Source organism: Eschrichtius robustus, chromosome 16, assembly GCF_028021215.1.
Source record: "Eschrichtius robustus isolate mEscRob2 chromosome 16, mEscRob2.pri, whole genome shotgun sequence".
Classification (NCBI taxonomy): domain Eukaryota; kingdom Metazoa; phylum Chordata; class Mammalia; order Artiodactyla; family Eschrichtiidae; genus Eschrichtius; species Eschrichtius robustus.
Window position 1 is genome coordinate 19392827 of NC_090839.1, and position 72089 is coordinate 19464915.

The 72089-nt window shown below is 45.4% G+C and overlaps 1 pseudogene; it reads right to left on the minus strand.

Annotated features, from left to right (window-relative positions):
* Window positions 1-16583: 16583 nt before the first annotated feature.
* Window positions 16584-16964, minus strand: LOC137778858 (small ribosomal subunit protein uS8-like; annotated as a pseudogene).
* Between the last annotated feature and the right edge of the window lie 55125 nt (window positions 16965-72089).

Here is a 72089-nt window from a genome sequence, read left to right on the forward strand (position 1 = left end):
ACCGCATGGCTTGCGGGATCTTAGTTCCCCAACCAGGGATTGAACCGGGGCCCACAGCAGTGAAAGCAGAGTCCTAACCACTGGACTGCCAGGGAATCTCCTCTTCTTTAATTTTAAAAAGTATAAGCATATATATGTATGTATATTTATATCCCCTCTTTCTTACATAAGTGGTAGCATACCATATATACTTCTTTCGGTATATATGTTCTGAAGTTTTTGCTGTCTTTAACAATATGTCTGCATGTCTTTAATGATATATTCTGAAATTCACCCTATTAAAATGTGTAGGGGCTTCCCTGGTGGCGCAGTGGTTGAGAATCTGCCTGCCAATGCAGGGGACACGGGTTCGAGCCCTGGTCTGGGAAGATCCCACATGCCACGGAGCAACTAGGCCCATGAGTCACAACTACTGAGCCTGTGCGTCTGGAGCCTGTGCTCTGCAACAAGAGAGGCCGCGATAGTGAGAGGCCCGCGCACCGCGATGAAAAGTGGTCCCCGCTTGCCGCAACTGGAGAAAGCCCTCGCACAGAAACAAAGACCCAACACAGCCATAAACAAACAAACAAACAAATAAATAAATAAATAAATAAAGTCAATTAAAAAAAATGCTTTCATAAACTAAATATCTCATATATTAAAAAAAAAATGTGTAGAGGTAGCACTTGTTCCATTTTCACAGCTGCATAATACTCCATCATGTAAAGTACCACGATTTATTCATTTAATTCCCTGTTGATGGACATTTGGATAGCTTCTAGCCATTTGCTATTACAAAGAATATGATAATAAAAGGTCTTGTGCATAATTATTCTCAGGATTTTGGCAGCCTATTTTTGGGATGGGTTCTTAGAAGTAGGATTGCTGGGTGATGCATATATAATACTGGTTTTTGAAGTCCTAGCCCAAGAATACTTTCTGTGTGAGCTTTTTCAGAGGACCTCTCTGTGCCTCTGTTTCTAATCTGCAAAATGAGAATATTAACAATATTTGCCTCAGAGAGTTATTGGGAAGACTAAACGGGTGAATGGTTTTAAAGTGCTTAGAATAGGGGACTTCCCTGGTGGTGCAGTGGTTAAGAATCAGCCTGCCAATGCAGGGGACACGGGTTCAAGCCCTGGTCCGGGAAGATCCCACATGCTGCGGAGTAACAAAGTCCATGGGCCACAACTACTGAGCCTGCGTTCTAGAGCTCGCATGCCGCAACTACTGAGCCTGCATGCTGCAACTACTGAAGCCCGTGCACCTAGAGCCCATGCTCCACAACAAGACAAGCCACCTCAACGAGAAGCCCGCACACTGCAACAAAGACCCAACGAGGCCAAAAAATTAAAAAAAAATTATTTAAAAAAATATGCCTGGTACATAGGAGGTGTTCAATAAATGTTAGCAAAAGGTGGGAAGCACAGGAGTATGTGGGCGGGGGGACAGTGGCATTAGATGCTGGGATGAGTCTTTGAGAAGGGATTCTATGCCTGCTTCACTTGCCCCTGCAGGAGGGGTAGAAATAGTAGAATCCAGAGATGAAGTTTGGAGATAAAAGAAAAGATTAAATGAATAGGATATGGACTTAGATGTATTCTGTGGGAAAAGAAGGAGGAAATCTTCACTGGACTGCATTTAACCTGAATTTATTGAGAGTAAATCTCTGCTACAAGATGGGTACTTGAGACAGATGTTACACTCAATGATAGAAAAATAAATTATTTTATATATTTGCTTTACACGAGTTTATGGCCTGTGAAATTCATACGCATTACCACGTCGTTATTGACTGATAGCTTGAGGCGTAAGAAGAAGAGTAGGATGTGAGAGAATGGAATGAGAGGGAGGGGAAAAAAGAAATAGTGGGAAGTGGCTTTGTCCACCTTATATGTGAGCCTGGAGCTGTGTTGTGCAATATGGTAGCTGCTGCCATATTGTAGTGGCTGCCATATTGGAAAACCTACAGAAGCTATAGAACATTTCCTTCACTGCAGAAAGTTCTATTGGACACTGCTGATCTACTCTAGACTCCAATGGAACAGCCAACGTGGAAATGTTATTTGGATGAGTGTGGGGCAGTAGAGCCTGGTGCTGAAGGTCCCATCCTAGTACCCCCATCTCTGATGCCACGGGAAATGGTCCAAAACTAGTTTTCTGAAGGTCCAGGGGAACCGTCCAGATCCATGTGACCATCCAAATCTGTGTCTCAATCTCCCGCAGCCTCCTCCCTCTTCCGGGGAACATCTGCTTGCAGCTCCCGCTCTTCATCCCTTTCCCTCCAGCCTGCTTCCCCAAAGTTATGCCCTGCCTCATTCCCCAAGTCTCTTTCTCACGACCCTAGCAGGTCCCAACCCAGCTGGTCCGCTTACCCTTCATCCTCTGCCAAGGCTGGGTGGAGGTGGCTGGGGTACTGCGTGGAGATGGAGGCAGGCAGGGCACACCCCCAGCTGCTTCCTACTTAATCTCTGCTGGCTCATATTTCCTGCTCCTGTAGCCAGGTACCTGGGCCTATCAAAGGGTGATGTGGAAGCCGGCCCCTTCCTTCCCCCTGTGTTTGCTTTTGAAAAAGGGGAAGTGGAACTGCACCCGGCTCCGGGAACTGGACTGACAGCACCGTTCTGGTTCTCTGTTCCCCTGCAGCCCTCCTGGCCCTGAAACCTCCAGCTCTCAGACCTACTCACGTGCCCACGTCCACCCCACAGAAAGCCTTGTCAGAGGCTTCTTCCAGAATTGAAAGGTCTGGGAGCCTCATGCCCCAGACTCAGAGAAAGCACCCCTGCTCTGCTTGGTTCTGAAGGGATGATGTGACCACCTCATTGCTCTCCCACTTCCATTCAACAAATATTTATTGGTCATCTACTCTGGGCCAGAGCCAGAGAACACGAGGGTCTGGAAGACAGATGAGGCCCCTGCCCTTTGGATATCCATCCTGGTGGGAAAGACAGACAAACAAGAAGGGGGGTCCTGGCTGAGGAACTGGTTGGGAGGTGGATTCTAATATCAGCGGTTCTTCTGGGCTTTAGTGGGAGCAGTGGATGCTGGGCAGGGGGACAGGAGGTGTGAGGGTGATGTGAGCTCCATGAAGACAGGGAATGTGGCCCATCTGCCCCCCTTGTGTCCTCAGTGCCTGGTCCAGAGCAGGAGCTCATTAAACATGGAAGAAAGGTAGGAAGGAAGGAAAGAAGGACGGAAGGAAGGAAGGAAGGAAGGAAATAATACTTACTGACTGAATAGAGGACAAAGCTGGGGGCTTCTGAGCTGGCCTTCCCTCTGTGGTCCCCTCTGCTGCCCACTGTTCCACAGGGCCTGTCCCTCAGCCCCAGATGAGCCATCTCTGGTCCACTCGGATTCATCCTCTGTCATTTTCTAGTCATTCCCAACCTAAATCCAGCTCAGGGACATCATGGGTCCAAACGACTCTATCCAGCCTTCTCCTCACTTAGCAATTTGTCGAGTGGAGACATCAAGTGGTCAGACCCTGGAAAGGCAGTGGTCAAGCTGAAGACTTTGAGGGACTGAGCCCTCATGCCAGGATCAGTCCTGATCTAGCCACAGCTGGGTCTTGACCCTGTGTCCACAGTGACACTTATCCCAGCTGAGCCCACATTCCAGTCCTGGAATGAGTTCTAACTGTGGTCACAGCCCAAAGCCCTGTCCCCCCAAACAGTACCCCTAATTTAAAATTCATACGACGATGACTTGATACCACCTAAAAACTTTTTATTGAAGTGTAACATACATTGAGAAAGGTGCCCGTACCACAAGAATTTTTCACAGACGAAACACATCCATGTAATCAACACTCATTGCCAGCATCCCAGAAGCCCTCTTGCCCTTCCAACCACAACCTCTCAAGGTTTGTTTGTTTGTTTGTTTTTGGCTGTGCCACGCAGCTTGTAGGATCTTAGTACCCCGACCAGGGATTAAACCCAAGCTCAAGACGGTGAAAGCGTGGAGTCTTAACCATTGGACAGCTGGGGAATTCCCCGCAACCTCCCAAGGTTAACCACTACCCTGACTCTCAGCAGCATATATTAGTTTTATCTGTATTTATACTTCTGTATACAGTTGACCCTTGAACAACACAGGTTTGAACTGCTCGGGTCCACCTATATGTGGATTTTTTTCAATAAATATGGTACCTGTATTTTCATTTTACAGATCTTTAAATTAATGAAGTGTGGGGAAAAGTTTGTGTTCAATTAGAGATCACAGTATGTGGAATAAAAAAACTAGGTCTTGAGTCCTGATTCTATCTAAACACTTTCAGTTTCCTGCCCTTGAGCGAGTCCTTTATCAATTCCTTTGTCTTCAAGGCAGAGACAGCAGTACAAGGATTTTTGACTGCCTGGGGGTTGGCGTCCCTAACCTCTGCGTTGTTCAAGGGTCAACTGTATTTGAAATTATACTGTGTACACATTTTGGTGTCTGGTTTCGTTTGCTCAGTGTTGTGTTGGTGAAATTCATCCATATTTCTGTGTGTATTTGTTGATAGTTCATACTCACCGGTGTTTAGCGTTTCACAAACCCATTGAGAATCTAGCTAAAGGGATTGAACTCAAACCTGATCAAGCCTCTGGATCCAGCTGCCGACTTGTAGGAAGCACAGAGGCAAAAATGTACACATCTGTCAAACACATACACTCACAATGGACCACTTCCATCACTTAACTGTTTATGCTTAGTAACCCTTATCTGAACAGGTATTTTGTAGGCCTTCAGCCTTATACTCTGGGCCTTCATCAAGAAGGGTTATAAGAAACAGCCCTAGGAAACTGGTTGCTGGATTTATGGTCAGGATCTTGCTGAGGACAGTATTCCTTCATTCTGTCTATGGTGGCTTCTCCATGGGAACCTCAGAATAAATTTCTTCCACATCTTAGTACTAGGAATAGGCATTTTCTGTGGGGGGGAAATGACTTTGCTTTTAGCTGACAGGCCTTATGACACATGATGGACTTTGTTTCCCTTTTCACAATGGTTGCTAAGAAGCTGAGTCATATCTGTGCCTAGGACTCTGAGCTCTGCTGTCTGCACTAATCTCACCTCTGGCTGCTCTCAGCTTTCCTTCTCCCATTTCCCCTTTGTCCCTATCTCTTTACCTTTCTAATTGGTTTTTTTTTTTTTTTTTTTTTTTTTACCTTTTTACTCTTGAATTGTCAGTTCTTGAGGAATACGGTGAGGTGGCCACCTCTGGAACGTGGACATGAGAGTAACAAGGTTGCCTTTGAGAGTTAAATGCTGGGACCAGCCAAGTCCATTAGGAGCAGAAAAGTGCAAAGGCTCCAGGTAGAGACAGAACACCTCCCAGGCAAGACACCTGGTGGTGCCCTGGGTTTGCGTGGTCCCAGCAGGGTCTCCTCTCCACACTCCTGCCTGAGAATTAACAGACCAGGTTCTGATCTTGGCATTTGACCGACTTCCCCCTTCTGACTGTGAAGGTTGACTGCTTTCTATGTGTGTGTCTCTTGCAAGCAAAGGCAACAATCAAGCTGTCACCAAAACAAGAGGAGATTTATGACTTTCAGCTAAAAGAACCATTTTTACAGGAGGGATGCTTGATGGGTCCAAGCTGTGGCAGCTTGTGCAGATTGGGGATGGAAGCTCTCCGGAGCACCTCTGCCTCGTCCTTCCTGCACCGTCTCCGTGACTCGGAACCCAGACCCAGAGCCAGCAAGTCAGAAAAAGTTGCGGCGGAGGGGCGGGGAACGCAAATCTGGGACCCTGGGCACTCTAGGGACTTTTTTGTTTTGGTCTGGTTTATACTTCCTGTGAGCTGGAAGGCAGCTTTCAAATTGGTCCCTGGGCCATTGCTTCTTTGTCCATTTCATTTGGTAACGAAATGATCTTTCTAATCATAAGTGAGCTCGAAGTGAGGTGAAGTCTTTTCCGGCCTGGATTTCTGTAGCAGGAGAAGCTTGATACTGGCCACTGTCCCTTACTCTTGGCTGTCCCCTTGGCTGGTATCACAGGTATATGTTGGGACCCCAGGGAGGTGAGCTTAATTTCTTGTCCAATCTCTAGAAGGATCCAGAGGGATGCTTCACTTCTTTGTCTTCTGATGGGACATTTTACCAACATTTCTTTGGACTGAGAAGAGGGGTTGTTTTCTTGGTTCCGAAGTCCCCCCAGTGGGTAGAACAGAAAGCAGAGGAGTCACAGCATCCTAGGAGTACAACACTAAGCCCCTGGGCTAGGCAGAATAATGTCCCCCACCAAGATGTCCCTGTCCTAAACCCCGAAACCTGCGAATATGTTATCTCTCATGCAAAAGAGATTTTGCAGTTGTGATTAAGTTAAGGATCTTGAGATTGGGAGATTAGCTGGGATTATCCAGGTGAGCTTAGTGAAATCACAGGGTCGTATAAGAGGGAGGCAGGGTCAAAGTCAGAGAAGATGTGAGGACGGGAAGCAAAACCATGTGATACAGTTGCTGGCTTAAAGATGGATGTGGGCTATGAGCCATGGAATGCAAGAAGCTACTAGAGGCTGAAAGAGGCAAGGAAGAGATTCTACCCTGGAGCCTCCAGGAGGGGCAGAGTTCTGCTGACACCTTGATTTTAGTCCAGGTCTGACTTGCAGGATTAAGATGCTATGTATTGTTCAAGTGGTTAAGTTGTTATAGTAGCAACAGGAAACTGATACAACCCCCAAATACACACACACACACACACACACACACACAGCATTTGAAATATGCCCTGTGGACTTTTCCTTGTCTGGCCAAATATATTCAACAACATAAAGAAAAGGGGTGTCCTGGGGCTGGGGTGTGGTCTGGCAGAGTCCAGAGTTGGCAGGACCCATCCAGGCACGTTCCAAGGAGAGGAGGAGGTCAGAGCCGATGGATTTCAGGCATCCCTGAAGCTGCTGGTCAGGGCAGCCCTGATGGAGTGGACTTGGCCGTCCCAGTCTGAGCCTATTGACCGTCCACTTCTCCTGGCTCTGATTCGTTGACAGGGTTGGGGGGCGGTGCTCTGCTCACGGGGAGAGGCTGTACTGGTCTGGCCAATGAGAGAATGCCGACCCCCCACTGCTCACTGCACATTCAAAGCAGGCCCTCTGGGTCCACCTCAGCCCTGTTCTCTGATGATAATAGTAAACATTTATTGAGAACTTACTATGTGCCGGTACTTTGATGGGTAACTCATGGACTTCTCACTAGAACTCTGAGAGGTCAGTTCTGCTTGACCCTGGGCTGTCAGTGTGGACTTCAGAGCGGCCAGCAAGTCCTGGGATTTGGTCACCCACTCGTGGTTCTCTGCTGAGAGGGCCCTGGGGTATCAGCATGAATGCCCCAGGCCAGGAGCATACCTGCTTCCATCTCTCTTTCCTGATTTCTGCAGTTGGGGTTCCTAAGAGCTGCCTTGAGTCCTTCTGGAACAATGTGGGGGATAAATAAACACACAGATGGTTAATTTAAAAATCTGACTGCTGACTGGCCACAAACTGTTCCTCTAATCGGAACCCCATGCTAAACTAGCTCTCTCTGCCCCCTGACTTCTGACCCTGGCCCCATACTGATCCCTAATCTCACATTGACTGGGCCCTAACCTTAGACAAACTTCTCTCAGTTACAGGAATAACTCATTGAGGGCTCACTACGTGCCCGACCCTAATCTAAGGGTTATATATATATATATTTATTTATTTAATTAATTTATTTTTGGCTGCATTGGGTCTTTGTTACTGCGCACGGGCTTTTCTGTAGTTGCGGCGAGGGGGGGCTACTCTTCGTTGTGGTGCGCGGGCTTCTCATTGCGGTGGCTTCTCTTGTTGCGGAGCACGGGCTTCAGTAGTTGTGGCATGCAGGCTCAGTAGTTGTGGCTCACGGGCTCTAGACTGCAGGCTCAGTATTTGTGGTGCACAGGTTTAGTTGCTCCGTGGCATGTGGGATCTTCCTGGACCAGGGCTTGAACCTGTGTCCCCTGCATTGGCAGGTGGATTCTTAACCACTACGCCACCAGGGAAGTCCGGGTTTTACATTTATTAACTAGTTCAGTCTTCTCAGTGACCCTAGGGGTGGGCATTATCATAACTCCCATTTTATAGTGAAAGATGACATACACATATATATATTTTTTAATTGAAGTATAGTTGATTTACAATGTTGTGATAGTTTCAGGTGTACAGCAAAGTGATTCAGTCATATATATATACATATATATGTATATTTTCAGATTCTTTTCCCTTATAGGCTATTACAAAACACTGAGTAGTGTTCCCTGTGCTATACAGTAGGTCTTTATTGGTTATCTATTTTATACATAGCAGTGTGTTTATGTCAATCCCAAACTCCTAATCTATCCCTCCCTTTCCTCCCTGGTAACTGTAAGTTTGTCCTCTATGTCTGTGGGTCTAAGGATAATATTATTAAAAAAAATTTCTTTTGGCCGTGCCGCATGGCGCGTGAGATCTTAGTTCCCGGACCAGGGATCAAACCTGTGCCCCCTGCAGTGGAAGTGTGGAGTCTTAACTGCTGGACCACCAGGGAAGTCCCTAGGATGATATAGTTTAAAAACATTGATTGAGCCTTAGACTCTGTGTAAAATAGATCAAAAGCGATATAACAAATTCATTCATTTATTCATTCAACAAACATGTATCGTGCCCCTGCTTTCTACAAGACTGAGTGTCAAGTGCTGGGGTGACAGATACCAAGGCAGATAAGGGAGGGGCTCTAGCCTGCAGAGCTGACGGCACAGTTCCATCTTCTCCCCATTTGCCCCAACTCACTGGCGTCCTCCCAGGTGGAGTAGCAAGGGAGGGGTGCAAGCTGGCCTCTTAATTTTAGGCCAGGACCCTTTCCCAGACCCTCTCTCTTCTCCAGGGGACAGAACACTCCGGGAGGTGTTGAGAAACAGAAGCGAAACTTCATCAGATGGTCAGGTGAGATCAAATGCATTTCTATGTCCAGAGTCTGGGGTGAGAAAAGCTGCGTGGACGGTTTCTGAGAGCACCACGTGGGCCCTGCACAAGGGAGGGGCCCTGGGGTGTGCTGTGACCACACCCAGCTGGGTACCAAGACCCAAGTGTGTCCCTTACACACACCCCCTGCATTACTCCCATGCAGGGCAGGTGGATCTGAAGCCAGACTGTTTTAACTCAGCTGTTTGCCCAGCAACCAACTCAGCAGGTGTCAGCAACTGTTTTTCAAAAGAACAGATGAATCTCACTTGGGTTTTCAGCCCAGCTGGGCGGCTTAGCAGCTGTGTGGCTTTGGGCAAACTTGTGCTCCTCTCTGAGTTGTCCCTTTGTCATCCATCAAAAGAGAACAGGGAGACCTCCTAGGGTGGTTCATTCATTCATTCATTTCAGCCTTTTTTTTTTTTTAAACCCTTTATTGTAAAGTAAACACAGATACAGAAACCACACAAAATAAATATATGACTTAATGAGTCATCTTATGGTAAATATCTTTGTAACTACTTCCCAAGTTAATAAATAGAACGTTGCAAGCACTCCTCTCCCACAACTCTCTCCAGGTGCCTCTTTCCAATCTAAGCCCTCTCACCCCCCTGCTACGAACGACTTTTACAGTAATCATTTTCTTGCAACACTTTAGCATTTAAGTGTGTATCCCTAGATATCATTGTTAGACTTGCCTCTTAAAAAACAAAAAGATACATCCTCAGAGTCTCCTTTAATCTAGAGATGTTCCTGGACCCTTTCTTTTCCTTACAAGCTATTTGTTGAAGGAACACCGTTTGCCTTGTAGAGTTTCCCACAGTCTGGATTTTGCTGACTTTATCCGAACAGTACCGTTCAGTGTGTTCCTGGGTCCTCTGTGCTTCCTGGAAGCTGGCAGCTGGATCCAGAGGCTTGATCAGACCTGGGTTCAATCCCTTTGGCTAGCTCCTCGGGGGGCTTGTGTGCTTTCCTCTGGCGGCACACAATGTTGGGTGTTCTCTCTTTCTGTCTTAGCAGCTGTCTGTCGATGGTCTTAGTTAGTCCCTGAATTCATTGGGGTTGCACGTGGCAACATTCCAATCCCAATCTTTCTTTTTTATTTATCAATTGGAAAGAGACTTTTAGAAAGGGATGCTTCCTTTCATTTACTCTTTGTTGCTCAGTGATACAGGTCATATAGGAAAGGCAGGACACATGCTTGCTTCTTTCCCATTATTCATCAGTTTTCAAGACTGAATTGGTTCTTTATCATCCTCGGAAGGAGACGACCAATTAATTCCTTTTCAATGTCATTATAAACTCTTAGATTTTAGCATATTTGATGGGTTACAATCATTTACAAGTATCATTTTTTTTGAAGCTCAACTTGTCCTGTTCCATCGTCCCATGCAAGGGAGAGCTTCTTCAAGCTGGCTCTTGAGTCTTTTCGATACAACCCTAGTTGTCCCTGAGAGGTTCCGTCTTTCTGTATGACAAGATGCACCAGATTCATCTACTACATTCTCTGCTCCAGACCTGGCATCTTCTTTCTCCAAGAAGGCCTTTTATTTAAAATTAAAAAAAGAAAGAAAAGGGAAATGGTATTTCATGACCACTATCCAGGTGCTAGGGATACACATTGCTACTAGTTTGATTACAAAGAAATATATTTTATCATGCACACTCCTTAGCCAAAATCCCAGAGGACAGGACCCAGTGTTCAAACTAATACTTCCAATTCACATTTAGGATTTTTACTTAATCGCTTCTGTATTACATCTTTTCTTTCTTCCATGCTGAGAATCACATTTGCAAGGGTATAGTGGATGGTAGAATTAGAATATTCCATAATTACTTATGCTTTATCCCACATTACACACACAGCAGTCTCAAAATTGACAGGAATACCACCACCAACATAATTATTGGAAACAGTTAAAAACATTTTTTTTTCTTGGTATATGCTCTTCCCATTCTCCATATTTTAATAGTGGTCTTGTAGATACATTGTCAGAGAACATAGACATTACACGCGGTACCATCTCTTTTCAATTCCCATTGAGTCTTAGTTGTTCCAGTAACTATATATTTAATGTTCACTACCAGTCCTTTTTTCCTGTCTTTCTAGTCATTTTGGTTGTCTGAAACCTGTTCTCTGGCAGATTCTTCAGGAAAGGCTCATGGGAACAATATTCCCTGAGTTCTTTTATGTTAATCATTATTTGTCTGAGTCCATTTTACTTACAAATCACTTTTGCTGGACATACAATTATTAACTTACATTTTCCTTTCTTGAATATCATAAGTATGTGACTTCTTTTTCTTCTAGCATAAAGCATTATTCTTGAAAAGCCTGATAGTAATCTAATGTATTTTTCTTTATAAGTCAATTATTATTATTATTATTATTATTATTACCTAGAAGCCTGGAGGATTTTTTTCTCTTTTCTTGAAGTCCAGTGATTTTATTAGAATGTCTTGAATATGTCTGATTATTCTGGGCTGATATTTTCAGGTATGCAGTGTGCTCCTTCAATTTGTAATTTTAATTTTTAAAAATTTCGGTAAGTTTTCTTGATTAATAGTTTTTAGTATTTGTTCTCTTGCTTTGGTTTTCTTCTTCGGGGACTTTTATTACTTGTACGTTGAAACATCTTTGCCTAATTACAATATTTGTCATTTTCTCTAGAATATTAAAAAAAACCTCTGTCTTCATTTCTTGTTGATTTATACTATTTCTTCCTTTTCAACTTTTTCTCTTAAGGCATTATCTTAAGGTTGGGTTAATTAGCTCTTGTGTTTCTTCTATTTTAGCCTTCATTTCTAAAATGATTTCTTTCCCTTGTACTTCTAATTCTTTCCTGAGTTCTGTTTTCTAATTAAGGTTCTCTAATTGTAGTTTATGTTGTTCTTTCACATCATGCATACTTAAAAAATGTCTTTAAGGTCATTTTGAAATAGAAGGCTATGGTTTTGATCTGTCCTGAAGAAATGTCTTGCTGGCATGCTTTATCCTATTTCTAGGGATGCTATTTGGCTCCTGAATCTCCTGTTGCTTAAATTAACTATGTATGGGATTTGACATCCAGACTTCTCTGTTGCTCATTTTTATGTGAAATTAGTTTTCCGGAACTTGAAGGTGATGTTTGGGATGCATTTCTAACCTCAAGAGCTCCCCCTCCTCTTGTCTGCATGTGGTGCACACAGACTTGGTGGCCTGCTTTCTGAGGTCTCCCGGCTCCATCTCCTCCCGCCACTTTGATCTGGATCTTCTTCCTTCCTCTCCATTGTCTTAATCGGTCCTCCTCCATTTTGATCCCACTCCAGAGCATTTCCTCTGCAGTGTGGGACCTTGTCCTGGTAGGGAACCAAACATCTTTGAGAGTTCGTAGTCCTTCCTGAGGATTCTTGCCCTCGCTTACTATGGAAGTGGGCAAAACCCCTCCCAGATTCAGTCACTCTTCTCGAATTGTCCCTCCATGCTTTCCACTGAATACCTGCTGGCTATTTGGGGGGTTTTCTTCCCCCTCAGATAGCCCCTTGCTTCCCTCTGCTGGCAACAGATGGGATGCCAAAGGCTGGAGGCCAAGCTAGGAGCAGCCTGGGGGTGAGGGTGGGGGAAACCCCAGGGCATCTGATAACATACAGGTGGTTACTGGGGGTTGAACTCCTCCACTCATATTATTTTGGTGTTCATGGGGATACCTTTGCCATCTAACTGTGAAACAAATGTTGTCCTTGGGTTTTGCTTTTGCTAATTTGCCCTGCTTATTTTTGTTGGAATTTGGAGAGATTGGCATTGCTACTATCTCCCCAGCAAGTCACCATTAAAAAAAATTTTTTTACTGGAGTATATTTGTTTTACAATGTTGTGTTAGTTTCTGCTGTACAGCAAAGTGAATCAGTTATATGTATACGTATACGTATATCCCCTCTTTTTTGGATTTCCTTCCCATTCAGGTCACCACAGAGCACTGAGTAGAGTCCCCTGTGCTATACGGTAGGTTCTCATTAATTACCTATTGAGATACATAGTAGTGTATATGTGTCAATCCCAATCTCCCAATTCATCCCACCCCCCCACAAGTCACTATTTTTAATGCCAGGTCCCCTATAGGGTCACAGGAAAGATGAGATGAAATAATACATGTGTATAAAAGTATGTAAGGTGCCTGACCATCTTAAGTGTCCTGTAAACTAGCTGCTCCTCCTTTCTGCTGCCCTGAAGCCAAGACTGACACTCTGATTCAACTCACAGGCTTGAATTCTGGTCCCTGCACCTGCCTCGGAGGATGGGGCAGGAGGTAGCACAGGTCCCCAAACTGGCTGCCCTGAAGCTGCGTGAGTCCCTGGATTTTGTGCCCTTGACTTGACCTGCTGGGACCCCTCTGGGCATTTCCTCTTAGCACCGGTTTTGGAGAAGAGAAAGGGAAGACCTCTTCCACACCTGCCACCTTTGCACCCCCAGAAAAGTGGTGGTCCAGGGGGTGAGAAGACTGCTGTGAGCCTGGCACGCCATCTGCTGACCATTTGTTTAATTGCAGAGAGGAGCAGCCTTAAGTCCAGAGACGGGAATGTCAGACGCACTCCCCTACTCCAGCCAATCAGGTGGGTTAATCCTTTCTCCCTCTGGTTGAAAATGATTCACAGTTGACCCTTGAACAACACAGGTTTGAACTGCGCGGGTCCACTTACACGCGGATTTTTTCCACTAAATAACATACTACCTGATTGGAGGTTGGTTGAATCCCCAGACGCGGAACTGCGGCTACTGAGGGTCAATTATTACAAAGTTACTAGAGGATTTTCAACTCTGTTGGACCCACCTTGTTCAAGGATCAACTGTATTTATGTTAAAACAATGACAATAAAGGGAAATAAAGAGAACGTTTTCCCACATTCTCCCACTGTCTAGACAAGCACTTTTTTAAAAAAATATAAATAAAAGTCTGTATTTACTCTTAAGGGGACTGGGCTGGTGTGTCCTGCCTTTCTGCCTCCTAAAAAGTGGTCCAGAGACCCTGGGTATTTGCATTGGCAACAAGGGGAGAAAGAACTCAGATTCCATAGCCCCAAAGACTTGGCTTTGAACCCACTTCATTAGTCACACGCTGGGAGGGGGAAGTCAATTCATCTCTGATGTTGAATCTGTATGTGCTAGGCTGGATAATACTTAACCCCAACAAAAAAAAAAAAAAAAAAAAAAAAAGAAGAGATTAGATGCTTTAATCTCCGGAATCTGTGAATATGTTACCTCACATTGAATAAAGGACTTGGCAGACATGATTAAGGTTATAGACCTTGAGATGGGGAGATTATTCTGGATTATCCGGGTGGTCCCAATCTAATCACAGGAGTCCTTAAAGGCAGAGAACCCTTCCTGGCTTCAGTCAGAGTGATAGGACGTTGTCCACTTTGAAGATGGAGCAAGTGGGCCATGAGCCAAGGAATGCAGGCAGCTTCTAGAAGCTGGAAAAGGCAAGGAAATGGATTCTCTCCAGGGCCTCCAGAAGGAATGCAGCCCTGCAGACATCTTGATTTTAGCCCATGGGACTTGTGTTGGACTTCTGATCTCCAGAACTGTAAGACCATAAAACTGTGTTGTTTTAGCCACTAAGTTCATAGTAATTTATTACTACAGTGATAGGAAAGGAATACACTGTGATGTGGGATAATAATAGTATCTACTCTGTGGGTTGATGGGGAGAATGAAATGAGATCCCTGTGGGACATGCCTTAACAATTGTAAAACAATTTACAGGTGTTTCGCATTCTCTCTGGGAAGATATCCATTTATTCTTTTACTTATTCCACAGTCTTTTTCTGAGCACCTACTCTGTGCCAGGCGCTGTGCTCAGTGCAGTGATTACTGGGGTGAACTTGGCCCCTTCTTTTATGGGACTTACAGATGAGGAGGGTAGTGGAACATTCAAAGGTCACACAAACACACATATCATGCAATTACAATTGCCATGTGTGGAATGAACAGATTGTCCTGGAAGCTGTGAGTGTGGAGCTGGAAACCTGCCAGACCTCAGGCTTCGGGCCTCAGGCTTCAGACTTTGGGCAGGGGCTCCAGGGTCATGGGTTGTCCTTGCTCACCTTTCCATATAGGCTGCTCTGCCTTGACCAGGGATCAGGGTACTAAGGGTCAGTATCCAGGCTAGAGACAGCATCTTGGGGGCCATCAGATGGACCTGTGCTGGTCCAGAGATCTGGGGCCTCGCATGGGGCCCCCATTTGCTGAGGCATATCGTGTAAGGGGCTGAGGCCAGTGAGCTCAGCACTGCCTGGAATGGTGGGCAGAGAAGTCTGGGCTTGGCCTGTGGCCACAGACCACTCACCCTTGGTTCAGGGTCTTATGGCCACAGGTGAAGGAAGGGACAGAAGCTGGGACAGGGACCAGGGCTACTTTATTGGGTTCTGGAAGCCCTCTCTCTGCTGCACATTGGCCCGAGCCTCCTCACATCCCCTCCTGGGTTTTCCAGGGCTGTCTGGTAGTCCCACTCTATGCCTCCAGTGTGATGGAATGGAACACAGATTCTCAGGGGCACAGGATTCCTTGTGCCTCAGTTGACTATAGTATCTTAGCCAGCTGGAGGGGTTTCCTATGGGGGCAGGGGGACTCAGAGTGAGTCACACAGCTGAGACAAGCAGAGGAACCACAAGACAGGGTCTGGATGAAGATCTGAGGGTCCCAGTGGACCCCCAAGCCACTGAGAGACGAGGGCCAGAGCAGGAGCTGTGCTGCCACCTGGTGGCAGATTTTGGAACTGCTGCTGGATCAGATACCCTGTCTCCTGGGATGCGACTTTCTGTGCAGCCCTGCTCCGCTCAGTTTATGTCCTGACAGAGCGGAACATGGGGAGTGCCCGGTGAGTGAATCTGGTAGAGAAGGTGGTGAGGCCTGGCTTTAGAGTCCCTTTCACCCTTCCCTAGCTATAGTTCTGAGAATCAGAGGCAATTCCAGAAAAGGGGCTGATGAGAACTGGGCAGCCACCCCTCGACCCACATCCCACATTCACACACACACACACAGACCACCATGGGCCTCAAGGTCTGTGTCAGACCTGATGCTCTAGAAACCTCTCATGCGGAGTTTACACATACACCTGGAGCCAGGAGAAGGGACCCTAACACATGAAGGGGGTCAGCAGGAAGTAGGGTGCTGGTTAACTCAGGTTTTCCCATGAAGCTCGTCACAGACCGGGCAGCATGCACACTGGTCCAACGTGCAAAAGCTTGAATAGAAACGTGAGCCCCACCTCCAAGGAGCCACCTACCTCAGATAATGTACATCTCCAGGTGACCTGGTGTAACTACAGGGGTGTTACCTGCCTGACACCCGGCAGCCTGAAGGCCACAGAGCACTCAGCTGAAACCTTGAAATCAGGCTTGCAAAAGGTAGTCCTGTTTATGAAATGAATGATTAAAAAAAACCCCACATCCTTTAAAACCCTTTAAGTATGTCTTCTAAGAAGGTGTCCATCTGGGAAAAATTTTACAAAAAAAGGGAAGAAAGAAGAAAGTCTTCAGAAATTTGGGAAACATTTTGGCAAATGTTTCAGAACCTTAAAGTGGCTTCAGCCAGGGTAAATGAACTAGTAAATGCATTTGTTTTTGTATACGTTTTAAATTTTATTTTTTTATTATTTATTTTTTTTTCAGAGTCCTCTGAGGCATTTTATTTGCATGTATGTATAACATCCCTAGAAGAAGAATCCAAGGATTTTCCCTCCTGTGTGTTTTCATCTTGCTTCTTCATGGTCCATGATGTCAGCTGAGGTTGTCAGTACAATGAAACCAAACTGGTGGGATGGGAGCAGGTTTTTCTAGATCTTTGAGTTGCACATCAAATCTGGGGCTGATCACTCCACACTTATTTAGCCTGCCTGTGAGGTTCACAACAATTTTCCCAGCCCTGTGATCATCGATGATTTCAACTTCACCATTGTAACCATGCTTCATCATCACAGACACCTGACGATGACTTTGGAGCACGGCCTAATAAGAACCTGGCCTTTGCCTCTCTTTTTGGCATTGTTGATATTCTTGAGAGCATCAGCCAGGACGTTCACGTACACCATTATGGCAGCACGGAAAGATGGTGGAAAGATACATTTTTTATTAATAGAAATGTATTTTCTCCTCACCCCCACCAAAATGATGTTGAAAAGTACTTAAAAGAATACAGGCCCCTACTTCAGAGGAACTCTAACATACGTGCACTTTGAGATGTATCCACTTGGAGAATGTTGGCTGTAGCACTGTTTTTAGGCGTGAAAATCTGGAAACAACCCAAATGCCATCAGCAGGACCATGGATAGATAAATCATAGTGCATATGGCAGGTGTCCATGGCATGACGACCTCCTTAGTTAAAATGAATGGTTCTATGTGTTGACATGCAAAGACCTGAAGAACAATGTGAAGTAAGAAAGCAAGCTGCAAATCTGCAGCCACGTGGATGGACCTAGAGATTGTCACACTGAGTGAAGTAAGTCAGACAGAGAAGGACAAATATCGGGTGATATCGCTTATATGTGGAATCTAAAAAAATGGTACAAATGAACTTATTTACAAAACAGAAATAGAGTTACAGGTGTAGAAAACAATCCAATGGTTCCCCGGGGGAAAGTGGGGGAGGGATAAAGGGGAGATTGGGATCGACGTATACACACTACTATATATTAAATAGATAACTAATAAGGACCTGTTGTATATCACAGGGAATTCTATGCAATACTCTGTAATGGCCTAAATGGGAAAAAAATCTAAAAAAAAAAAAACAAAAAAGAGTGGATATATGTATAACTGATTCACCTTGCTGTACACCTGAAACTAACACAACAATGTAAATCAACTATACTCCAATAAACATAAAAAACAAAAATAAAAATAAAAAAAGAAAGCAAGTTGCAAAGGCAAATATCCCATGTGTTATTTCTGGATTTATATATGTGCAACAGCAAAAAAATGCAAACATAGATGGCCGGGCCACACTGCTTTCATTTGCTAATGAACGAATGCATGCCTCTTTGCCTAGGTAAGGCCTGCACATCTTCCAGATCTCAGCTCAATGCATCACTTTTTCAGGGAAGACTCCCCTGACCCCCCAGGCCAGGTAGGCACCCTGCAGTCCAGTCTCAGAACCCATACCTTTCCTTCAGGTCTTTTTACACTGTTGTATATTTATTTGTGTGATTATTGGATTAATGTCCGTCTTCCCCACAAGCTTGATTCGGTCAGGGACCCTGGCTACTTTCTTCATCCCTGGCACCTAATGCACAGTGGACACCTAATAAATGAATCTGTGATTTCTGTGCCCCAACTAGGCTGTAAGCTCTGTGAGGCCAGGGGAGGCGTCTATTTTCTTTCTCACTGAATCCCCTGAGGCTTAGCGATTATGAGGGAAGGCTTTGGTGTCAGAATGTCTGAGCTCCAATCCTGGCTCTGCCACTTGCTGGCTGTGTGACCTTGGGCAACTAACTTTGAGTCTCTGAGCCTCAGCATACTCATCTGTAAAAAGGACAACGATACATGCTTTAGAGTTGTTGGAATTCAATGATATAATGTATGAAAATAACTCGTCAATAGTGCTCGGTATTAGGACCTCGATTAACATTTGTTAACTTGTCTAAATGCCCCCGTTGTGAGAAGCACCTGGGCGGGGCAAGGGGGTGGGGGCTGGAGGGGGCTCTGTTCCACCCTCCCCGGGCCAACTGGCCCATCTCCTACATGACCACCAGGTGGCGATGTGATCATTCACTCCGGTGATGCTCACCCCATCAGCTTACTCAAAGCTTTGAAGTGGGTTTCCAGCTTCCCTGCAGCCCTTATCCTGTCTTTAGGGCTCCATGTGGCCATTTGGCCTCTGTTCTAACCTCTCAGTGATGGGGAGCTTACTGTCACCAGGCTGGAAACCCTGGCAGGGCTGGTCTGAGAGCACTTATCCTCTGGGTGGAGGCAGCAGGACCCCAGGAGATCGGGGGAGCTCAGGGAGAAACTAGTGGGCAGACGAGGGTGGATGGGACTAGGGTGAGGCAAGCCAGGCGCCCGGGGTGCAAAATTTAAGGATGTGCTCACTTTTGGGCTTGTGCAGTGTGGAATGTGACCACCCCTGGTGGCCTCATAAGGGTACCCTGGGGCTGGCCTGTGAGCCAGTCCAAAGCTTTGGTGTTGCCTGCCTTCCACTCATCCACGGTAGAATAGAGCTCTCAGCAGGTGCCAGGCTGTGGAGTAACTTCCTTGTTTCTCTGAAGAACTCTAGCTGGTAAGAACTATTATTACAGTCATTTTTTCAGATAAGAAAATGGACACAGAGAAAAATTAAGAAGCTTGTACTTAAAAAGTGGCCAAGCTGGGATCTGAACCCAGGCCGTTTGGCTGTTGGGTGCCCCCTCTTGACCATCACCCTCCACTGCTGTGTTAATCTGTCATCCTTCCCTCTCCCTACCAATCCCCTCTTCTGTCCAATATTTCTTTATGGACCAGTCGCTCTGTTCCAAGCACTGTGCAAGTGGGTCCCAGTGCAGGGCAAGGCTGGCCCCTGCAAGTCAGGTGGAGTCCTGGCTCTGCCATGTCCTAACTCGTGACCTTGGACGAGTCATTTAGCTTTTCTGTGCCTCAGTGTCTTCATTCTGAAATGGTAGGAGAGTCCAGGCCTGGCGGGTTTGTGGGGAGGATGGGGGACTGAGATCTGCGGGAGCTGCAGCCTGGCCTGTGGAGGGGCTTGGGAAGTGTCAGCTGTAATCACCCCCGATGTCATCACCAGTCTCCTGGTTGCCAAGTGGAAGGGTGGAAAGAGAAGGGAGCCAGAACCCAATGCTCCTGGCTTTGAATCTTGACCTTGGCACTGTGACTGTCCCAGACACGGTATTTTGGACAGGCTGCTTTGTCCTTCTGAGTTTTTCCCTCTGTAAAACGGGAATGACTAATTCCAACCTTGTGGTGTCCTTGTGGTTGTTAGATGAAGCAACAAGGTTGAGAGCTTGGCACAAAATAGGGGCCTTTGTAACATTCCATTTCCTGTCCTCAAGAGGAATCAGGCGGCCACATCAACCTGGGGCTCAGCCTTTCTGGAGTTTTGGCGTCTCCCCTTCTCCCAAGGAAGGGCCAGACCTGATAGGCTGCAGGATTCTGTTTTCTTCTTTTGCTTCTTTTCTTTGTTCCTATTTGAATTCTGTGCCTTGAGAGGGGGGTGCGTTTCACAGCCGCCCGTGTGTGGGACTCCACTTTGGATGCCCTGGTGCCCAGCTGAGGGCCATGGCTTGGACTCTTGTCACCCACGCAGGTGGAGGGTCAGTGGGGTGTGGGCCCCTGGCCTCCTCGCTGCACCTGAGGCCTTCCGAGAAACCACAGGGCAGGTGGGGGGCTGAGGGCAGGGACGCCCTGTCTGGTCCAGCCTCCACCAGGGTCTAGGGGTGGGTGTCCTGGCCGCCCCCCCTCCCCTCCCATGCGACTCTTGATGGCTCTCCTGCTCCAGCCCGGAGACGAGGAGAGGGCGGTGATCCTGCCCTGGGGATGCTGGGACTGCGAGGGGGGCGTGTATGGTGCCCAGGGACCAGAGTGAGCACAGCTGGACGGTGAGAAGAGGCACCTTCAGGGGTCCGGCCTGGCAGGGGGCATCCCCCTCCCTTTCCACTAACTCCCCCAGGGTCTTGGTGCTGGGAGCCTCATCCTAGGGTCTCCCAAGACTTATTCCCCAAGCTGGGTGCTTCCACTCGTGTTATCACTGACCATGTAGTCACAACCGCCCCTCCATTTCAGAGATGGCAAAACTGAGCCTCAAGTCCTTGAAAATGAGGCCGAGGTGTGACGGACACAAGGTCCCGCCGCAAGGAGGTGTCAGAGTCTGAGGGTACTGACGCCCAGCTCTGCCTGCCCCTCCCCCTCCCCTCCTTCTGTGCCCCTCCCCCTGCCCCCCCCCCACGTTCCTCCAGCACTTAATTTTAATGGCCCTTTGATTGCGAACCTCTTCTTGAGGAGAGACTAATCATTATTAATGAATTTGGGCTGCTCCAGCATAAATGAGCCAACGGGGCTGGCTGGTGGGTAGCTGGACCAGCACAGAGTCAGCTGTGGGCACCGCCCTTTGGGCCACGGAGAGCTCAGTTAAACCAAACACTTGGCTGGAAGGGGTGCCAGAGTCTTCACGTCCATCCAGCCAGCCACCCGTGGCCCTCACCCTGGGGAAGACCAGGAGGTCCCAGCCTGACAGCAGAGCCCCTGGAACGCCTGGACTCCTCATCATCCAGCACCCCCTCCTCGGCCTGGGCAGGTGGGGACCAGGGTAGCTGCAGGGGCGTCCCACCTCTCACCCGACACACTGGGCTGTTGTCTTGGCAGCAGCTGACCTTGGGAAGGCTCACAGGGCCGGTTTTATTGTAGATTTGTTTTCCAAAATTGAAAGGAGAGAAATAATCCCAGTGGGGAAACAGAACAAAAAACAACAAACAAAAACCGGAAATCTCTCTTAGGATCTTTCAGTCCTGAACCATGTCCTGGCTGTGCCGACCTCCTGATCACCTTTGGGCACCAGCCCCCTGGGGCAGACAGAGTTGGGCTTGTCCCCACCCTTCTCCTGGGACCTTGAACCAGCTCCAAACCTCTCCGAGCCTCAGGGTCCTTGGTCCTGGAACAGGGGTTACGTTATACACCCGGGTTTGGGAGGGGATGGAGTGAGATGGGGGAGATGGATGCATTTTGCAAATGAGGTCTTGTGATGATAATTTTCTCATAGGCAGAAGACAGACACACTCACACGCCCCCAAATCACTAACGGGTCCTCCTCTGAAGATGCTCCTTGTTTCTGGAGACGGTGTGATTACTCAGTGGGTTCTGTGTAATCATTTAATCAGGCCTCCACCAAGTCCTCAGCGTGGAGCTGGGCGGCTGACCAGACCCTGTCCTCCCCTTTCCCCCAGGAGGCTAATCAGCTCGAGCTGCTGGGAGGGAGAGCGAGGCCCCAAGCCCTGTTTTCTCCGTGTCACAGCTGGGCTGCGTGCAGAGGACTGGCCCGAGGGAGGGGCGAGGTCACCTTGGGGCTCACCCGGGTTGAGCACAGGGCAGGAGTTCCTGTGGGTGCAGCCCCCTTTATTTTGCTTTGAGGACACTGAGGACCAGAGAGGAAAAGACAGCAAAGAGGTCCCACAGCACCTCGGCCCAGACCTGGCTTTTGGGGTTCCCTCCCCCTCCCTCCCTCCCTCCTTCTCTCCCTCCTTCCTTCTCTCCCTCCCTCCTTCTCTCCCTCCCTCCTTCCTTCTCTCCCTCCCTCCCTTCCTTCCTTCTTTCCTTCCTCCCTCCCTCCCTCCCTTCCTCCCTTCCTTCCTCCCTTCCTTCCTTCCTTCCTTCCTTCCTTCCTTCCTTCCTTCCTTCCTTCCTTCCTTCCTCCCCTTCTCTGCCCTCCCCTCTCCTTGCTTCTTTCTCTTTTCTCTCCCCTCTCTTTCCTCTCTGTTATACAATTAAGGGAGAAACACATACGTCCTGCCTGGCAAACAGGCAGATAATACAAGGAGGTGACAGCCTCCTGTGCTCCTCCTCTTTCCCCCACCCACACCCCCACTCCCTCCCCAGAGGTGACCCCAGCTCCCTGTCCAGAGACTTGCCCTCCAGACTTTCTCTGTGCTCTCACAAACTTACCCAAGTCCCTACAGAAAGACTGGTTTTGGTGTTTGCTTTTGCTCACGTAAACATCCTTGATGACGCCTAGACCAGTGGTTCTCCCTGGGGGGTGACTTTACCCCCTGGAGACGCTTGGCAATGTCTGGAGATGTATTTGATCATCACAGCTCGTGCGTGGGGTTGGTGCTACTGGCATCCAGTGGGTAGAGGTCAGGACGCTGCTAAACATCCTTCAGTGCAGAAGGGAGCCCCCACAAGAAAGGATTATCGGGTCTGAAACATCCGTAGCGCTGAGGTCAAGAAACCCTGGTATAGAATGTTCCTCAACGTGCTCTTTTCTAAAAGCAGTGTTTCTTGGAAATCTTGACAGGTTAGTAAACTTCTCTTCCTCCTTCCTGTACTTCAGCGTAGGTTGCATGCCTCGCCATCCACTTACCTAGTTCTCTTCTGATGGATTTCAGGCAGCTTCCGATCTTTCTGGGGGTTAACGGAAGTGATGCCTTGGTGGACACCCGTGTTCCTACAGCTTTTGCAAGAGTCCAGTGTTTCCCTCCTCTGGGTGCCTGGGAGCTGGATGGTTGCACACATTTCCTTTCAATTTCAATAGATACTGTACCGTGCTCTCCCACAAAGGCCGTGCCAGCTTACCTTCTGACTTTTCCTACTACAAACCCAAGGCTCCAGGGAAGATGGTTAAAAAAAAAGTTTGGTGTGATAGCTGTTATTTTCCCAAGAGAACTAAAGGGAACCCGACCTTCACAGAGGGGTGGGGGCCCAACCATGACGACCCCAAGACAGCCCGTTCCCCACCCCTGTGGCATGCCAGTGAAGGACAAGGACAGGGTAGGGACCCCCATTTTACAGATAAGGCTCAGGGAGTTTGAGGGTCTTTGCCCACCAGCTCTGAGAAGTCATATCCCCCCGGAGGCCCCTGTCGGAAGCCCATCGGACCCAGAGGGGTCCAGCAGTCAGAGAACAGGTGGGCAGAGTGAGGCTGTCCGTGGCTATGGACCCTGGGAGTGTTGGCGGTTCCAGTCTGCTGAACACTGTACCAGATCCCTCACGGCCTTGCAGCCGGGGTTGCTAGATTTTACAGGACATCCATGCAATATTTGGGACATTCTGGCACTAAAAAGTGATTCATTGTTTAGCTGTGATTCAAACTTAACTGGCTGTCCCATGTTTTACCTGCAGCCCTACCCGGAGCAGCAAGGAAGGGGAAAGGAGGCCCTCTGGCAGGTTCCCATTAGCCTGGAATCTCCTTTTTGGGCTGTTGGCTTTTCATCTTTTCCCTCCCCAAACCGTCCATACCCTCCAGATCTTGTCTGAAGACCCCCCTTTCCCTCCAGAGACCTGGGAGGAAGCTGGGGTAGCAGAGCTGCTTGCTCCAGGGACAAGGAAGCGAGGAAGGAGGGAATGGCTGGGACAGGACAGCTCCTTCCTTTCTCCCCTCTCCCCCCATCTTCTCAGAGCCTCGACACTCCTTGGAGAATTCAGTCTTGCTTGGGCGTGAGGAGCAAAGCTGGAAGAGAAGGGCGGTTGGTTGGGTGGGTGTGTCCCAGGCAGTGCCGAGGGCCAATCTGACCCCACCTCCCCACCATGGCCCATCCTTAGAGCCTGCGGCCGCTGCAAGTGTAATTAGTTCATAAATCACTCCGAGTGATAAATAGAATGATAGATGCATGTTTCCCTTGATCACTTTTTCATTAAGGTGAAATAAATCAGCACCACGTTGTTGCTATAAACCTTTCAAACTGGTCAGATCCTGGCTGGTAGAAGCTGATTAACATGGCCACACGGAGGGACCATTTGTAGCTGATCATAGAGATCAATCAGTCCCTGTCATTTTCCCTCCTTGGAGGAGGTGGCAGAACAGGTGCTGGACCATCATCTGCTACTCCCCTGGCGTCTTGCTTCATGGGCGGTGGGGCCGTGGGGGAGAGTGTGTGTGCCGCGGTGCCAGACAGCCCGGATCGGAATCCCGGCTGTGCCATCAGCCAGCCGTGTGAGACTGGGGAGTTGTCATCCTGTCCTGTCTCCGAGCCCTAGTGCCCTCCTGCCTAACAGGAGGTGGGCAGTGTTAGTTACAGTCAGGGTGGTTAGTATAGATAGTTGTTCCGAGCATCCCATAGAGCAGTGGGTACCTCACTTCTTCATCGGAGGACCCCTTTGCATGTCTAAAAATTATCGAATACCTCAAAGAGTTTTTGTTTATGTGGGCTATCTCTATCAATATTTACTGTGTTAGAAATCAAAATGGAAACTTAAAAATATTTATTAATTCATTTATAATTACAATAATGAACCTATTACGTGTCAGCATAAATCGCGTTTTTAACAGAAAATATCTATATTTTCCAAAACAAGGGAAAATACGTGAGAAGAGTGTCATGGTCTTACATTAAGTTCTTTTTACGTAAATTTACATCACATTTTTTGAAAAGATTAAGGTTAATAAGAGACTGCTAGATTCTCATATCTGCTTCTGCATTTGATTCTGGTGGTAACTTGTTTTGGTTCAAATGTATATAGAAGATCTGCCCTCACTGAAATACGCAGTTGGAAGAGGGAGGAATTAACAGTCGTTTCAGGGGATTGTGGCTGCCTCAAGTAGCCTCTAGAAAATCCCACCGTACACTTGTGAGAGAAGGAGAGTAGAAAGGCAAATAACATCTTAGGATTATTATGAAAATGTTTTGACCTTGTGGACCCCTTGAAAGGATCCCAGGGACCCCTAGGGGTGCCCCCAGGCCACACTTTGAGAACCGTTGGATTGAAGGCTGCGTGGAGAAGGGGTTGGATACAGGGGTGGTAGTCCTGTCCCTGGTCTTTTTCATGGCAGGTCTTGGAGTGTCTGCCTTCTTCTCCTCCTGAAACTTGCACATCCTCTAAGGAGGTGGTGCTGGACGTCTTCCATGTGCCCCTGGGTCCACTGTCCACCTTTCCTACCCTGCTCTGGCACTGAGCCGCTGACCTGTAAGGACTGCATCGTGACCTTCCTTGCCCTCTGCCTTCTGGATGGGCCCAACCAGTGGGAGTTCTGGCTGGAGACTGGAGCGGGGAGGAGAGTGAGATTCGGGGCATTGATTTCTCCACCTCCCTCCCTACCAGATTGGTGACAGGAGCCACAGCTGCTGGCAGTAGCCCCTTCCCCCTCTCTGTCCCAGTAACTGTTCCCCTGCAGGCCTCCCCACTGCTGTCATCCTTAAGGTACAGCACTATCCTGGTCAGTTTTCCTGCGTCCCGCTCAACCTAAAAAAAATTAAACTCCCCTCAATTGCTGTATGCTTCCTGTGGGATTCCAACTGATGTGCAGGTCTTTTTTTTTTTCTTTCTTTTTTTTGGGGGGGAAATTCCCTTTGCTGGATAAAGCTGGAGAAAATACATAGAATGAGGAATGAGAATAACTCCCACCCCATCCAATTGCATGGGTCTGCTAGTTTACAAGGCACCTTCCCAAGCTTCATTTCCTGATCTCCTTGGGAGGACCTCTGAGAAGCTGGTGTGAGAATCCTACACCCACAGGCTCAGAGAGGACAGACTTGCCAAGACCCCACAGTGGGGGAAGTGGTCTTGTCTTATGGTTGGTCCAGGACACCCCTGAGACCTACATCATGCCCAGGAGTAGCGTGGGTCTGGTGGAGGAGTCGTGCTTCCTCCTTGGCTCTCCAGCCCTGACTCTGTCTGTCTGGGAGCCCCCCGTCCGAGCCCCTCGCCTCACCTTCTGCAGCCCTAGCAGGTGTTCGTACAAGCCTCCCCACCTCCTCCCAGCCAGGTGCTCCTTAGCTGATGCTCTGCCTTTAGCTCTGCCCCTTTGCATGTCCTAGAGGAGCCTGAAGCTCTCTGCTCTTGACCAAGCCCCCTCTCTCTTCACGATGTTATGCCTTTGCCCGTGTTCTTTCTTCTGTCTGGTGAGTTCCTGGGACAAACGTGCTCATATTTTCTCTTCCAGAAAGCCTCCTCTAACTGGCCCCTCTTTCTTCCCTGAAGAGCTAAGTCCTCCCTCCTAGGCGTTCGCATCGCTCTGCACACATGTTGGATATGTCAGCATCACACCGTGTTACAGGTTTCTGTCTTGTTTCTTACGAGGCACCCCCTCCCCAAGTGTGTGTATCAATTAGCTACTGCTATGTAACAAACCATTCCAAAACTTAGTGACTTACAACAACAACTATTGATCTAACTCATAATTCTCTGGGTCAGCTGGTGGTTCTGCAGATCTCGGCTGGGCTTGGCTGAGCAGTTCTCCTCCTCTCGTCTGGGGCCCCCTCCTGTGTCAGCTGATTGTTGGCTGGTCTAGAATGGCTTTGGCTGGGATGACTCATTTTGGTCTTTGTGGTCTCTCATCCTCCAGCAGGCTAGGTCAAGCTTGTGTTCATGGTGGCTGAGCAGGGTTCCAAGGGAACAAACAGCAGCATGCAAAGCTTCTTGAGACCTGGGCTCAGAACTGGCACAATGTCACTTCTAGCACGTTTTGATGGGCAAAGCAAGTCACAAGGCCAGCCCAGGTTCAAGATGTGCAGAAATGGACTTCATCTCTCAATGGGAGGAGCCACGAAGTCATACTGCAAGGGATGTGGATACAGGGAAGGGAAAATTGGGACCATATTTGCAACAGATCTACCATGACTGTGGTTAGCCATACGATATTTGTTCTCAGTGCTGTAAAACAGTCCCTACATGATGTGGAGAAGCAATGTCACCGTATGAAACTCACACCATGTATTATTACTATTTTAAAATTTATTTACTTGTTTATTTTTTAATTAAAAAAAATTATTTATTTAATTTATTTTTGGCTGTGTTGGGTCTTTGTTGCTGCGCGCAGGCTTTCTCTAGTTGCGGTGAGCAGGGGCTACTCTTTGTTGCGGTGCGTGGGCTTCTTATTGCAGTGCTTTCTCTTGTTGCAGAGCATGGGCTCTAGGCGCATGGGCTTCCGTAGTTGTGGCGTGCAGGCTCAGTAGTTGTGGCTCACGAGCTCTAGAGCGCAGGCTCAATAGTTGTGGCACACGGGCTAAGTTGCTCCGCAGCATGTGGGATCTTCTCAGACCAGGCATCGAACCCGTGTTCCCCGCATTGGCAGGTGGATTCTCAACCACTGCGCCACCAGGGAAGCCCTAAATTATTTATTTATATATTTATTTTTGCTGCATTGTGTCTTCATTGCCGTGCGCAAGCTTTCTCTAGTTGCGGTGAGCGGGGGCTAGTTTTCGTTGCGGCGTGCGGGTCTTCTCATTGCGGTGACTTCTCTTTGTTGCGGAGCACAAGCTCTAGGCACGCGGGCCGCAATAGTTGTGACTCGTGGGCTCTAGAGCGCAGGCTCAGTAGTTGTGGCACACGGGCTTAGTTGCTCCACGGCATGTGGGATCTTCCTGGACCAGGGCTTGAACCTGTGTCCGCTGCATTGGCAGGCGGATTCTTAACCACTGCGCCACCGGGGAAGTCCAGAAGGGAATTTCTGTAGCACCTTTGAGTTGCAGAATTGTGATGCTCTCTTCATCCTGATTCTTCCCTTGGGGGACCTTTCCATGCCCTGGGGACCCTCCCACAGCCCACAACCTCCGCTTCGCTGAAACACTGAACCCCAGGAATCTCCTTTTCCGTTTGTGTCTCTGGCAGCTGCTTTCTCTGCAACGGCCCCGAGGACATTTCGACAATGCCAATATCCCGCCCACTTTCCAGCCACCCCTGAATGAGTGACCCTGCTAGGAGTGCAGTTTTCTCTCCCTCTTGCCCTCACTTTGATTTGATCAGGCCAAATCTGAAATGATGTGTGAAAGTAATGATATTTTGTAATTAAATCTCTGGTGACGGCCACCACAATTTGTGCTACATGCATTGTTCATAAGGAAAAAAATGCATCAATTCATTTTCTGACCGGCTACTCCAGGGACTGGCAATTAGGAGAAGCTCATCTCTCGTTGCCTCGCATATTAAAGAGCTACTGAAACGCAAAGAGAATTTGGGAGGTTTTTTTTTTTTTTTTTCAACCTTCTAATAATGTTAGCTTAATTAGGGAAGCTCAGTGTTAAAGGGAAAGTTTTGGATGGCTTGAGATTACTGTGGTAGAGGGGAAAAAAAGAGCAAATAAAGGGAAATGAAGGTGTCGGGCAGAGACTGGGAGGGCTAGAGGATTAGGCATATTTCCTCCTGAAAGTTTTGACTTTGCTGGACCAGGGCTGGCGATGGCTAAGGACGGGAGGGCCCAGGGCAGGCTGGGCCTATGCATCTAACGCTACTCCCTTGGCATTCTGGCTGGACGTTTTTGTTTTGCATCCTGATTCTTGCCATCATGCCTCGGCGTGTACCTTTTTCACCCCCGTCCTTCCCATCCCCCCCCGCCCCCAACACAGCTCTTCCTCTAATCTGGTTACTGCTGTTGGCATCTGCTGAGGAACAAGGTACTGAAGGGAACTTCCATCCTTTTTTAAAAATGTAGACTTTATTTTTTAGAGGAGATTTAGACTCACAGAAAAATTGAATGGAAAGTACACAATTCCCACCGAAAGGAGTCTTTCTCACTATCAACGTCCTGCAAGGTGTGGTACATCTGCTATAACTGGTGAACCTACAAGGACACATCATCGTCACCCAAAGTCCATAGTTTACATTATGGTGTTGTACATGCTATAGGTTTGAGCTAATGTATAATGACCTGTATCTACCATTATGGTACCCTACAGAATAGCTTCACTGCCCTAAAAATTCCCTGTGCTCCGGTTAGGCCTCCCTCCTTCTTCCCCTAACCACTGATCTTTTTACTGTCTTCATACTTTTTGCCTTTTCTAGAATGTCATATGGTTGGAATCATACAGGATGTAGCCTTTTCAGATGGACTTCTTTTAGTCAGTAATATGCATTTAAGGGCATATTACTTTAATGCCTTTAAATTAAGGCATTAAAGGCATCTTTTAAGGGCATCTGTTTTTCAGGATCACCCCTCGGAGCCCAGGAAAGTCATTCTTCTAAATACCGCCCACCCCACCACATGTCTGAGCCTTTGGTCCTATCTGTGCAGTGCCCAGGGATTGCTTGAAGGTGTGGGCAGAGAGGAGGACGTGAGAGAGACAGAGATCACAGAGGATGGACTGGGGAGAGGGGGCAACTAGGGCCCAAAGATCTAAGAGGATAAAAGGCCAACATAATTGCTGAAGTAGATTCAGTCAACATTATTTGTGCTTCTAGGGTCTGCCAGACAAGGTGCTGGTCTAGGGGGTTTCACATAGAATTTTAATTTGGCCCTTGGGGATGACGCTGCTGCCCAGGGTGAGATGGTTAGTACAGCCCATTTTACAGGAGAAGAAACTGAGGGTAAAGTAAATCAGGAGAAAAACAAAGACTGTATAATATTGCTTATATGTGGAATTTAGAAAAATGGTACAGTTGAACTTATCTGCAAAGCAGAAATAAAGACACAGTTGTAGAGAACAAACTTATGGTTACCAAGAGGGGAAGGGGGAGTGGGATGAACTGGGAGATTGGGATTGACATATATACACTGCTGTATATAAAATAGGTATCTAAAGAGAACTGACTGTATAGCACAGGGAACTCTACTCAGTGCTCTATGGTGACCTAAATTGGAAGGAAATCTAAAAAAAAGGGATATATGTATACGTATAACTGATTCACTTTGCTGTACACCTGAAAGTAACACGACATTGTAAATCAACTCTACTCCAATGAAAATTAAAAAAAAATTATTTATGTAAAAAAATTTCAGGGAGTGTCCACGGGGTGAAATGTGCCAGATAACTGGGAGTTAGACCAGTGGTTCTCAACCCTGAATGCACTGGAGAGTCACCTGGGCAGCTTGTAAGATGTACTGATGTCCAGGCTGCCTTCAGACCAATGAAGTCAGTGTGTCTGGCAATACCAGAATGTTGTAGAAGGTCCCTCACACTTGCAAAAAATCCTGGGGTCACCCTCTTTCGTCAGAAGATAAGGTCGTGCTTTCCTTCTCCTGGTTTCAAAGTTCTCTGTCATCCTTAGAGATCCTGGGTTGCCTTTTAAGGGGTTTAACCATTAGCAGAGCAGATGGGTGCTTTGCTGTTGATCTTCCAAAATTGGAATCTATTTGCAGTTCTGAAAGGAGGGCTGGGGATCTTTGCATATGTATAAAGAAGGTGTTTTCTAAGAATCATCATGGTGTAAATAAGGTTTCGGTGCATATTTAAACCTACTTTGCAAGCTTTCCCAAGGTCTTTAGAAATGCTTGTCAGCATATAAACAACTCATTTATTACAAATTATTCTTCTATTTCATTAAAGCATGCCCCCTAATCCCTGATCACAGGCAACCCTGAGCTTAGTTTAAATAACTATAAGCACTTGAAAAAAATGTGGGTTTTGTGTATATTCAGTAATACGGGTTTGGCTCTAAAGCCAGCATGATCTCCCCAGTCTGAATTCAAGTTGGAACATAAACGCTTTTGGCCAGATCATCTTCACTATTAAATCATTCAGATTTAGTTTTCTTCCCAGGTTTTAATGGAGCCAGAAGCTATAGTTAAGGCTCACTGGACATTTCATCTTCTTACTTCTTGCTGCCCTCCATTTGGAAACTAACATTTACTTAGCATCTATTAAGTGCCGGGCTCTGGATTAGCCCTTTTCATCCTGGCTGCAACCTTGAAAGGGAGTATTCTCACTGCTGTTTTGCATTGAAGCCAAACTCCTGCCTGTGGAAATGGGTGGGAAGTAAGTCAGACAGAGAAAGACAAATGTCATATGATATTGCTTGTATGTGGAATCTAAAAAAAGGGTACACATGAACTTATCTACCAAACAGAAATAGAGTTACAGATGTAGAAATAAAGCTTACGGTTACCAGGGGGTAAGGGAAGGGAGGGATAAATTGGAAGATTGGGATTGACATATACACACTACTATCTATAAAATAGGTAACTAATAAGGACCTACTGTATAGCACAGGGAACACTACTCGATACTCTGTAATGGCCTCTACGGAAAAAGGATCTAAAAAAGAGTGGATATATGCATATGTATAACTGATTCACTTTGCTGTACACCTGAAACTAACACGACATTGTAAGTCAAGTCTACTCCAATGAAAATTAAAAAAAAATTATTTATGAAAAGAAAAAGATCTCAGGGAACCCCCTTTTTGAACTGATGATGATAATATTCATCATAATAATTAAAAAGGCTTGATGTGCAGGGTTCTTCTGAGGATTTAATGAGATACCCAGACACTCGAGATGCCCAGGGCTCCTCCTATGAAGGACCAACCATGGCACCGACCTCTTCCAGTCTTGCCCAAGGTGGCCGGGTCCTCACCCCGCCTGGAAGCCTGTGGCTGACCCAGTCCCGGCCACCTCTCTGGAAGCCGCCCCCTTGGCCGATGCCCGCGACGTGCTCAACCGTGCCCATCTTCTCCTGAGGAGGATGGTTTAGACATTTCAAAACAGTTTAATTATTCTGCGGCTGCCTGGCTATTAGCTGTGACAAGAGAGCTCAGGGCTATTTTTCAGCATTAATTTTCCATTTGAAATGAATTCCTTTTGGTTACACTTTTTAAATGTTTCTTTTAATTAGACGCAATTACTTCAGAAGGATTGCTTTTATTCCTCAGCCTGAGATCCCAGTGATAAAGTCGCTCTCGGGCCCCCACCGAATGGCCGGGACGGCTCATTTAGCTGCTGCACTAAAGTATATTGAACTAGGAAATTATACAGCGAATCAACTATTAATTCCTTTTATGATCGCTCCCTCTAACACCTTGAATGAGATCTTCAGGGAGAAATTTAGTCACAATAGGGATCATTGTTCTCCACCTCCGGCCTCAGGCCCAGGGTTGGGGGCAGGGTGGGCGGTGCAGCTGGGGGCTGCCCTGATGCAGGGTCTGACACAGGGGGCAGGATGGCACAGGAGCTCCTGGCTGTCCTGGGTTTTGGGGGCTGGGGATGGTGCGGCCAAAGCTCCTTGGCCAGGCCGGAGGGTAGACCCTTAGCTCCATGCAAGCGGAGGGGGCTGTGGCCTAGCTCCATGCAAGGGGAGGATGCAGGCGATTGACTCAAGTTGAGGGTCGCAGATTTTGGTGATTTCTTTGGTGGTTTGCAGTACTGGGAGTCAGTAGGTGGCACTCTTCCCTCTGTGTCGGTAATTCTGTCTGGGTTGATGGGAGGCCCTGGGAGAGATGTTGCAGCCCGACTTGGAAGAAACCTTTCTTTAGCCGCTTTAGCCGCATCCACTCTTAGCAGATGGGGAAACTGAGACACAGAGGGCTGCACAGGCAGACAAAGGCTGAACCAGATCTCTTGGGCCCCAGCCAGTCTGAACATGGCCCCTGGGATTTTCTTGGCTTGGAAAGCCACCCCTCCAATCCTGGCTGGCTGACGGCTTCTCCTGGAGCTGGTATTGTAGGTGAAGTTCACAGTTCCACTCACCTAGGGCTGCTTTGCCACCATGCACCTGAGATGCTGCATTCCCAGCACGCCGGACCAGGAAAGGGTAGGCAGGACCGTGGGCTGTTCCTCAGCACTTGGGAACCGCAGGGCTGCAGGAGCTCAGGGGTGCAGTGGGGCAGAGGAGGGCCCAGATGCTGGCAGTGACCTCAGGAGTGTCATGGCTACCTCTACAAACCCTGTTGGACAGCCTCTCTAAACTAGGCAGTGGGGTGGTGGATGGAGGGATGAGACCAAGAAAACATGGGTCCTGACCTCTTGGAGACATTCACTCAAAATCACAAGATGATGAATGTGTGGAATTTCTTTTAGAGGAGCTGGGCTTTGAAGGATGACTAGGAGTTTGCAGAGGAAAGACATTCTGGGTAGAGCAAAGGCATGGAGGTGTGAGAGCAAGAAGGTTGGGGGTGTGGAGGGGAGTGGCAGGAGGTCTACATGCGACTGCCCGCCTAGGCCTTGTGTGCCAAGCCTGGGAGTTTGGACTTTGTCCCAAGGGCAACGGGGAGCCATGGAAGGTTTTCGGTAGAGAGGAGACATAGTTACATATGTGATTTCGACAGACTGTGCTGGCTGCTCTGTGGAGGATTTGAGACAGTAGGCTGGGACACCTGCTGGGAGGCTCCGCCCCCCCCCCCCCCCCACTGTCCAGGAGTTAGGCAAACGCGGCCTGAATTAGGACAGGGTTGGGGGGATCAAAAAGGCAGGCACAGGTGAAGTTTTGAGCATGGCTGCCTTCTGACTTCTGTGGACCCTGGACACTTCTGCCGTTTTGGGTCGCTCCCAAAATAATAGATTTTGCGGCGGCAGGGGTGGAGGTGTCCTAAAAATTTCATTTGCTTCTGAAGAGAGAAAAAATGAAACATTTTGATCTACTCGAAGTTAATTTTCTTCGGATTTTAAAAGAAATTAAAAACATGGTATATACGTACAATGGATACTATTCAGCCTTAAGAAGGAAGGAAATTCTGCAATATGCAACAATGTGGATAAACCTCAGGGTCATTTTGCTAAGCGAAATAAGCCAGTCATAGGAAGACAAATACTGAATTCTTCCACTTATAGGAGGTAGCTAAAATAGGCAAATTCATAGAATGAATGGTTGCCAGGGGCTGCGGCAAGGAGGAAATGAGGAGTTACTCATCAACAGGCATAAAGGTTCAAGTGAGCACACCTTACATTTATACAGTGTTATATGTCAAATATAATTCAATAAAAAAATTTCAGTTAAGTAAGATGAATAAGGTCTAGAGGTCTGTCGTACGACATTGTATTGAGAGCGGACAGTAATGTATTGTACACTTAAAAATATGTGGAGGGTACATCAACTTACTGTGGGTGTTCTTACCACAGTAAAAGAAGATGAAAAGACATGAAAACATTGTTGGGCGTCCGTAAAATATTGTTGGCCTCAGGTATGGTGCTTCTGAGCCTGATGGAGAGGTCGGTGCTGGTTTTGAGGGAGAACAGATAGGATTGGGAACTTGGGTCTCCTGCTCCATGGCTGAGGGAGGATGTGGGACCCTTCTCCTCCCCTTCCTCCTTCAGCCTCTCCCCACCACCTCGGTGCCCTGGAGGATGAAAGTGATGATTGTGATGAACACTTACTGAGTGCTTACTATGTCTGAGGCATTTCATGTGCTCTCTTTCCTTTACTGCTCACTACAATTCTTTGAGGTTATGATTATTCTTTCTACTTGGTAGATGAGAAAAGCAATGCCCAGAGAAGGTAACTTGACCTGGCACAGAGTTCCTGCCCCAGAATCATCTGAGCAAAATCTCTCTTAAGTTTATCTGGGAGAGGGGAGGGTGGTCAGCGGAAGTCATGGTCACTACTCAGGCCAGTTTCCTTCCTGCCCCCAAGTACCCTGCTATGGACTGAATGCTCGTGTCCCCCCATGTTCATTTGTTGACGCCTAAATCCCCAGTGTGAAGGTATTTGCAGGTGGGGCCTCTGGGAGGGAATTAAGTCATGAGGGTGAAGCCCTCATGAATGGGATCAGTGCCCTTATAAGGGGATGAAGAGACCAGAGTTCTTTCTCTTCTCTCCACCATGTGAGGATATAACAAGAAGATGGATGGCCATCTGTAAACCGGGAAAATGGCCCTCACCAAGATCCTGACCATGCTGGCATCCTGATCTTGGACTTTCAGCCTCCATCACCATGAAAAAGAAATGTTTGTTGTTTCAGCTACCCAGTCTGTGATATTCTGTTATAGCAGCCTGAACTAAGACATACCCCTTTCGCTAGTCCTGGGCAGGACGTCCTGCCCCACAGGGAGCCACGGACCACCTCTCAGAGCCCTGGGATCAGGCCCATGGCTGGTTGAAGGGAAATGGCAACTCCTTTCCGTGCATGTTGAGATGAACCAAGCGTGTGTTGTGATGCTGACCAACCGTTTCAGCATCATAGGACTTCCTTTGCTAAAATCAGGACAGTCCTGGGCAAACTGGGATCGTTGGTCACCCTAGGCTGTCTGTGTGTGACTGTAACACAGACCAGTCAAACATTTCTCCTGCTAAAGACATAAGCTAGTTATCACCTTGTCTTTGAATGACCTCCATCCTGTAGCACGTTTCCAGAGGAACCAAACTGACCAGTTCGGCCACTTAGAATGGCTGGCTTGATTGGCTGATGAAGACATCATTGGCTATGAGCAACAGGCTTCCAAATATATTGGAGAATTACTGTTGAACTTGAGGTCGCACACTTTTAAGTTTGAGCTCCATTTTTTTGGGCCATGTGAACCTTAAGGTTGTTGTATATTTGAATTCCACTTTCCATCTAAATTTCGTTCCTCTGAGGAAACTCATGTGTCTGCTCTTTGAATCTCTTCAGTTCAACTGAGTTGCACAATTTCCAAAAAATAAAAATGCATGACTTATGTTAGGGCGGTTATGAGATGATTTTAAGCAGTTCAAAACTGATCAGGTTCTAAAAAATTAAAAAACAATTTTTTAAATGAATGTTAGATTTAAAAAGCCGGTGTCTGGGCAGGAAAAAGGGATGAAGTATTAAGAAAATCTTATGATTGAAGGAGAACAGTACAGTGGAGGTTTCAACCATGGCTACGTGAGTGTGATTGGTACCTTCAATATTACTGTTCGGAAAAGGTAGACTGGAGTGGGGCAGAGAGCAGTGTTTTCTCGGCTTTGCCACTTAACAGGGGGGCAAAAATCCTCAACCTCTCCAAGCCATAGTTTCCTCATCTATAAAAGAGATATAATGAGTGTTGGGTTGTCCTGAGGATTAAATAAGATCAGTAATGTAAACTGCAGTTCTTGGCACATAGTAAGGCCTGATGAGTAGAAGCTAATTATTTTTATTTATTTATTTTTTATTTTTTGGCCGCGTTGGGTCTTCCTTGCTGCGCGCAGGCTCTCTCCGGTTGCAGCGAGTGAGCGCTACTCTTAGATGCAGTGCGCGGGCCTCTTATTGTGGTGGCCCCCCTTGTTGCAGAGCACGGGTTCTAGGCACGTGGGCTTCAGTAGTTGCGGCGCGTGGGCACAGTAGTTGTGGCGCATGGGCACAGTAGTTGTGGCACACGGGCCTAGCCACTCCACAGCATGCGGGATCTTCCCAGACCAGGGATCGAACCCGTGTCCCCTGCATTGGCAGGCAGATTCTTAACCACGGCGCCACCAGGGAAGTCCCTATTTTTACGAAAAAAACAGACAAATGATCACAGTGAGTAGGAACTTGAGAAGCACTGCTCTCCGTGACACGCCACATTTACACACGGAAAACAGAGTAGCTAATGTAAACTCATCTCATCTAAACAAAGAATTACAAAAAGCACCGTTGGCTGATCACACTCTCAAAAACCTCTGGGGAAAGCAACGCTGGGTGGCAGCATTTCAGATATGGTCTCAGTGCTGCCTGCACATCAGAATCACCTGGGGAATTAAAAAGCATACCGATGCTCAGGCTCCACCTGTAGAGATTCTGCTTTAACATGTCTAGAGTGGGGCTTGGGCATCGTACCTAAAAGCTCCCCTGCTGATTCTAATGGGCTGAGAACCACTGCCCTATGTAATCATAGATCTGTTTAATGTCTGTCTGTCCCAAAGGGCTGGAAGCTTCCCGACGGCAAGGACTGTAAATATTTGTTGAATCAGAAATGGATGAATCAGAAATGAATCAGAAATGAATGAATAGGGGCTTCCCTGGTGGCGCAGTGGTTGAGAATCTGCCTGCCAGTGCAGGGCATGCGGGTTCAAGCCCTGGTCTGGGAAGATCCCAAATGCCGCGGAGCAACTGGGCCCGTGAGCCACAATTACTGAGCCTGCGCATCTGGAGCCTGTGCTCCGCAACAAGAGAGGCCGTGATAGTCAGAGGCCCGCGCACTGCGATGAAGAGTGGCCCCCGCTTGCCACAACTAGAGAAAGCCCTCGCACAGAAATGAAGACCCAACACAGCCATAAATAAAATAAACAAATAAAATTTAAAAAAACAAAAACAAACAAAAAAACCCAATCACAACAGATAGCACAAAGGATCATGCAATTATTAAAAAAAAAAAAAAAAAAAGAAATGAATGAATAAAGGAGGATCTTGCAGGCAAGCTTTCTACAGGGCACAGGGAAGGAGGTGACTGCCTGGCCTGCCCTGGACCCGTGACTGATGGGAGCTGGCCTTCCTGGTGGAGGAAATATCACTTATGTGGGTGTGGCAGCTGAAGCATGCATGGGTAGCTTGTAGGAAATCAATCAGCCCAGGCCGGTAAACATGGGTTGAGGGAACAATGCTGGAGAGGGGCTTTGAATGCTGGATAAGGAGTCTGGACTTCTTCCACTGGTTACCTCTTCTGGGATCAGTACTTCCGTTCTTGCCTGTCCCCCCCTCTTGGAGCTCAGCTTCAGGGTGGAGAAGGCTTGGGGCATGTTCTCCTACCGATGCCTGCCCTGTAGTCCACTGAAACCAGGGCCCGAGAGGAAAGCCAGCCAGACTCCCAAGAACATATGGGCCTTGGAAATCATAATAAGAGGAAGCCATCTTCTTCATTATTGATTAATGTAATTAAAGAAAGATAAGTACGTCAATACCGACCACATTAGACTTAATTTGTACAGGCAATTAGCTGTGCTCCCTCCTTCATAGTAACTGCCTCAGATGTGCTTGTGCCCTGGGGGGCATTAGTGGGTGCTGGGTTTAAACCTGGCCCCCCGTGAACCTTATTCTGGGCACCTCATTGCCCAAAACTAGTACTTGAGCCCCCAGATGTGGGTTAGATACAAAGTCTGTGACTTTGGGAGATGTCTCCTCACTTCTGTGACCCTCAGTTTTCTTGTCTGTCTAAGGGGGATAATTACACTGATCTCAACGTGGAGATGTATGTGCCAGGTCCAGGCGAGGAGTGAGACGTCCTATTCTGTCCTGTGTCCTTCCAAAGACAGCCCCCTTTTCAGGCCTGGGTGCCAGCCCTGGGCATACCTCTGCTCTGGACCCTTGGCCCAAGATGCTCCTGTAAGGTCTCTGGGGACTTTGTGGGTCTGGTTCTCATCCTACGTCCCCCCTTCCCAGACGCTGTCTCCATCCTCCCTTGCTCTCCAGGGGCTATCTCTCAGGCTTTCTGCTTCTCTTTCTTTCTCTCTCTCCCTCTATAGTCTCCTTCTGGGCCAAGGCACTCATACTCAGGGAAACTTTCAATCCCTCTGTCCAGTGCCCTGCAACTCTCTCCCCTCCTGAGTATTCTCACATCAGGAAATGGCACCTCCAGGGACTTGCCCGGCGGTCCAGTGGTTAAGACTCCGTGCTCCCGATGCAGGGGGTAGGGGTTCGATCCCTGGTTGGGGAGCCAAGATCCCACATGCCACATGGCGTGGCCAAAAAAAAAAAAAAAAAAAAAAAGGAAATGGCACCTCCATCCCTCCTCAGAGGCTCAAGCCAGGAACTTGGGGGTCACACCTGATGTTTCTTTCCTCCTCACCTGCCCCAACCAATCCATCCACAAGTCCTGTTAATTTTTTTTTTTTTTTTTTACAGCTTTACTGAAGTATAATTGATATACAATAAACTGCTCATATTGAAAGTGTATATTTTGAAAAGATTTCACATATGTGTACACCTGGAGAACCATCATCACATTCAAGATAATGAACATATCCATTACTCCCAACAGTTTCCTCATGTCCCTTGGCAATCCTCCCTCCCGCCCTTTCCTAAATCTCTCCTCCCTCCCATCCCCAGGCAATCACTGATCTGCTTTCTGTCCCTGTAGATTACTTTGCTTTTCTAGAATTTTATACAAATGGAAGTATACAGAATGCATTCTTTTTTTTCTGACTTCATTCACTCAGCATAATTATTTTGAAATTCATCCACCTTGCTGCATGTGTTAATAGTTCATTTCTTTTTATCGTGGACTAATATTCCATTGAATACCATGAATGTGCCACGATTTTTGTTTATCCATTTACGTGTAGATGGACATTTGGGTTATTTCCAGTTTTTGGTGATTACAGCTAATGCTGCTATGCACATTCCTGTATAAGTATTTGCATGGGCATATGCTTTTGTTTCTCTTGGGTAAACACCTAGGAGTGAAATGTCTGGATCACGTGTTGCTATATGTTTAACATTTTAAGTAACTGCTAAACTTTTTCCAAAGTGGTATTACCATTACACACACTCACCAGCATTGTATGAGAGTACCAGATGCTCCACATCCTCGCCCATATTTGATATGGTGAGTCTTCCATTCTGATAGAAGCAGAGTGGAATCATATCATGGTTTTAATTTGCATTCCCCTCATGAATAATGATGTTGAGCATTTTCTCCTGGGTTTATTTGCCATCCATATAACTTCTTTGGTGAAGTGTCCACAGTTTTTACCCACTTAAAAAAATTGGGTGGCTCATTTTCTTATTATTGAGTTTTGATAGTCTTATGTATTTGGAATACAAATCCTTTATCAGATATGTCATTTGCAAATATATTTCCCCAGTCTGTGGCTTGTCTTTTCATCCTCTTAACAGTATCTTTCAAAGAACAAAAGTTCTTAATTTTAATGAGGTCCAGTTTATCAACTGTTTGTCTTAGATGAATCATGCTTTTGGTGGCATATCTAAGGAATCTTTGCCTTACTTGCAGTTACACAGATTTTCCTTCTATGAAGTCTTCTGAAGTTTTATAGTTTTAGGTTTTATATTTAGTTCTATGATCTTTTCTTTGGTTAACAGCTTTATTGAAATAAAATTCACATACCATACAATTCACCAATTTTAAGTATACAATTTGGTGGTTTCTAGTATATTCACAGAGTTGTGCAGTCATCACCACTCTCTAATTCCAGAACATTCACATCACCCCCAAAAATACCTCACATGCATTAGCAATCACTTCCCATTCCTCTCTTCTCCAAACCCCTGGAAACCACTAATCTACTTTCTGTCTCTATGGATTTGCCCCTTCTGGATATTTCATAGAAATGGAATCATAAAATATGTGGTCTTTGTGACAGGCTTCTTTCACTTAGCATAATGTTTGCAAAGTTTATTCATGTTGTAGCATGTATCAGTACTTCATTCTTTTTTATTGCTGAATAATATTCCATTGCACACATTGGAATGGATTGTATACATGCTGTATAATATTCCATGTAAACATTTTGTTTATCCACTCATTATTTGGTGGACCCTCCTGTTGTTTCCAAGTTTTGGCCATTATGAATAGTCCTGCTGTAAACATTTGCATACAAGTTGTTACGAGGACTTATTGCTGGGTCATATGGTAACTCTACGCATAACTTTTTGAAGAATTCCCAAACTGTTTTCCAAAGAGGCTTCACCAGCAATGTATGAGGTTCCAATTTTTTGTATATACTCACTAACACTTGTTATTGTTCACCTTTTTGATTATAACCATCCCAGTGGGTGTGCAATGGTATCTCACCGTGGTTTTGATTTGCATCTCCCTAGTGACCAGTGATGTTGAGCATCTTTCCACGTGCTTATTGGCTACTTGTATCTCTTCTTTAGATAATGTCTGTTCAAATCGTTTGTCCATTTAAACATTGGGTTAGTTGTCTTTTTATTGTTGAGTTATAAAAGTTCTTTATATATTCTACAAACTAGACCCTTGTCAGATATATAATTTTCAAATACTTTCTCCCAGTTTATGGGTTACACTTCCATTTTCTTGATTGTGTCCTTTGAAGCAGAAGAATTTTAAATTTTGATGAAGTATAATCTATGATCCATTTTGAGTTAATTTTTGATTATGGTACAAGATATGGATCAAGATTTTTTTTTTTTTGCAGTCTTTCTCCTTGAATTGCCTTGCATATTTGTCAAAAATCAATGGACATGTATGTGTAGGTCTATTTTTGAACAGGTCCTATGGATTTTATGTTCAAAATATCTGTCATTTGTCCCCTTTTCTCTATCTCTACAGTTACTTTCCTAATCTGAGCCACCACTTGCCACATGGATGACAACAGCAGCCTCCTTCCTGTCTCATCATTTATCATTGTGGTCTGCATTGATCAGCTATTGTTATGTAATAACAACAACAAAGCACAGAATCTCAGTGATATTCAATAGTAAGTATTTATTTCATTCATAAGTTGGTGGCTCAGCTGTCATCCACTTCTCATCCCATCCATCTCCTGGGATCACCAGGCTACCCAAGGTATGAGCTCATGGCTATGGCTGAAGTGAAAGAGCACAAGCTCACTGTGAAGCATATTCCAAATTCCTGCATATGTCATGACTACTCACACTCCATTGGCCAAAGTCCATGGGCGGAAGGGACTGCAATGTTGTATGACAAGTCTTGATCCAGAGAGGGCAGAGAAGTGCAGCCAATCATTCCAACCTACCCCACATCCTTTGCTCAATCACATCGAATAATTAATAATGATGTATTTCTTTATTTGAGTACTTGTTAATTTTTTGTCTCCCCCTAGACTGTTTGCCCCATGTGGGAAGGGCACACTGCCTGACCCATGTATGGCTGTATTCCCCAATGCTTAGCACTGTACCTGGCATGTATTAGGTGATCAATATTGAAGTAATTGCTTGAATGAATGAATGAATGAATGAATGAAGTAACTTCATTTCTTTCAGCCTCTTTTCCTTATCCATAAAATGAGGATCATAATCTTCAGGTCACTGGGTTGTTGGAAGTATTCCATGTCAGTGAGGCTTTGTCATCTGGAAGACCCTTAGGATTTGGTAGTTCAAGGTTCCGCTCAAGATGAGGGTCCCATTCTGACCCAGGGGACCTTGCTCTTTAAGGGTCCAGCACATCTCCCATCCCCACTCACCAGGAAACACACCCTGGCTCCTCTGTAGGTCAGTGAATTGCATTCAGGCTCCTGGAAGTTGGTGTCCCCAGCCCGAGTGCTTCCAGGTCCCCCTGCAAAACTGATGCCTTGATCCCCATGAAGAGCATCTGTTCACATGGTCCAATTACCACATCTTAGTGGGTCCTACCCTGCTCCTTCTGTACAGGCTGCAGACATGCTGTGTGGGAGCATGAAGGATGTCCTTCCCAGTATTATCTGCATCTGTCTGAGTAAAGGGCATCTTTATAGGACAGGAAATGTCACATCTTTAAGGATGTCTACCACCATTTTTCTTATTGACAATACAACCTAGTGGCTGCACAAGAAGACTTCTCTGCAGTGGGAACAAGGGCAGAGGTGAGGCCAAAGCTAGGGTTGGGGGCTTAGTTGCCCAAGTCTTTCCCTCAGTCCACCTAGAGCAGCCCCTCCTTCCTGCTGGATAAGGTCAAGGGCTTCTTTGACCCATCCAGTCCATCCATGACCCTTCCATCTGGGCTTTGAGGTCTCATCTTCTCTGGCCTTTGTACCATTGATTATCCTTCCTTTTTCCTGAGGCTTGAAAATAATCATCAAAGTTAACCTTCACTGGGAATGTTCTGGGATCCAGGCCCTGTGCTAGGCCCTTCTACAAGCCTAATCCAATCCTCCCAACAACCTCAGGAGGCAGACAATATTTTATCTCCATTTTACAGATGAGGAAACTGAGGCTCAGAGAGGTTAAGTCACTTGTTTGAGGGTATGCTGCTCTTGGTTCCTTCCCATGGAGACTCAAGCATGTTTGGAGACCAGAGCTCTCACCCTAACCGGGGGCCTGGTTCCCCTGAGTCCCTATTCTCCTGGGCTTACAGCCTGTCCTTGGGATTTGGGACAAGATGGTCAGGGGGATGGTTCTCCAGAATCCCAGGGCTCCTCTAGCTAGATTCTCTAGAATCCCAGGGGAAGAGGAGGCAACCCATCTCCAGGGACTATTTCCAGGCAGTGAGCTTGAACTTACTTTATTCATATGTTCCAGAGGCCAAGACTCCAGGAGGCTGACAGACTGAGTCTGGGCTCTGGATCACTCAAAAACACTCAGCCATCTCTGTTGCTGTAAAACTCATGTTTTTAGAGGGTTTTAGAAAAGATTCCTAATGTGAAGGAAAAAAAGCTGTGCGATTAAAAAAAAAAAACCCACCCACCATCTGGCAGCCATCACCATCTGTTGTATATGTAGCTGCAGACCACTCCCCCACTTCTCTTGATCAAGACTGGTGTGTTGGGCCTGGACCCAGTACTTCCAAGCAGGAGGCTCAGGTACCCTTGCAAAGTGCCCTGAGAGCCCCCAATTCCGAACCATCACCCAGCTCCATAATTGCACGCTCCTGACCTAACATAGCCAAGTTCCTCCATCTGCAAAATGGGATAATATTTGTATGTACCATTGGCCCAGAGAACTCAGACATGGGGATCGGCTCTTACTTTTGATTATAAAGCCAAACCTCCACCTGCCTTCAGGTCTCTGGACCCCATGGGTCCATCGTTCATTTCCTTAGTGATAAGCTACATTCCCTAATGATAAGGAGATATATTTTCACAACCATCGTTTGGGGGCTTTCTGCTTTAGGAATAGGAAGCTATGGAGAGTGAACATGGTGATAACTTTTCCTGGCTTGCTCTCTTCTAGCTGGAGGGAGGTCTTGTTGAAGGGCTTAGTTGCAGATGTGCACATAGTGGGTCAGCACAGGCAGACTGAAGAGGACCCTTTTTGAATTGGGGGCTTTTGAGAGGTCCAGAGCCCAGACCCAGCTTGTCAGCCTGCTGGGGTCTTAGTCTCTGTGACCTATTTTTTAAATTAATTTTTACTGGAGTATAGTTGACTTACAATGTTGTGTTAGTTTTTGCAAAGTGAATCAGTTATACATATACATATATCCACTCTTTTTTAGATTCTTTTAAAAAAGAGTAGAAATAGGTCATTACAGAGTATTGAGTAGAGTTCCCTGTGCTACACAGTAGGTCCTTATTAGTTATCTATTTTATATATAGTAGTGTATATATGTCAATCCCAATCTCCCAATTTATCCCTCCCCCTCTTTCCCCCTTGGTAACCATAAATTTGTTTTCTACACCTGTGACTCCATTTCTGCTTTGTAAATAAGTTCATGTGTACCTTTTTTTATGATTAAAGTGGGCTCAAGCCCCCTTCAGCTGGCCTCCCTGCTCCTTCCTCAGGCTCTGGGCACAGGTACCATGACTGCCTGGATTGCATAGATGTGAGAGTTGACCATGGCAGTGAGGATCTCTATAGAGGGCTGGAGAGGAACAGGATCTGACCACAGAGCAGAAGTCTTCTAACCTCATAGGGAGGATGGGGGACTGAAGGGAATGATGCTTGGAAAGCTCTCAGCCCAATGACTGGGCCAGAGGAAGTGCTTAATGATTGCTAGTTGTTATTATTTATCCTTAGCATTTCTTCTTCTTCTTATTACTATCATCATCATTATTAGGGGTGGCATTGTTAGATGGCCTCCAAGAATTCATGCTTCCTCTTTCACAGAATAGAGTTGGTGCTTAGGGGCAGCTGTCCAGATAGAAACAATTTTTCCCAGACTCCCTTGTGTCTAGGTGGCACTATATGACTAATTCTTACCAGTGGGCTATGAACAGGAATACTTTGTGTTAATTTTAAGTCAAGGAGGCTAGGAAGTGGGTCTGCCTTCTCCAACCTCTTCTCCTACCTGGTTAGAGGCAGAGAACATTGAGGCCCTAGCAGGGATTCTTTTTTTTTTCTGAAACAAACAAACAAAAAAAAACCCAATTGAGATGCAATTTATAGACATAACATTTACCTATTTAAGGTATACAATTCAGTGGATTTTAAAGAGTTGTGAAACTAGCCCCATAACCTGATTTTAGTACATTTTCAGCATCCCAGAAATTCCTTATCCATCAGCAGTCACTTTGTAAACCCTGCCCTGCATCTACTGAGAAAATCATGTCATTTTTGTCCCTTATTCTATTAGTATGGGGCATTACATTGATAGATACGTACACCTTAACCAATGTCCCTAGCTGGGATTCTTAACTTTTTTGTGTTCCATGGACCACTTGGCAGGCTGGTGATGCTTATAGACCGACCCCCACTCAGCATAATGATGCTCAGTCATACTTCTGATTGAAGTTTAATCCATAGAATTATAAAGGAAGCCAATTATATTGAAATAAAGTTCTCTCCAAGGATGCCTTGGGATTTTTAGGTTAAGATCTCCTAGGGCAGGGTTTCTCTACAGCATCTGTATTAACATTTTCAGCTGGATACACTTTGGTTGTGGGAGGTTAGCGTGTGCATTGTAGAATGTTTAGCAGTATCCATGGCTTCTACCCGCTGAATGCCAGTAGCACTCTCTTCCCCGGTCATGATAATCAGAGGTCTCTCCAGGCATTGAAAATGCTTGGGGTCAGGTGGGTGGGGGAGACAAAACCATTTCAAATTGAGAACCACGGCGCTAGGGGATGTTGGAGCCACAGGATGGAAGGAACTTGGGTCTGAGTCTCACTGTGAGGAGGGAAGCCTCCCATTGACCAGTGAAACCTGCACCGGACTATTACATGAGTGGGAAATAAACATTTATTGTGTTAAACCACTACAGTGTGGGAGAAAGAAGTGTACAATGGACACCCATATACTCACCACTTAGATTCTACAATGAACATTTTGTCTGTTTGCTTTATCACGTATCTATACAGCTTGATGAATTTTTACATACATATATTCATCAAATTTTACATATATATATATATATATATTAACATACAGAACATTTCCACCATCTCAGAAAGCTCCCTATACCCTTTTCCAGACAATACCCCTTCCCCCATTATTCATTCTGACTTCTACCACCACAGATTAGTTTTGCCTATTCTTGAATTTCATATAAATTGAATTGTACAATATGTACTCTCTTATGTCTAACTTCTTTTACTCAGCATAATATTTTTGTGATCCATCCATACTGTGTTTATCAGTAGTTTTTCCTCTCTCTTATTGCTGTGTAGTGTTTCATCGTATGGATATACCACAATTTGTTCTTTCATTCTCTTATTGATGATGGGTGTTTGGGTTGTCTCCAGTGTCTGGCTATTGTGAATAAAGCCATTATGAACATCGGTGCTCATGTCTTTTTATGGATAGATGCACTCATTTCTTGTGGATAAATACCTAGGAGTAAATTTGCCAGACTATATAGTCCACACTCTCATCAGTCGTATGTGTGGGTTCCCATTGTTCACATCCTTGCCAACACTTAGTCCTGTCAGTTCTTTAACTTTTAGCATAATTACAGATTGAAGTGAAATTGTGGTATGTGATACAAAGGAGAAGCTCAGGTGGGTCAAGGGTCATGCTGGTAATGGGATCAGGAAGGGACCCGGACGCAGGGGCAAGAGCCTTAGTAAAGGCCTGGAGGTTGAAGGGAGTATGAGATTTTGGAGGAAGTGAGAGGACAGTGTGGCTGGAGAAAAAGAACAAGGAGCAGAGTGTGGGGAGATGAGATGCCTGAGGCTGGCGGGAGCCAGACTGTATGAGGCTTTGAGGCCAAGACAAGGAGATTCATCTTTGTCATAGAAGAAGGGTCTCATACACTGCTGGTGGGCATGGGAAATGGTCCTGAGGTATGAAAAAGCATGATGCCTTTGGGAGAAGTGAGAAATTCAGTGTCCTTGAGAGGCGTGTGCTAGGGGTGTCATGTCAGGAGATGAAGGGGAATAGGCTTAAATCAAACCATCAAGGGCCTTGGGGGTCAGGCCAAGAAGGCAAGAGCAACCAACAGAGGTTTTAAAAAAATTATTACTAATCAGTTAGAATGGGTTATACATACACACACACAGCAAACTGTAAACGAGGTAAACAGTAACAAGCCTCCTTTCCAATTTGTTCCCACCCCCCAGAGCTCCTTTTCCTCTATAGAATCAAATATTGCAAAAATTGTCATCCTTTCAGAAGGATACTCTGCATATATCAGCAAAGATATATGTGTGTCTATAGCCTTAAAAAACCCTCACGAAGAGTAACATTCTAATCACACTGTTCAGCACTTTGCTTTTTTCACTTCACAATATATCTTGGAGATTGTTTCATATCCAAACATAAAGAGCTGCCTCATTCTTTTTTTTTTTTTTTTTAAATTTTATTATTTATTTATTTATTTTTGGCTGCGTTGGGTCTTTGTTGCTGCACGCGGGTTTTCTCTAGTTGCAGTGAGCGGGGGCTACTCTTTGTTGCGGTGCGCGGGCTTCTCATTGTGGTGGCTTCTCTTGTTGCGGAGCAAGGGCTCTAGGCGTGCAGGCTTCAGTAGTTGTGGCACACGGGCTCAGTAGTTGTGGCTTGCGGGCTCAGTTGCTCCGCGGCACGTGGGATCTTCCCGGACCAGGGCTCGAACCCGTGTCCCCTGCATTGGCAGGTGGATTCTTAACCACTGTGCCACCAGGGAAGCCCTGCCTCATTCTTTTTAACAGCCATAAAGATTTCCATTGGATGGATGTACAGCACTTTATTTAAGCAGTCCCCTGTTGATGGACATTCAGGCTATCTCCAATCTTCTGTTATTATAAACCGTGCTGCCTTATACATCCAACTCTGCATACATATATGCACGTATGTCTGCAGAATATATTCTAGAGCAGTAGGATTTATGGGTCAATGGGTACATGCCTCAAACATTTTGACAGAGTGCCGAATTGCCGTCCACGGAGACTGTGCCAATTTACACTCTCACCAGCCTTTGAGAGCGATGGTTTCTCCACACTCCAGCCAGTTCAGCGTGTGATCAAACATTTTGATCTTTGTCCATCTGATAGGTAAATAAATAGTGTCTCATTGTGGTTTTCGTTTGCATTTCCTTTTTATTAAGACTGAAGTTGAACATCTTTTTGTATGTTTTGGGGCGGAGTTTCCTAACCTGAGAACTGCTTGTTCATATCCTTTGCCCATTTTGTATTGGACTGTTGGTCTTTTTTCTTACTGAATTGTTAGGACGTTAGTATAGCGGTGTAAAGCTTGCCTGTTGGTCAATTTCCTCCAGCCTCTGACCCATCCCTGTGGTTGCAGTTTGTGCATACAGACGTTCCTTCTCTGAGCTGAGGTGGTGGAGGTTTGGAGAATGCAGATTGTGCTTAGCTCTTTCATGGAGACACGACTAATGGGACAGAGCAATTCTACTCCTTGGTGGAGGAGGAAACGCCTCTGACTGGGACAGAGCCCCTTCCCTCTGCTCCCCATCAGCTCTCTTCTTTTCTCCCTGGTTCAATACCGTGCCTCCTCCCCATGCCCCAGGAGTTCTCTCCGCTCAGCTTCCCCTTTCCTAATATTAGCACAGGCTCAGCCCTGCCCCCCGTCACAGGCAGTGATTATATAGCAAATTAACCACAAGCTGTTCGGTCCTCGTCCGGTGGCAGTTGGGGAGATGCTACTCTGAGTAATGACTTGTGTAGTCGATGCTCTCATCTGTAATTTGCGTGTGCAATAAATGCAGAAATAAAAACCCGATCCATATGAAAAAGGGACCAAATAGAGAGAGAGGGGGTGGGGGGAAGAAATCATGAATTTTGTGGACTGCATCTTACTGTCTGGCTTCAATTTCCTCTTGAGTAATGCAGTCATTGCCTACATGTGATTGATGGCTGTGTTTGCCTAAAGGATGGAGACAGGCAGAGGGAGAGTCAGGAAGCAGGGCTTGACTCCTGACTCCTCAAAGCGTGTCTTTGTGAATGGGACAGTTATTCTCTAAGCCTCAGTTTCCTCATCTATAAAATGGGGATAATAATAATGATAATATTTATCTCCAATCAGGTATTAAACAGCCTGGATTTTGGAACATGGTAAATCCATAGTGAGCGTTAATTTTCTTCCTTCCCTCCCTCTCTTTCTTCTGTCATATTTGGTAGGGGTTTTAAAATTAAACTTTCATTTTTGAGATAATTGTTGATTCATATGCAGTTGTAAGAAGTAATAAAGAGATTCTGTGCGCACTTTACCTGTATTCCTACAGTGATGACACCTTATAAAACTATAGTGCAATGTCACAACCAGGATATTGACACTGATACAGATCACAGATCTTACTAATATTTCCCGACTTGCACGTGTGTGTGTGTGTGTGTGTGTATTTAGTTCTGTGTAATTTATCACATGTGTAGGTTTGTTAATTCACCACCACATTCAAGATAGATAACATTTGTATTACCATAAGAATCCTTCCTGTTGCCCTTAAATAACCACACCCACCTCCTCCCATCCCCCAGCCCCTCTCTCCAACTCTTGGCAACCAACAGTCCGTTCATTTCTAAAATCTTATATAAATGGAATCATACAGTATATAACCTTCTGGGATTGGCTTTTTATAAAAATAGTCAGCATAATTCCTTGGAGATTCACAGAGCTTGTGTGTGTGTAATTCATTCCTTTTTATTGCTAAGTAGTATTCCATGGTATGGATGCATTAGAGTTCTTTTAACCATTCATCCACTGAAGGATGTCTGGGTTGTTCCCAGTTTTTGGCTATTACTAATAAAGCTGCTATGAACATTCATGTACAGGTTTTCATACAGTTTCACTTATATATGAACATAAATGTTCATTTCTCTGGGACATATACCCAAGAGTACATAGTTATTGTACTCATATAGTTATTATAAGTCATATACATATAGTATATATAGTTATTGTAAGTTTAGTTATTTCACTTAATAATGTATCTTGATCTTTTTCTCATGTCCTAAGTCATCTTTTATGAATGTGATTTCTAATGGCTATAAAATAGCCATTAAAAATACTGTATGGATATACCATAATTTATTTAAACCTAACTTTTTATTGTTGGACATTGACGTTTCCAATTTTTCATTATTATAAATAATATTATAATAAATATTTTGGAGCATAAATTTTAGCACCTATCTCTGGTTAATTCCATAAGATAAATTTCTTTAAGGGCAATTGGGCATTTTTTATTAAAATTTGTTTTAAGTGTTTTATTTTGAAAATTTAATACATACACATGATGAAAAATAGCCAAACAGTTCAAAAGAGTGCTCATTAAAAAGTATGTCCTGATTTGCATTTCTCTAATAATTAGTGATGTTGAGCATCTTTTCATGTGCCTCTTGGCCATCTGTGTGTCTTCTTTGGAAAAATATCTATTTAGGTCTTCTGCCCATACAAACTGCATGAGCTGTTTGTATATTTTGGAGATTAATCCTTTGTCCATTGATTTGTTTGCAAATATTTTCTCCCATTCTGAGGGTTGTCTTTTCGTTTTGTTTACGGTTTCCTTTGCTGTGCAAAAGCTTTCAAGTTTCATTAGGTCCCATTTGTTTATTTTTGTTTTTATTTCCATTACTCTAGTAGGTGGGTCAGAAAAGATCTTGCTGTGATTTTTGTCCAAGAAAAGTACAATGAGGTATCACCACACACTGGCTAGAATGGGCATCATCAGAAAATCTACAAACAATAAATGCTGGAGAGGGTGTGGAGAAAAGGGAACCCTCTTGCACTGTTGGTGGGAATGTAAATTGATACAGCCATGATGGAGAACAGTATGGAAATTCCTTAAAAAACTAAAAATAGAATTTCCATATGACCCAGCAATCCCACTACTGGGCATATACCCAGAGAAAACCATAATTCAAAAAGACACATGCACCCCAATGTTCATTGCAGCACTATTTACAATAGCCAGGTCATGGAAGCAACCTAAATGTCCATCAACAGACAAATGGATAAAGAAGATGTGGCACATATATACAATGGAATATTACTCAGCCATAAAAAGGAATGAAATTGGGTCATTTGTGGAGACGTGGATGGACCTAGAGACAGTCATACAGAGTGAAGTAAGTCAGAAAGAGAAAAACAAATATTGTATATTAACGCATATATGTAGAATCTAGAAAAATGGTAGAGATGAATCGGTTTGCAAGGCAGAAATAGAGACACAGATGTAGAGAACAAGCATATGGACACCAAGGGTGGAAGGGGGGGGTGGGATGAGTTGGAAGATTGAGACTAACATATATACACTAATATGTATAAAATAGATAAATAATGAGAACCTGCTGTATAGCACAGGGAACTCTACTTCGCTGTACAGTAGAAACTAAACACAACATTGTAAAACAACTATACCCCAATTAAAAAAAAAAAAAAGTATGTCTTGTTTTCACCTTTCATTCCAGGTCCCTATAGTCACTCCCCAGAGAAATTCAATATAACCAGTTTCTTGTGCTTAGCTCCATGAGAATACAGATATGGATATGAAAGGTATATTTGCTCATACATCTCCTTTTTCTTACCATCCTCTAAACATGTTTGGCACCTTCTTTTTTTCACTTAACAATATATCTTGGAGATCATTCCTTATCACTACATGTTCTACAGCCATCCCATATTTTAAAATTGTGTTTCTTTTCATGGATGTACCATAATTTATTTAAGACGTTTGTAGTGGTGGGCATTTAGTTTATTCACAAACTTTTGCTGTAAAAAGAATGCTTTAAGAATCATCTCGTACGTACATCTTTGCACCCGTATATAAGAATATCTGTGGAGTAAATATCGAAAGTGGACTTAGACATTTAAAATTTGAATACATACTGCCAAAATGCCTTCCAAGGGTGAGGACCAATGCATATTCCCAAGAACACCGTCTTTGTCTGTTTCCTCCTACTTTTATCGACAGCATGTTATTAAATATTTTGATCTTTGCCCTTCTGATAGATTAAAAAAATGTTTAAAATTATAGTTTTGATTTGTATCTGAGAGAGGTTGACCACTCTTTCATGTGTTTAAAAGCCATTTATATTTCTTTTTCTGGGAACTCTCTGTTCATTTTTTTCAAGCCTAGTTTTCTATTTTTTCCCTTTATTGATTTCTGAAACCTTCTTTATGTAATGGAAAAATTAGGTCTCTATTTTATGTTGCTTATATTTTTTCCCTGAGTTTGTAACTTTTCTTTTTTTCTGTTTTCCATACAGAGAGTTAAATTTTTTAATGTAGTTAAATCTCCCAATCTTTTCTTTTATTCAATGTCTCCTGGATCTTGTGTCCAGAAAGCTATACCAAAAGACTTTTCTCATTCTGAAATTCCAAAAATTATCCCATATTTTTTTCTAGTACTATTCTGATTTCATTTCTATGTTGAAGAGTTTTGATACATCTGGAATTTATTTTGGAATGGAGAGTGAGGAAGACATCCAACTTGCTATTTTTCTAAATGCCTAACCAGTTTTTATGATTGAGTAATCCAAGAATGGATTATTTCTAAAGATGGCTTTTGTCTATTTGATAATCCCAGTGGTCACAGGAAGCCAGCATGGGGTCATTCAGGGCCAGCAGGTGAAACACACCTGTTTGCCTTTTTGCAAAGGGATTCTGGGTAGGTAGGCTAGGGGCAGGTTGTAGTGAAGTATCTCTAGGTTTTAACCTTACATCAAGTAGAAAATGGTGTGGAAGGATGATATTATTTAGAACACTGATGAATTGCTATTTAAAAATTTTATTGTAGAGTTATCTTCTTGAATCCTTGTATGGATGCTACAAGAAACAGCCTGATGGAACCCCCTGGCTTCATTACCTGAAGGGCTATTTTGTGGGCATTAACACAATGGTTATCAATCAGAGGTTTGTTTTGGTTTGTTTTTTGGTGAAAAAACTTGTATAACTTATTTGCAAGATATTTCACAATGGAGTTTCACAGTTAAAAAAAGATATGAAACAGAAGACAAACTGCTGGTTACATGTAAATAAATAGAAGCACTGGAAACCCCCCCCAACATTTTCACTATTATAACACTTAAAAAAATCTGGTGTAGGGAGTGGGCACCTTGCAGTGAATTATGTTGGAAAGTTTTCTGAGGATCTTCTTCCCATCAAAAGATGTTGCTGGGCTTCCCTGGTGGCGCAGTGGTTGAGAGTCTGCCTGCCAATGCAGGGGACACGGGTTCAAGTCCTGGTCTGGGAAGATCCCACATGCCGCAGAGCAACTGGGCCCGTGAGCCACGATTACTGAGCCTGCGCGTCTGGAGCCTGTGCTCCGCCACAAGAGAGGCCGCGATAGTGAGAGGCCCGCGCACCGCGATGAAGAGTGGTCCCCACTTGCCGCAACTAGAGAAAGCCCTCGCACAGAAACGAAGACCCAGCACAGCCATAAATAAATAAATTAAAAAAAAACAACAAATAATTAAAAAAAAAAAAAAAAAAAGATGTTGCTCATGAGGGGGTGGGGGGTTACTTGATAAAACACAGGATTCTCAGTTATATTTGAATTTCAGATTAAAAAAATGAATAATTCTTTAGTATAAATATGTTCCAAATATTGCATGGGACATACTTATACTTAAATATTATTTGTTGTTTATCTGAAGTTCAAATTTCATTGGGCATCCTGAATTTCTATTTGCTAAATTTAGTAACTCTACCCCCAGGGGTATTTGACAATGTCTGGATGCATTTTGGTTGTCTCAGCTGAGGAGGAGAGCGCGACAGGCATCTAGTGGGTAGAGGCCAGCACTCTACAACATACAGGACAGACCCGCCTCAACAAAAATGGTCCATCCCAAAATGTCAATAGTGTCAGGCTGAGAAACATTTTAACTGGCTTAAGAGACAGTTCTCACAGTCTCTAATTAAGAGCTCTCTAGTATGAAATTTCTTTTAGAATCACAACTGAAGGAACCCTAGGAGTCCCTTGAGGAACTGACTTTTTTCATTCTTTTATTAATGACAGTAAGACCTAAGTAATTGGTTTTGTTTCCTTTTTCTCTTTCACTATTAGGAAACTCAGACCTAATTAAAGGCCCCAGCATAAAGACTGTGGGATCTTACTTGATATATATATATATGCACATATCTATCTATCTATCAAACATATACATAATATATATCAAATATACATATATCAAATGTATATATTATTTTATCTTTTTCTTCCAGTTTTATTGAGATATAATTGACAAATAGCATGGTATAAGTTTAAGGTATACAGCATAATGATTTGATTTACATACATCATGAAGTGACTGTCACAATAATTTAGTGTATATCTATCATCTCATATAGGTACCAAATAAGATAAATATATATATTGCTGCATATATATTTTATTTTTTCTTTTTGGTCTTAACATTCTTGGCTGATTTGCATTTCCCTGGTCCTAATTCTTATTCTTTATTCATTTTTCACCATGTCCTGTAAATCACTCAAATCCCTTGTGGGATAAGCTATGAAACACACACACACACACACACACACACACACACACACAAATAAATATTTAAATATGGAGTTTACCAGACACTTGACAAGGTCCTGTACTGTGCCCATGGGAACCAGGGAGACAAATGGGGGCTGCCCAGTTCCTTTCCCAGTATCCTGCAGGTCTCAGGAAACGCCTCTGCTCTCTGGTTTCCTCTTTACCTTCAGGCCCAGGCCTTAGAACCACCGTGGGGTTGGCCCTCGAATATCAAAGCTGCCAAGACAGTGGACTTTGGGCCCCAGCTGAGTGGACACTGGCTTCCTCCACCTTGATTTTGGGAGGCAGCGGAGATCTTTCCTGCTGGCCAGCAAGTGAGGGGCCCTCGACAGAGGCCAAGCAGGCAGGGCCGTGTAAGGCACCGAACGGCCCACGTAGACACACATTGGGAACAAGATTGCATCTTCCCCCGGACCAGCGAGATGCTATAAACATAATCAAAATGTAATAGAAACTTTTTGGAAATGCTGTTATGAGGAGAAAGCATCAATCTTGATGGAACTCCGCTCAACAGGCTTTGCGGAGCTAATCAATCATGGTCAGGACTCGGCCTCCCCATCTGTCTGCGCCGGGGACGGCGCGGAGCTTGCTGACTCCCCGGCTGAGGCTGCGTCCCCTCACCAGGCAATCCATCATGCTGCAGGGGGATGGCAGGAGGGGAATAATAGCACGCTAATAAACTAGGGGCTTTTTTCATTCCCAACTAATTTTTAGTAAATGAGCCCAATCCAGACAGAACAGGAAAAAGAGCCCGAGGAGATGGTGCTTCCGAGACGCGCCTCGCTGGCTGGGGACAATGGCTCATGGGCCCGAGGGGAAGCAAAGAGCCAGCCCAGCCGAGGATACCTCTCAGTGTTCATCTAAGGCAGGAAGTGGTCCACGGAAGCGCAGGGGAGAGTGAGGCTGGAACTACTTCCGGGGTCGTGAGGTGCACTTCCTGGGCTGGCTCCTGGTACTGATGCTGAGGTCACTGCTGCAACACCTGGGTCTGGTTTGCGGCTTGAACTTACAAGGGAAGCCAGAAGTCAGAGAGTCAGAAGTCCAAGCGGTGGGCCAGATAACAAGAAAAGGACCCAGGGGCCAGAAGCCAGGGAGCAGAATGAAGAGCAGAGTGCAAGACGGGCTGTGAGTAATCAAAGGTGCATGGGGCCCACTTTCATCGGACACTGGCTGCCTTGGTGGGGGGTGAAGCTTCCAGGTTACAGAGCAGGACTGCACCCAGAATGGGATATTCTTAGAGAGGCCTGTAGTTTGGGAGACCAGGTCTGCTTTTACTCATCTTTCTGTCTCTAGCACTTTGCTTAGTGCGTGGCACCTGGTGGGCACTCATAAATATTTGCTAAATGAATACATGAATGAGAATTGTCCCCGAGGTAGCAGACTTTGAAGATCTGGTCTGATAACTTCCAAAATTCTTCAAGCTCCTGTTCTGAAATACATCACAACTTAAGTGCCTGGTTTCCTCCCACCGAGGACCCAGTCTTGGACAGAAAGACAGTTTGAAGAAGGTGTATATATTCGTAATTATTGCTATGTAACAAATTACCCCCAAACTAAGTGGCTTTAAGCAATGATAAACATACCATTTTTCTCACAGTTACTGTGGATCAGGGATTCAGGAGCTGTTTTCTCTGTATGGTTCCCAGTCTTGGTAAGTCTTTCTGGATGTGTAATTATCAGTTCTGCACCAGGAATTAGTGGATAGTTGCAAATTTTTTGACAGTCCCCTCATCAAGAGATGATGTCTATTTCTTCTCACCTTGAATCTGGGCTGGCCTGTGACTCTTTTGACCAATAGAAGAGTATGGAAGAATTGATGCTATGCCAGTTCTGGGTCTAGTTTTTAAAAAGACTGGCAGCTTCCACCTTGCTCTCTTGGAGCCTGAGCTGCCATCTAAGAAATCTGACCACGCTGCTGGACACACTTCATGGACAGGCCCTGAGTCTGCTTGAAGAAGGGGAGGCACCCAGGTGAGCCCAGCCTTCTAGTCCTTGACACAGTCGAGACATGTGAGTGATGCCCTCTTGGACTCTCCAGATCAACCCAGCTGAATGAATACCACCAAGTGACCATGGCCAATGCCACATAGAGCATAAAATGGCCCAGGTGAACCTTGCCGTGAAAATCATGAGACATAATAAAATGATTGTTGTTTTCAAGCACTAACTTTTGGGATAGTTTTGCATCAAGAGATAATTGGAAGGGGCTTCCCTGGTGGTGCAGTGGTTGAGAATCTGCCTGCCAATGCAGGGGACACGGGTTCGAGCCCTGGTCTGGGAAGATCCCACATACCGCGGAGCAACTAGGCCCATGAGCCACAACTACTGAGCCTGCGCGTCTGGAGCCTGTGCTCCACAACAAGAGAGGCCGCGATAGTGAGAGGCCCGCACACCGCGATGAAGAGTGGCCCCCACTTGCCGCAACTAGAGAAAACCCTCTCACAGAAACGAAGACCCAACACAGCCATAAATAAATAAATAAAATTAAAGTATGTGTCACATAAAAAAAAAAAAGAGATAATTGGAACACTGAGAGTCCAAGGGAAGATCAAAGATCATAGATTGTAGATGGTCCAACTGCACATTCTGTGTTTGAATCATTTCTGCAGTTTTTTCCCCCTAGACATCATTCAGTCTTTTACTTAATTACCTAGAGGGGCAGGACAATGATTACTTCTGGAATTAGCCCCTCTTATTGTGGGATGATTATAACTCTCATCTCTTCTTTTTTTTAAAAAAAATACTTATTTATTTATATATATTTTTTACAATATTTATTTATTTATTTATCTGTGTCAGGTCTTAGTTGCGGCACGTGGGATCTTCATTGTGGCGCGCAGGCTTCTGTCTAGTTGTGGTGCGTGGGCTGCAGAGTGCGCGGCTCAGTAGCTGCAGCACAGGGGCTCTCTAGTTGTGGCGCATGGGCTCCAGGGTGTGTGGGCTCAGTAGTTGTGGCCCGCAGGCCTAGTTGCTCTGTGGCATGTGGGATATTAGTTCCCTGACCAGGGATCGAACCCACGTCCCCTGCATTGGAAGGCAGATTCCTAACCACTGGACCACCAGGGAAGTCCCTCTCATCTCTTCTTTCTTCTCTCCCTCCACCCTCCCTTCCCTCTACCTTTCTCCTTTCTTTCTTTCCTTTGCAAATATTTACTGGGGAGAGAATCAAAAAATGGTTCCCAGAGGAAGTATACTAATCAGGGTTCTCCAGAGAAACAGAACCAGTAGGATATATATAGATGTATATAAGAGAAGAGTTATCACAGGAATTGGCTCACGTGGCTGTGGAGGCCGAGAAGTCCCACAGTCTGCCATCTGCAAGCTGCAGAAACAGGAAAACCAGTGGTGTAATTCAGATTGAGGCCTAACACCTGAACTGAGGGGCTGCTGGTGTAAGTCCTGGAGTCTGAAGACCTCAGAACCAGAAGCTCTGATGGCCAGGAGAAGATGGACGTCCCAGCTCAGGAAGAGGAAGAGATAGAATTCATCCTTCTTTTACCTTTTTGTTTCATTCAGGTCCTCTAATGGATTAGCTGGGTCCTGCCCACATTGGTGAGGGCAGATCTGTTTACTTAATCTACAGAATCAAATGCTGATCTCTTCCAGAAACACCCCACAGACACACCCAGAAGTGATGTTTTATCAGTTTTCTGTATCCCTTAGCCCAGTTAAGTTGACACATAAAACTAACCATCACAGGAGGTGATACCTGGGCTGGGTCTGGATTGGAGTGTAGGAGTTGAGCAGGTACGTGGGAAGGAGCCCATTCCAGGCAGGGCTGGTGTTGAGAGTGCATGGTGTGGGGAGGTGTTCACGGTGGGGCATGAAGTGAGCGGAGGGACTGTTATGGCTGCATCACAATAGGCTAATGCTGCTGAGGAGTTTAGACTTTATGGCCAGGCTGAGCAGGAGGAGATTACCCTTTCAGAAGCCACCCTCTGGTTGCTGTGTAGGTGCTCTGTGTGGCAGCAGGGAGACCAGTTAAGAGGCCGATTGGGTGAAAGATGGTGGTGGCTTGGACCAAGGTGGAGGTGGTAGAGTTACAGGAAAGTGGGTGGTTTGGGAATTGTAATGTGTATTTACTGTATTACTTGAGAATACATAATTCTTCTATAAAGAACAAGAAAAACAAATAAGATGGATGAACCTCCTAAGAAGTGCTTGGCATAGATAGTACATAAGCTAATAGCCTATGCAACAGAGGCAAAACTCAGAGGGTTTGTTAAGTATACACCATGAATGAACTTTTGAGACTCAGGCAAAATTTATAAGATGGGTTAAATACAGATAGTAAGAACGTTAGTAACCTGTTAATCATAAATTAAATGGCTTATATGGTCAAAGAACCAAGAGTACCATAAATAGGAATAGGTGGAAAGACCAAGTCATGATTGTGCCACTTCTGGTCTGACAGCTAGGTCATGCCTAAATTGGCCATCCACTGGTATTACCAATCCTGGTCTCATTCTTCCCCCACATATGGTTTGTCCAAGAAATGCAGGTAAAACCCATGGCTGTTCAGAGGTGAGTGGTCAAGCTGCAGCAGTATCTAGGCATATGTACTTGGCTTTGTCTCTTCAGTAGATCATGTGTGTGATTGACCCCAGGCACCTTCTGTCTGTTGGACCCCTTTGCTCAAACCTCAGCTCTGATCCTCTGAACCACACATCAACAGGGCAGGCTGATGTGACAGAGAACATTGCATACCTCAGGGTTCCAGGGTCATTTTGTCCTTCCATCCACTTGTACCCCATCTTAAATGTGCCAGCCAAACTCACATCTTTTTTTCTTGAGTTTTTGCTTTGTGTCTTAATTGGTTTAATGAACAACATGATTTGAGTATCTTGATTTAGTCTGTGAGCCTTCCTGTTCTGTGGTCTATGAGTTAGTTGCTTGGTGGTGCTCTTGTGATGGGAGAAGGCAGATGTGTGGCAGGGACAAGATGGGTTATCAAGAGCTCTCTTAAGCTAAGAGCCTCCATCTCTATTCTGGAAGTACACATTTAATGCATCCAGGGAGAGAGGGCTCTGGGCAGGGGCGGGGTTGCAGGGAGCAGTCATCAGGAGCCCCTGCCTCAGCTCTGTGGCTCTGTAACATCCTGAAACAAGATGCATCCAAGATTAATGCATACTAACCAGGCCTTCCTTAGTTTGTGCCTCCTCCACTCACACTTAGATCATTGTCCCAGCCTCCTCCTCATCTTTCTGTGCATAGCCTGGCCTCTTTAGCCCACCCTCCACCCACAGGGGTTATTTTGAAAGACAGATCCAGGCTATGATGTGAAGTCCATGTGCTTGGATGTAGGGAGGTCTTCATGAGTCTGCATAGCATGAGGCAGGAAGAGGGAGTAACATGCTTTGCATTAGTTAGTTTTTGCTGCATAACAAATAATCTCAAACATTTATTTTTATGGTCACAGGTCATCTGACTTTTAGTTAACCTTGACTGGGTTTGGTTGGGCCAGGCTGAACTCCAGGCTTCCAGTTGGGTTCAAGTCTTCTGTGTCTTCATTTCAGGATTCAAGCTGAAGAGTCTACAACTATCTGGGGCATGCTCTTCACACGGCATTTCACTGGAGCACAGGAAGCCAAGCTATGCAAGCACATTTTAAGTTCCTGCATGCATCACATCCTTCTGCTAACATTTCATTGGCCAAAGCAGGTCACATGTCTAAGCCCAACACCAACAGGAATATTAGTCAACCTTAAAAAGGAAGGAGATTTGGACACAGGCTACATCATGGATGAACCATGAGGACATTATTCTAAGTGAAATAAGAAAGGACAAATACTGTATGATTCTACTTATGTGAGGTACCTAGAGTAGTCAAATTCATAGAGACAGAAAGTAGGGTGGTAGTTGCTAGGGGTGAGGGGGCCAGAAATGGGGAATTGTTGGTTAATTGATAGAAAGTTTCAGTTTTACAAGATGAAAAGAGTTCAGGAGTGTTGTTGTACAAAGTGTACAACAACACTACTGAACTGTACAGTTAAAAATGATTAAATTGGTAAATTTTGGGGTTGCTTTTTAAAAAACAACTTTAATTCAAATAAAAAAGAAAATTCAATTTAAACACCAAATGGTATAAAATAAATGCAAAGGCAAAAGTCATATAGTGTCTATAATCCTACCACACAAGAATGGACATTGTTAACCACTGAAGTCCCTGCCAGATATTTCTCTGTACGTGAGTATCCCAGGGAAGGATGTGTTAACTATCTTTAGCAGAAAGAATGCTGCTATACGTGCTCTATCCTGACCAACATTTTTTTCAAGCAAAATTGCCTTGTTGACTTGTTCTGGAGTTAATATGTAGACCTCCCCATCATCGTTTTTAATGGCTGAAGAGTATTCCCTGTATTATATGCTCTAATTGTATCAGTTCATAATGCCATGTAACAAAACCCCTCAAAGCTCAGTGGCTGAAGACAACAACCACGTATTACTGCTCCTAGGGTTTATTGTGAAAGTATTTTACCAGGGGACTGCTCTCAGGAGAAGGGAAGTTAAGGAAACAGGCTAAAGCAGACCATGAAGAAAGTTAAGTCAGGATGTGGTGGTAGCTGGAGATAGACTTCAACCTGGTTCCATGCAGAGGCAAAAGTGCAGCCCTGCATCGGTCCCACCTTCAGGTCCTTTGATAGACCCCTGCCTTGTCAATCAATCACTGGCCACAAGCTGACAGATTGTGTTTAGCCAATGGCAATTCTCCAGAGAAGGGTGGAGGTGAAAACTATTAGTGACCAATATTGGTAGAAGCTTGGTTAAAGAGAAGGTGGTAAATTTTATGTGTATTTTTATCACAATTAAAAATTAAAAATACTTAACACAACCAATGGCATGGGCAAGTACACTCCATTTACAGTGGGAGGCTCTGCAAGGTTACCAGGCAAAGGGTATGGATGGCTAATCCTGATATAGTGGAGTACGAATTAGGACCAGTAATCCTACCCACCACATGCTCAGATTTGCATGGTGGGAAAACTTCTTTAGCAATGATGGTGGGGGATGGACTGACCCTCAGCAAAGAGTTGACAATCCAGGTGAGAGAAAGGGAGCCTTGAGCCAGGGCAGGGGCAGTGTAGATGGGGATGGGGTAAAAGATGTAATAATAGCCCTTTTTGTTGAGGACTTACTGTATCTGAAACACTGTGCCCATGGCTTTGCATCCATCATCTCCTTTAAGCTTCCAACAACCTGATGATGTATGTCTGCTATGAATCCAATTTTACAGATGAGGTAGTTGGGAGGGAAGTGTTTTGCTTTAGGCCTCACAGCTGGTAGGAGCTCAAACTGGCATTGAAACCTACGTCTGTCTACCTCCAGGACCTAAGTCTTTAACCCTCAGGCCCTAACCATCCTGGGTGAAGGAGAGACTCGGCATCTGATTTGACTTTCAAGTTTGGGTGACAAGTGTTCGGTGAGCCCATCAACTAAGGCTAAGCAGCACAGTTTTTAGATCAACTGGGGACAGTGGTGTGGGAGATTCTGATTTTGAAAGGCAAAAGAAAACTCCTGACTCCAAAATAGCATCGTTTTCCTCTGGCCTTGCTTCCATCAACTTGTTTTCCCGTAACTTCTTCCAACTCCAACTGCCGGGGACAGAGAGAAAGGGAGGACGGGAATCCTCCAGGGGCCCCGGCTGCTGTTCAGCTCGGGATGCAGCCTGACAAATCAAGTGGGTAAAACCCATTAATTAGCAGTTTTGGAAACAGTTGCAAAGTTAATTATTCCGTTTTATGATGAAAGAAAGCTAATTTTTGGCATTTACACCGACAGTGACATGAACTAACATTTTTCGAGTTGACATCCCTCAAGATAAATGATGCTGTGAGGCATTTGTGCAAACATCCTGACCCACAGCTCACTGACGGAGAGTGTCTGCAGTGGGCGTTTTCGCCACAGTTTTTGCCTGGCAAGTTTGGGAGGTGGGAGAGCCAAGAAAGGGGGTTGATGGTGGGGGGGAGGGGAGTGAAGAGGAGAGAGCTGGTGACATGCAGAGAAGACGCAAAGCTGGAGAGAACATTTGCATATTCAGAAGGTTTTGCTGTAACTGAGAGAGCAGGGGAGTGTATTGTCCATCTGTCTGTCTGACTGTCTCTTTGTGGTGAGATTCATACCTAGAGGAGGGACCTAGTTTTTCCAAGTGGTTCCTTCCAAATTTAGATCTTCTCCCCAGACTTTGCTTCTGAGTATCAGGCCCGAGCATCCAACTGTTGGCTTGACATCACCATTTGGCATCTTACAAGCATCTCAAACTTTGTCCCAAAGGAGTCCTGGTTTATTCTAGGTCTGGTGGGAAATAACATGGTTCAGTTTGCCTATTTGAGAGATGCAGCTCCCCCCTCCCCCCTGTGAAGTTTTCCCTCCCCTAAGTCTTCCCCATTCAAGGCAATGACACCATCATCTATCCAAGTGCTCAAGCCAGAACCAACACTATCATCTCTGATATTCCCCTTCCTCTCACTTACCCCCGACATCGAGTTTATCAGCAAGATCTGCCAGAGCTCCCTCCAAAACACATCTCAGCTATGCCTTCTCCTTTCCCCTCTACCAACACTACCCCAGTCTCATAACCACCATCCCGTCCCACTCAGTGCTTGCCTCTAGAAACATAACGAGCACCACACAGGAAAGATGACCTTTTCTTTTTTCTTCTGTTTAGATCTGTTATTTTTTTTGTATTTTATTTTTAATTTGAACTTAACTATTGATATTTGTACATCAATCTTACAGGCACATTACCAATGTAATAAGTAATTAAATTTTTCCTAAGTAACCAAGTTTGTCTGTCATGAGTGTGGTTACTTCCTTTCATATTTAAAATGATGTAGAGTTTAATTTAGTTCTTTATCTTATCAGAATTGCTATGTGGTCAAGTTTACCTTTTCTTGTGGCCGCATTCAAAAAAGTGAACAGAAACGGGTGAATTTAAGTTTTTAAATGAATGAACCTTAGGTTTTAGAGCAGTTTTAGGTTCATAGTGAAATTGAGTGCAAGTACAGAGATTTCCTGTGTACCCTCTGTCTCCACACAGGCACAAACTCCCCCACTATCAAAAATCCCCGGGACTTCCCTGGAGGTCCAGTGCTTAAGACTCCATGCTCCCAATGCAGGAGGCACGGGTTCGACCCCCGGTTGGGGAACTAAGATCCCGCATGCCGCATGGTGTGACCAAAAACCCCCCATGAAAACAAACAAACAAACAACAAATTAATTAAAAACAAAAACAAAAAACCAAAAACATTCCCCCACTGGTGGCATACTGGTTTCAATCGATGGACCTACATGGACACATCATCACCTGAAGTCCATAGTTTCCATTAGGGTTCACTCTTGGTGTTGTACATTCTGTGGGTTTTGACAAGTGTATAATGACTTGTACCCACCATTATAGTATCCTATGCAAGAGTTTCACTGCCCTAAAAATCCTCTGTGCTCCACCTATTTATCCCTTCCACCTCCCTAACCCCTGGCAACCACTGATCTTTTTACTGTCTCTGTAGTTCTGCCTTTTCCAGTACAGTTTGACATGATGACCTCTCCCATTCTTGCCTCTGTCCAACCCATCCCCACTGAGCAATCAGAGGCATCTCTCAAATAGGCAAATGGAACCATGTCATTTCCCACCAGACCTAGAATAAACCAGGACTTCTCCCTTCAGCCTACAAACCCTGGCATGATCTGGCCCTTGCCTACTTGTCCGTCAGCTTCATGCCACTCTCCTCTGCGCAGTATGCCCAGTGACCTTGGCTTTCTTTTAGTTCTTCAAACACGTCACACTTGGTATTGCTGAAGTGTAAGTTGCGAAGGGAGAGTGGAGTAGGTCCTCAGGCACCTTGCAGGCCAGGTGTCTTGAGGGTCCGTGAGAGCCCCACTGCAGTACAGCGGAGGGTAGTGGGTGGACCAGGGTCTGCACTAACCCTTTCTGGCTGCTTCCTTCTGCCTCTCCAGAACTCAGCCTGAATTTTGTGCTCCAGGCAGCATCCTTCTTAACACAGACAGATTAATTGGAAACAGATGTCAAGTGGTGGGAGTTAAATACAGACATCTCACCAAATGTCAGCCCTTCCCCTGGGCCATGATGGAGTCCTTGCTTCTCATCCTCACCGGGGAATTGGGAAAAAGCCTCTTACATGTGCTGGTGGCATGTCTGACCTTGAGAGTCTTTCTCAAAAACTTAAGGCCAGTTACAACTCTGAAAACCAGAACCCAATCAATGAATTTATTTGTATCAGACGCATGCAGACAAAAAGTCCTCTCAGAACAGCTGACTCTGAAAATAACCACAGAAGCCTCAGACTGTAAGAACTGGAGAGGATAGTCTCATCTCCTCACTTCAAAGGCCCAGAGCATGGGAGGGACTTGTCCAAGGTCACTCAGGCGGTTAGTGTCAAAGCTGGAGGTGGTGACTAGTTTTGAAAGTGCATATTTGATGCTGTCTCCCTCCACGCCTCCCTGTTGCCTGGAGAATAAACCCAAACTCCTTGGCAGGGCCTGAGAGGTCTTTTATCCCTTCCCTTTCACCTCAGCCTCATTTACCCATCTCTCCCAGGTCAGGGACCTTCCTGCATTCCTAAAAATGTCACTCTGATGCCTTTGCCTACGATGTTTCCTCTGTCCCCTCACCTATCTAGTAAATTCCTATTAACCCTTCACAACCCAACTTAGATGTGCCCTTCTCTCAGAAATCCCCTCAACTCTCCAGGTAGAGTTACTCTGCCCCTCTTCTGGGATCCCATAGCACTGAACGCATGTCACTGTAATTATCTGTGTATTTTTCTGTCTTCCCCCATCCCTGTGTTTTATTTTATCTTTGCTTCCCTGCCCTGGAGCTTGGCACAAAGCCTGGTACACGATACACACTCAGTAAATACTTGTCACTTTGACATTGCCAAAGCCAAGGGACCCCTTTCTTTGCTTTCTTACTCAGCTTTTCTGTAGTATCTGATACCACTGATTCTTCTTGAGATGCTTCCTTCCTTAGCACCTATGGTTCCCTTCTGCCTGGCTTGCCCTCTCATCTCTCTGACTGTTCTGCCTCAGTCTCCTTTTTGGGTGTCCCCTCCCCTGTCCATCTCTTCTAGGCTGTGGTTGTTAGAGGATTTGTCCTGGCCTTCTCCTGTCTTCCTCTGGAAAACCTTCTCTTCCTGGGTTAAGTGTCATGGGATTCAGGGCCTTTGCCTATGCTGTTCCCTCTCCTGGAGACACTCTTCCCCTCATTTTTGGAATGACCAACTTCTTCTCAACCTTCAGCCCAAAGGTCACCCTCTCAGACGGTCCTTCCCCGACTGCCTGAGCTCAGCCTGAGGTTGGGCGCTGAGCAGCCGGTAGGACAGTTGGATGAAGGGGAGGTTGGAAGAGTGGGCAGGACCTGGGCGGAGCAGAGCCCAGGGAAGCAGAGGGGCAGAGGCGTCTCTGGCACAAGTGCTAACAGCTCCTGCCAAATCACCGGCCGGGCATCCCACCTCTCCTCAATCCAGAGCCAGGCAGGCCCCAGCGTTCCGGGGTTATTAACTCCCCTGAGTAAACTTCCAGTGAGTGTGATACAACACTCAGCAGAAAGCAGCAAGAGCTCATAAAAGCAGGATTTACTGCCATTTTATAGATGTCAAGGCTGACTTGCACACTCAAGCTAGTGTATATTTAAAATTCATGCCCGACTTTCTGCCAGCAGGGAGAAGGCCTGAGGCCCGGGGGCAGCTGACACGGTTCCGTGCTCACCTCGCTGGTCTCACGCACCCTGAGTGGGCACCAGTGTGAGGGGCCTCCCAGCAGGGATCGGGCCAAGCCAGATGGGGCCTCCCGCGACCCCCTTCCGAATGGGCCACGAGAACGGGCTTTGGAGCCAGACAGACCTGTGCTGGAGCTCTAGCTTGAGGACCAGTTGGTCCTGTTTGTCCAGGACGGAGGTGTTTTCCGGGTTGTGGGACTTTCAATGGTAAAACCAGGAAAGTTCCGGCAAACCAGGATAAGTTGGTTATCCTGGACCTGACTCTACTGTTTCTTTGCTTTATAACTCTGGGAGGCTCACTTCCCTCCCTGAACCTCATTTTTTCAGCTATCAAAAGGAACAATTATCCAAGGCCAGTGGTGTGGAGCCAGCCATAGTGTTGTGTGTATGCAATGGCTATTGTCTGGTTCAGGGATAATACATAGTCTCATCCATACCGGGTGGGTTGTCCTTGAATCGTAGCCTCCTCCAAAAGTGGGCAGAGCCAGTAACCTGGGCTAGAAAGGGGCAGACAATTCATCATATACTAAAAAAGGAACAATTAAACCTACTTTGTTAGGTGAATTAACGCAAAAGGCTATAACAGACAATTCCCAAAGCTCCGTGGCTTAACACGGTATGCGTTATTTCTTGCTTCCATCACGGTACAAGTCAGGTTAGGTGGATCCACACTCCCTTACAGCAGTGACTCAGCGAGCCAGGCACTTCCGTGTTGTGGCTCTGCCATCTCCTAAGGCTGCCTTCTCTGCTGGATCCTCTGTATTAAGCCAGCAGACACTGAGGATTTAGTGGGATCTTTTAGGGCCGTTGTTGGCAAACTACACTCCTAAGGCAAATGTAGTCTCTGGCCAGTTTTTGTCAATAAAGTTTTATTGGAACAGGCACACCCATGTGTTTCTTATGGTTGCTTTTGTTCTACCGTGGCAGAGTTGTGTAGTTGTGATCTAGACTATAAGGTCTGCAAAAGGTAACATATTTGCTACCTGGCCCTTTATAGGAAGCATTTGCTGACCTTGGTTTTAGAGGGTAGGCTTGGAAGTGGTATCTGTCACTTTTACCTACAGTCACTGGCTAAAATTCAGTCTAATTATCCCAAACTAGCTGCAAGGGAGGTTGGGAAATGTAAAGGAACACATGGATGTTAGCATGCATTCACGGTTCCTGCCATACCAATCGCTCAAAAGCTTTATGATGATGCAATAAAATCATGCCTGGGAAGTATTTCTTGGAGGCTCTGGCATATGGTAACTCTTCCATAATGACACCCATGCCGCCCCAGGTCTCAGGGATGTACCAAGTGGCTGGGATGCAGGATTGTGTGGAGGATCCCGTCCCCACTCTAGAGAAGAAAGAATAACTGGTTGTTCAGGTTTTGGTAACTAGGATGTGAGCTGATACCTTGTTCCATCTGATTTGAATTTGGGGCTCTGGCTATTTCCATGTGGCCACTGTGACAGATATCAGGAAGAACTCAGGGATGCTTGTTTGAGCCCTAAACCTAACACCTCCCAGACAAGCAGGGTCGCTGCTGTAGGTTCACCAGCCCTCAGGACGTTGCCCAGTCTTAGTGTGACCTGGCTGGATATTTGTGATCTGACTTCTACTCACCCCTGTCATCCCCAGGCTTAATATTTAAAAAACAGCAAGTTTGGAAAATTACAAAATACTTTCTGTTAATCATGGTGTATGAAAGATATATAACATTGAACATATGTTATTAATATATTTTTACTTTGGAAAGTAACTATGGTAAAATTTATTTAAATCGTCGATTGAAGGTTAATGCTTGATATTTTAAAGTTAAGTCACTGATGTGAAGTGAGGGTGATTCTTCACTAATAATCATGAGGCAATTCTCAGTTTAGTTTCAATTTTGCTAAGTTTTCCTCCCTTTCATATCTGATTTTCATTGAGTTGAGACCCCTATTGCATAGAAATGTGATATTGAAATCACATAGCAGAATTGTCAAGACTTTTAAAAAAAATAATAGAAGATTTCTTTTTTTTTTTTAAATTAATTAATTTATTTTATTTATCTTTGGCTTCGTTGGGTCTTTGTTGCTGCGCCCAGGCTTTCTCTAGTTGTGGCGAGCGGGGGCTACTCTTCCTTGCAGTGTGCGGGCTTCTCATTGTGGTGGATTCTCATTGCGGTGGCTTCTCATTGCGGAGCACGGGCTCTAGGTGCACGGGCTTCGGTAGGTGTGCCACTCAGGCTCAGTAGTTGTGGCTCACAGGCTCAGTAGTTGTGGCGCACGGGCTTAGTTGCTCCGTGGCTTGTGGGATCTTCCCGGACCAGGGCTCGAACCTGTGTCCCCTGCATTGGCAGGCGGGTTCTTAACCACTGTGCCACCAGGGAAGCCCTGGAAGATTTCTTTTTGTCGTAGAAATCCAGGACTACTCATCAAGAGAGTTGCCTGAGTGTTTCATCTTAAGGCCATAGTCTAGACATAGAAGTCAATTCTTCTTGTAAAATAAAATCAAAATCAGCAATACCAGGCCCCTAACCGTGACTGCAGTTGCAGGGTGCATACTCAGTTATCAGTCTGGCACTGGCTGGTCCTTCAGCATCCACTCACTGTTTGAGGAGCCCCAGGTGCTGCACTGACCCAGAGTCCTCATTTTCTCAGAAAGAGAAGATGTCCTTGTCTGACCCAACAAGGACCACTCTACCTGGTGCCTGAAATCTCAGCCTGTTCTCCAACCCACTGTTCCCAGCTCAGCTCAAGGATGATGCGGTCATGATGCTGACGAACTTCAACAGAGCAGAGTCTGTCCTCAGCCTGAGAAAAATGTTCCACTTCTGGCAACTTTGACTCTCTGTCCTGATTCCTTTGGAACCTTTCTTGCTGTTTCATTGCTCATCCTGACCTTCTGCCCTGGAGGCCACTGGGTATGTTTTCTTTTTAAAAAAAATTTATTTATTTATTTATTTATTTTCGGCCACTCTGTGCAGCTTGTGGGATCTTAGCTCCCCAACCAGGGATCGAACCTGCGCCCCCTGCGTTGGAAGCTCGGCGTCTTAACCGCTGGACCGCCAGGGAGGTCTCCATTGGGTATGTTTTCAATGGCCAGCACTTGTGTCTCTTTTCTCTTCTTTGGAGAATTGCCTTTAGGCTACTGGAGTCACTTTGCCTGTGTGAACAGGGAGCCAGATTTCTGGCAATCTACAGTTTCCATCCTCATCATTTTGCTGGTAGAGCTCTCCTGCCTTGGGTCAGGACCGCCCCGAGGTGCAACTTCTGCTCCAGAGCTCCCCTACAGAATTAGGCTGATGCTACCCTCGGTGGGACTTCTGTCTGCAATCACACCCTCGTGTGGCTTCCTCCCCTTCCCTGACCTGCTTCTTCCCAGCCTTTACTTGTTTCTCCTGAGAGTACCTCTCTAATAAGTCACATGCACCCAAATCCTTGTCTCAAGGTCTGCTTGTGTGGAACCTGACCTAAGACATGGACACCGATGGAGGTTTAGGGCTGCCTCTGTGAAGAGTTTGTGCTATTTGAGATGCAGGGATCCAGCCATGGGGCAGGGGTCAGGATGAGTAAAAGACTCAGCTTCCAATCATAGAAAAATTTAGACAATAGAACCTAATGGTTATGGTTATAGGCTTTGGTGTCAGACAGACCCTTGTTGGTGTCCCAGCTCTGTCACATGCTTCCTGTGGCTTTGGACAATTTGCTTAACCTCCCTGGGTCTGAGTTTTCTCATTTGAAAAATAGAGATAATGGTCATACCTGTTCCTTGGGATGTTTACGAGAATGAAGAAAGAACATGCATGTAAAGCGCTGAGTACGTGCTTGCAAATGGCAAGTACCCAATGAATGTTAACTGTGATTATGATTTGGTTCAAGCTACTGTTAATTTTTGGCTTGAGCTCTATCTCAGATTTGTAATTGGTATACCAGCATCATCATCACCCCCGGTGGCCAGTTTTCATTTCTAGGTGGGGAGTGTATAGTCGGGAGGAAAAATTCCTTTCTTTTCCCAGGAACAGGGAAAATATTTAAGCAATCTTTACTGTAGTTTTGTAATAGAGAAGAACAAATCTGACTCCATGTTAGATCTGTTCAGTTGCCTGTGCTTAGTCATGCTGGCTCTGTACCTTTTGTAAAAGAATGCTGCCTAGAGCCTGAAGTATACAGGGTAGCCTATTCTCAGGGCTCTGACCTTTGAGTCCATTCATATAGAGATAAAAAGTTGCAGAACAGAGAATAGCATTTGTTTTATTGGAGGTTTACAGGAACATTGTGACCTGATCTACGTGGACAGCTGCAAAGGATTCCTACACCAAGAAGTTTGCAACAACTAACCATGCCCCTCCCTCACCTGGTCTTTAAAAGTGCTTTGCTGAAACCCTTCGAGGAGTTCGGGGTTTTTGGGCACGAGCCACCCGGCTGCTTGCATGGATCTACGATGAACATTTCTCTGCTCCAAATTCCGACATTTCAGTTTGTTTGGCCTCATTGTGCATCGGGGCACACAAACTTATGTTCGGTAACAGTTTGGCTTTCGATTGATTATGTGTAGTGTGATTGATGATGCCTGTGTGGTATTGGTTGTTAAATATTTTTAACACTGCCCTTGTCTGGAGAGCTCCTAATAAGTCAAATTGGAAAGATCGTTTGCCTTTGATTTGACACGTTCTTCCAGAAAGTAAGAAGAAAAGACTGTAGGGATTGAAGATAGGAACTGAGATGCATCTAGAGCCTTCTGTGGGCCAGCCATTATCTCATTGAATCCTCCAAGTCCTACAAGATTGGGAATATTTCCTCATTTCCCAGTTGAGGAAACCAAGAGCTGTTAAAATAATTTGTGTAGAATCAAATGACCAAGTAATTGGGAGTGAGAGAGATTACTCAGGCTATCAAATGATGGTGCAGAATTTCAACATATGTCTTGTTTTTCTAAATTTCCTGCTTTTTTCCAGCACAAAGAGTTAAATGAAGACACTGAAATTATACTGTAAAAGTCAATGAGGGCAGGTTGAGACTGGGCATTGAGAATGTAATAAAAATCACAGAAGCTCTTTAAGTAATAGTTGGAATGGAAGATCTCAAAGTCCCTAAAAGTCTAAGGAATTTGTGCCTGTGGAAAACACCTTCTAGGCTCAAGTGTAAATCTCAGAAGGTTCTAAGGACTTTTCCTCCAGCTATCACAGCCTCTGATGCCACCAAAGTTAGATTCTCCTTACCAAATCCAGGAAATAGTTACCAGCTTTGGGACATTGAAGGGGTTTTCATTCACAGAAGCAGAAAATGTCCGTTTTGTTGTTGGTTGTTGGCAATGAGATGGCATGCTGTGGGGATAATTATAAGGGCTTTGAAATAAAATAGACCCAGCCTCAAATTCTGGCTCAGCCAATTAACAGTGATGTCCTCTTGGGCAAGATACATAACCTGTCTCAGTCTGTTTCCTCATCAGAGAGATGTATCTGAACATCTCATATAGTAAATGCTTAACAGTGCTTTGTTCCTGTTCTAGTTCGTGCTTCTCCACCTTGCTGCCTGGTAAACAAACTTTCTTTGGGGATTCTGCTCAAGGATCACCTTTCTTGGTCCACACCCTCCCCTCCCCCACCCCCCCCCCACCCCAGGCCAAGCTAGCCGGTTTTCTCTTTTTCTGCTGTCTTAGCAGAACACTGTGTGAATATTTTGATTATGGCACTTGCCACATTGTATCCTAAAAATCTGTTAAAAATATCTGTGTCTGTCAGAATGCCTTTGGCTGCAAGTAACAAATAATTAAATTCCAACTGGCTTATTCAATGGGAAAATTAATTATGTCAAGAGACGAAAAGCTGGAAGGAGCTAGACTCCATAGAGAGGATGTAGTGGTTTTAAAATATGAATGGAAATTCTTTGGC